This window comes from Nerophis ophidion, linkage group LG24, assembly GCF_033978795.1.
Source record: "Nerophis ophidion isolate RoL-2023_Sa linkage group LG24, RoL_Noph_v1.0, whole genome shotgun sequence".
Lineage (NCBI taxonomy): Eukaryota > Metazoa > Chordata > Actinopteri > Syngnathiformes > Syngnathidae > Nerophis > Nerophis ophidion.
This window is the reverse complement of record NC_084634.1, coordinates 25,956,111-26,028,199: the sequence shown is the minus strand read 5'-3', so window position 1 is coordinate 26,028,199 and position 72,089 is coordinate 25,956,111. Positions and strand designations below refer to the sequence as shown.

The following is a 72,089-nucleotide window of genomic DNA, read 5'->3' as shown; positions in this document are numbered from 1 at the left end:
CTTTCATTTTCTTGCCGATTGAGCCACGGATTGAATCTGCTCTCATGAACGTGTGCCCTTTCTCCAGATATTTTATTACAATCTCGGATGGGCCCCATTCTGCGTTTGCACATTGGGCAAGAGCCGTGTACAGCGTCCAGTTTTTATTTTGACCTCCACAGTTATCTGCCCAAAAGAGTATGCAAGGGGAAGAATCAAGAACAATACATTTAATGAAGGTGCTTGCAACGTCCTGGGCCAGTCTTCCAAATATCCCCTCGTGCCATAATATCACATAATCAGGTTGACTGTCGGCCGCCATTCTTGCAAATGTCTCATTAAAGACAATAAGGCGACTGACAAATAAGCTCCGATTGGTCCCTTGAGATACTAAGTTTTTCTGTTGTATCTACGCGGTTATGTGGTAGTTGCTAGGTCCTGCCATGCGCGTAACAGCTTACTTACGGAACAAATTACAATATCGCATACACTAATGTAAAGCATATCACCTAGGAACTCCAAAATTATTATCAGCTCAGTTTTGACCAAAATTTAGTTACTGGGTTTTGCCTTTAGACGGGAGAAGTGGTGGACGACAAACAGAGGTATGTCTGGCTTCAAAAAAGATTTTGGATCAAGCTGTTTTGTCAACATAAAAAAGCGTTTGACTTTGTTTCTGTCGTAGGTTCAAGAATGTGTCATAATATAGACATAATATACGTGTCCGTATAGACTTGTTCTTGGACGCATCGTCAAACAGAAGCTGTGGGAGCGTTAGTCTCGCCCTACATTTAAAGAGTGTGGATGAGAACAACCAAGGCAATATCACTCCATCGTACGGAGGTGGAGTATTCCCACCTTTGTATGATGTTGACGTTTCCCTTGAGTTTAAATCTCTAAAGTGGAAGCAACATAAGAGTTAGGGGTATATTCAAACGTATGAACTCTTCATATGTGGGCCTTCTAGTGCACTGTTGAAATGTGTGTGTGCGTGTGTGTGTGCCTTAGTCTAGATCAGAGGTCTCAGACATGCGGCCAGCGGGCCAATTGCAGCCCGCGAGACGTCATTTTGCGGCCCCCACCTTAATATGAAAGTTTAATGTTAGTGCGGCCTGCAAGTTTTATATGAATGGCGCTTGACAGCGTTGTGTTATTTGGGTCCAAAATGGCTCTTTCAACATTCTGGGTTGCCTACCCCTGCGTTAGTGGAAAAGCAGCAAATGAGTGAAAGCGACAGAGACGTTGCCAGGGAGATGAGGATTTTCTTACGTGCCTGGCTGCAGTCACACCGCGACACCTGTCCGTCAGTAATAACAGTCCCCGATAACCTGGACCAATTCAAATCGTTATTTGTTTTTTTATTGTTTAATTTGCATTGCCTCACACGATGAACACTACATATATTTCTACAAGACGCCGGATAACACTCTGGGACCCATCACTTTTTTGTGCTTGCTATTCCACTATTATTCGCCGACCGCCGTGTTGCTGTAGGGAGGGAAAGCGGAACGACACACATTGCAGAAATAACATTATTCTCTGTGTGTCGGCTAAATACAAATGTATTCCACAACCCCAAAATTGTCTTTTTCAAAGCCTGCAGTGAAGAGAAAAGTTAGTGATGAGCAAAGACAATTCCAGGAAAAGTGGGAGATGCAGTATTTCTTTGTTGAGCACAGGGGCACCCCGACGAGTCTTATTTGCACAGAGAAAGTTGCGGTGCACAGGGAATACAATTTGATACGTCATTATACAACTAAACATGCTGAGGAGTATGCAACATTTTTGTAAGAAATCTTTTCTTGCGGCCCAGCCTCACCCAGACTATGCGTCAAGTGGCCCCCAGGTAAAATGAGTTTGAGACCCCTGGTCTAGTTGTTGCTTTTAAAGCGCTAATACTGGTGGACACTGCTGCTGTTTGCCTATATTTCTTTCAGCATTTTTTACATACACTGAATGAAAAGCAATGACATGTGTCTGTTCCTGTTCCTAATATTCTGTCCCTCACATAAACAACAATGGACACCCTTGCAAACTGCAACTACAGTAATAAATATATTGTTCGGATAAATAACTCTCTGGAGGGAATAAATTGAAACTGAGCATTATTTTCGTTTTTCTTTGCATATTGTGTAGGTGTACCTAATGCTGTGCCCCACTGTGTGCAAAATGAAAAATAAGTAATCTATTAGAGAAGGACTTTAGGTAAATGTTTCACTTTAAAAAGTTATTCAATGTCTGTTATTCCCTAAAATAAATGTTTTTTCACTTATCCCATGTTATTTATTTTTGCTTTGATTAAAATCAATCCAATCCAATTCACTTTATTTATATAGCACATTTAAACAAAAATGCTTCCGAAGTGCTGCACAAAAATATTAAAAACAAGATTCAAATACAATTTGTAGTATTAATTAAAATAGATTATAATCTTTTTATATGTGGAGGTTTTTCTAATTCCCAGTAATATTGATATTGTATTAGAGAGTTTTATGTTTGTCTTTTAGCAGAACATTGCAAGAGTGAACACTTATTAAAATACTATGGTGAAAAAATCCCTAAAATCATTATGATTATTTCACTGTAAGTATACTTGCATGATTAACACTAGTAATATTTTTTTTTGCCACAGTCAATTTTCATTCAGTTACATATATAATCTATACAAGAAAATTAAATCTTGTGTGTTTACTTAAAGAATATTTATTAAATATTAAAACTGTCACTATTTACCTTATGCTTTTCCTTTTTTCTTTATGGAGTGCGCCGGACCCGGGAACATGAATACACAACACGTTGGCTTGCAGCAGCACTGTTTGAAAATAGCTAATAATATCTCCAATAAAAGTTCATATGATGACGTCAGATGAGATTTTCACTCAAGACAAAAAGTTATCAAGAAGCCTGACTTGGATGAGTGAATTAGACACCTGCAGAATAACCGTGCACAGAATTGGAAAATTGCAGTTATGCAGTCGTGGGCTGCTGTGTTACGACGGTGACGTGTGTTGCCGTAAAGCGTTTTTCCCGCGATGTGGAGGGTTGATGACGCAGCGCAGTTCACGTGGTTCCACCTTGAGCCCTCCTTCCATGTCGTGCGTCCTTGGACATAACAGGAATTTCATGTAAGTTGTGCCATTTTTATCATCTTCATATCATGTGTTTTACAACCTTGTTTGTTTGTGTAAAACATAAGAATAATATACAGGCTAATTGACTGCATTGTTTGCTAGCTAACCACACCTGGTTAGCATCAGTACATTCCTCTTTGTCTAATTTAATGTTTTCTGGAAGATTCAGAATCCTTACCTTATAATATAAAATACACTATTTGCTATGGAAAATGGAATAATACGAAGGTCCTGCAGTCCTGGGTTCAAATCCAGGCTCTGGATCTTTCTGTGTGGAGTTCGCATGTTCTCCCCGTGAATGCGTGGGTTCCCTCCGGGTACTCCGGCTTCCTCCCACTTCCAAAGACATGCACCTGGGGATAGGTTGATTGGCAACACTAAATTGGCCCTAGTGTGTGAATGTGAGTGTGAATGTTGTCTGTCTATCTGTGTTGGCCCTGCGATGAGGTGGCGACTTGTCCAGGGTGTACCCCGCCTTCCGCCCGATTGTAGCTGAGATAGGCGCCAGCGACCCCAAAAGGGAATAAGCGGTAGAAAATGGATGGATGGAAATGGAATAATGGATTAAAGAGTGAACTTTTTTTTCCTAAATCTGCCTGGCGGGAAGATAAGAAGGAAATCTGGACATGTCTGCTAATGTTAAAGGCCTACTGAAATGAGATTTTCTTATTTAAAAGGGGATAGCAGGTCCATTCTGTGTGTCATACAGGGGCGTCACTAGACCTAATACTGTACTGGGGCACACCTGGGGCACACCTGGGGCACAAATAATTCATGTGAACGTGCAAAGCGCGCAAGCAAAAACATTTTTAGCACTTATTTATCATAAAAAATACATAAATAGTGCTTTAAACTATGAAATCATACCAGATTATGTTGAATGGATCTTTGATTAACCACCTGAAATTAACTAATGCATTTGACCTACATGTGCACTTTTTTACTCCAGACTTCTGAACTGCTACTGGTAAAAGCAAAAAGGAAGAGCAATGAATATTTTTGAAATATTTATTGCAGTAATCATCTGCAAATTTAACATCTACAAAAGTAAAACAAAAAATAAAGCACCCCTACATGTCTGGGTTCTTTTATATTATTTAATTTCCATTTATGGCAATGTGGCTAATCCTATTTCAGATACACAAAACTATAAAATATACACAAAACAATAAACCCACAGTATTAGAATAAATGAACAACTGTTGTGTGTCCGTTCAGGGAAATATTTTTTGAGAAGTAAACTGTAACGTCTCGTTTTGTGAATTATGTTTATATAGCGCTTTTCTCAAGTGACTCAAAGCGCTTTACATATTTAAGTTACATTTAAACCAGTGTGGGTGGCACTGGGAGCAGGTGAGTAAAGTGTCTTGCCCAAGGACACAACGGCAGTAACTAAGATGGCACAAGCGGGAATCGAACTTGCAACCCTCAAGTTGCTGGCACGACCACTCTACCAACCAAGCTATGCCGCCCCAATTTAATTTTTGCAAAGTTGTCAATCAATCTGGACAGACATGGAAATATTACAGTAACTGTTAAACAGTTGACCAGTGGTTCCCAACTGGTGGGTCGTGACATAAAAGTGGATTGTGTGTCATTTTCAGTGAGTCGCAGTCGGATGTGTGCATGAAAAAAAAAAAAAGTTTAGGGAGAAAAAAAATCAAATTGTGGCAACAAAACCAGATATTTTTAGCCATTTTTCTAGTGACTATTAGTGAGTATTTTAGCAAAAGGCAAACCGACTAACAAGTTGGCGGAGGATTCAGGACAGACATGGAAATATATATTTTTTAAATCTAAATGGGGCAACAATACCCGATATTTTCAGCCATCTTTCTTAAAACAAATACAGAAATGTTACTATTTTTTCTGGAAACAAAACCAGATGCTTTAGCTGTAGCCATTTTTCTGGTGACAAAACAAGATTATTTTAGTCAAAGTCACACCGATTAACAAGACAAGTGTACTGTGCTATTTTTCTGTGAAATAAACTTGAATGATTTAAAAATTTGGCTCACGACTTGATGATATGGAAAAATGTTTTTCTTCCTGAAGATAAACCATTTGAGAAGCACTCAACTCACACATGCTTACTCCAAATCATCATTGATGCAGAACCAGCAGACAATAACCAACACTATGTTTCATGTTCATTAGAAATTCCCCCGACAGCTCGTACAGCAAATGAATATGTTTGTCTTGATACAAGGAATAACGTTAGCTAACTTAGCATCAACTTAAGACAATGATGTTGCCTAGCTAGCTAGGACTTCACTTACATCTCTCATTCCTCGCTGCTTCTTCCCTGCTGCGGGCGAAACTCTTTCTTAAATCCATCTAGGAGTTAGTTTGAGTCAAATCAAAATCAAAATAATGTAATTAACAAATTGTTGTTGGCTAACGTTACCTACATCACGCAGTGATTTTCATTCTCTCTCGCTCTCTCTCTCTCTCTCTCTCTCTCTCTCTCTCTCCCCCTCTCCCTCTCTCTCAACTGAAGTCTCGATCCACACGTGAATAAATTACCATATTAATTAGCCATGTGCTCATTGTTACGTGGAGTGAATACAGTAGCAATCAATTACCATACTAAGTAGTATGTGTGCTGTTGTCTGTTATGTAGACTTAAAACTCTGAAGCGTTTTTTTTTAATCCAACTTTTTTTTATTGACTTTTTCCACATATACAGAAAAAAGGTGCAAGTAGAAACAGTTCAATTTTAAAGTCAGTGAATTCTTCATACCTTTACCCCTAAAACCACCCACCCACCCTTCCACCCCACTCAGGTCGAACCAACCAGGGACACATGGCACAAACAACAAGTAAGACGACAAAGACACACACATTCACACATACACCTATACAAGACCAAAAACAGAAAGAGACTAAAAGGAGAGAGAAAGGGAGAAAAAAAAAATAATAATAAATAATAATAATACTAAATAAAAGGGAGATTATTCCTCATCTGCGTCTGGACATAAGTCAAGAGAGTTGACATACAGCAAGAAAGGACTCCATGAACTTTCAAACACTTGAGCAGAGCCATTTAGTGAAAACCTAAGTTTTTCCAATTTTAAATTGTAAAGAACCTCTTTAATCCAACGGCCGTGTAATGGGGGGTGAGCCAGCTTCCAATTGAACAAGATCAGTCGCCTGGCCAGCAAGGTCGTAAAAGCCACAGCGCGTTTTAGTGGTACAGGGCATATGTTATCAGGGCATATGCCGAAAATGGCTGACAATGGGTTGGAGGGAAAGTCTTGACCGTATGCTTTTCCGATAGTGTCAAAAATGTCCTCCCAAAAGGAACATAATTTAGAGCAGGACCAGAACATATGGACATGATCAGCCGGAGATTGTTTGCATCTATTACTGGTATTGCTAACAGTGGGGTGGATTTTGGATAGTTTTGCATTAGTGTAGTGAATTTTATGGATTACTTTGCATTGGATGAGACCATGATGGGCACAAATCGAGGAGGAGTGGAACAGTTTCAGGGCAGAGTTCCAGAGTTTATCAGATATGTTGGTGTTAAGATTGCTCTCCCACGAGGCTTTTTATCACTGATAAAGAGTTTGGAGCAACTGAGCTTAAGGAGGTATATATCACAGAGATACATTTTTTATGATTTGGGCTCAGAGATAGCAATGTATCTATAAGAGTTTCCGGGGAACGATTTGGGAAGTGTGGGAATTGCTTCTTTACGAAGTCCCTCACCTGAAAGAAACGAAAAAGGTGGGAGTTTGGCAAATCGTATTTGGAAGAAAGTTCAGCGAAGGATGAGAACACACCGTCTGTATAGAGGTCTTCCACAGTGGTGATACCGTGATCGTGCCAGGTCATAAATGCGGAGTCGGTACGGGAAGGTTTAAATAATTGGTTTTTAAGTAGCGGAGTCAAAATAGATGGGCCCTGAAAACCCAAATGTTTCCTTAGCTGGATCCATATTTTCAAGGAGATCGATTCAATGGTGTTTGCGCCTTCAAGTTTAAGTGGAAAAGGGAGTGGTGAGCATAAGCAAGAACGTAATGAAAAGTGGGATTGCCGTTTCAAGGGATACCCAGGCCGGGAGGGTCTGAGAGCTTCCATCCATCCAGTATAGGAGTTTCTGTACATTAGCCGCCCAATAGTACTGTCTAAAATTAGGGAGTGCAAGCCCTCCCTCAGATTTGGGAGATTGTAGGACCGACTTGCGGATTAGGGCCGATCCGGCCCCCCATAAAAATGATATTGATTTGTCTAATTTATCAAAAAAAGATTTAGTAATAAATATGGGGATATGTTGGAAAAGGTAAAGGAATTTAGGCAGAGTGATCATCTTGATAAGATTGATCCGGCCAGTGAGAGATAATGGTAAAACAGACCAGCGGGCAAAGTCCTTCTCCATTTTTTCAACTAGGGGTAGAAAATTTCTCTGGAACATGTCAGACATAGCCGGAGTAATAAAAATTCCCAAGTAATGGATCCCGTCATGTGCCCATTTGAATGCAGCTAAAGATCGCGGTAACTGTTTAGCTAGGGAATTGATCGGAAATAGTTCACTTTTTTGGTAATTAGGTTTGTAGCCACAGTGTGTGCCAAACCGCTCCAAAATGTTAAAGATTACTGGGAGTGAGCTAGCAGGATCTGAGATGTATAGGAGCAAGTCGTCCGCATAAAGCGACACTTTGTGCAACGTGTCCGACCAAGTGATACCTTTTAAGCCCCTCTCCGCACGCAGCCAAAGTGCAAGGGGTTATATCGCAATAGCAAACAGTAATGGAGACAGCGGGCAACCTTGTCTGGTACCTCTTTTAAGAAAAACTGGGGAGGACAGTGTATTATTTGTGCGTACCGAAGCTACAGGGGACGAGTATAAAAGTTTAACCCAAAGATTAAAATCTTCATTAAAACCAAACCGACCCATCACATCAAATAGATATTCCCATTCGACCCTATCAAAGGCTTTCTCCCCGTCGAGGGACACCACCACTTCCGGGGTGGAGGGGTTTGGCGAATGAATAATGTTTAGGAGGCGCCGAGTGTTGTGTGAAGGTTGCCGGCCTAACATAAAACCTGTTTGATCCAACGAGATGATGGAAGGCATCACCCTTTGGAGCCGGAGAGCAAGAACCTTGGACAGAATTTTTAAATCTACATTTAAGAGCGAAATTGGTCTATAGCTGCTGCAAAGCTGGGGGTCTTTCTCTTTTTTTACTATGAGAGAAATGGTGGCCCTCGATAAGGATTCTGGGAGGCGATGGTACAGGAATGCTTCATTATACATGTCTCTTAGAGCCGGAGCAAGAACACTGGAGAAAGTTTTATAATATTCTGCACTGAAACCATCTGGACCGGGCGATTTATTACTTTGTAAGGATTTGATGGCTTCTGTGATCTCGATGACACTAATGGGCTGACCCAAGCCCCTCGCAGCTCCATGTTCGATCTGGGGGAATGTTATATCATTAATTAGTTCATGTGAAGAAGGGGGGCAGTCTGACGTATATAATGTTGTATAAAATGCGGCAAATGTTTCATTTATCTTAGCTGGATCAGTATGTAGTTCTCCTGTGTTAGAGCGAATAGATGTGATTAGCCTCGACGATGCTTCCTCCCTAACCCGGTGGGCTAAGAGCTTGCCAGCTTTTTCCCCAGATTCAAAAAATCGTCTGGATTTGAGTAGTTGTAATTTTGCTCTATTGACAGACATAAGGTGAAAGTCAGTTTGTAGGCGAAGGCGTTCTTTATATAGTGTCGAGTCCGGGTTTAAAGCGTACTTATCGTCAAGATCCTTAATCTTACGGAGCAGCCCATTGATTTTTAATGGTTTCTGTCTTATTTAAATTTGAAATAAAAGATATAAGTTGACCTCTAATATAAGCTTTAGATGCCTCCCATAGTATACCTCTTCCAATTTCTGGTGAATCGTTCAGTTCGAAAAAACACTCAATTTGATAGTGGAGGAAATTCCTATAATTGTCTTCTGCTAGTGAGGCTGAGTTGAATCGCCATTGTTTAAGGGGTCTAGGTTGAGTGTCCATATTGATGTCGACTGAGGTGGGAGCATGATCAGAGATTACAATACTATGGTAATCACATGTTTTAATTTTGGAAAGTAGTCTATTGTCGAGAAGAAAGAAGTCTATCCGAGTGTAAGTGTGATGTACATGGGAGAAATAGGAGAATTGCTTAATTGTAGGGGAGGCGTGTCTCCATGGGTCTGTAAAACCTAACTGTTTAGCAAAAGTATCCAATGTTTTAGCTGAATTAGATAAGGGAGCCAGTTTGTTAGATGATCGGTCCAGTACAGGGTCCTGCACCAGGTTAAAGTCCCCACCCATGATAATAAAATGATTTCCAATGTTTGGAAATGATGTAAACAATTTAGTCACATAAGAATTGTCATCCCAGTTAGGTCCATAAACGCTAGCGAGTATGACTGGGGTGCCTTGCAGTTTTCCAGACACAATAATATAACGGCCGGCAGGGTCTGCTACAGTTTGGTTAAGTTCAAATGAAATATTTTTACGAATTAGGATGGCTGTGCCCCTGGCCCTTTCGTTGAATTTTGAATGAAAAATATGGCTGATCCAGGCTCTTTTAAGTCGTGAAATCTCTCTGTTGCGAAGGTGGGTCTCCTGAATGAAAAATATATCTCCTTTGAGGTGTTGCAAATGCGTCAAGACCCTCCCAACTTTAGTGGCGCTCCCCACACCCCTCACATTCCATGAAACAAATCTGAGTGTATTACTGGTGCTTGTCATTTCTCACCATGTCCAACTAGGAGAGCAGAACGGGCTGATGTGTACAAGCAGATCAGGAGGGGGGCTGATGCACGATAACTGGGAACTGCAGAGAGTACTAGTAAGAGGAGGGGGTAAAACAGAAGCGTGAGCGGAAGGAATGAGGTGATAAACAAACCAATAAAAACATATATGTACAGAAAACACAGCAAGCTCACACACACACTCACAGACACAACAACATACAATAATGCCAGGTGTGTTACACCTGGCAACCACCTACAGGACCATCGTCCCAGGACCTGAGAACCCCATTGTCGAACCTGAACCTTCAGTGTCCTTTTCACAGCAGTGCGCTGTCCTTGCGCCTGCATGGACGTATCCAAACGGCTTCTGGTTTTTCCACCTCCCGAGAACAACAGATTGGCTCCAACTGAGTCCGAACATTTTAAAGTGCATCAAAACTGCAGTATATTCCTTCGAGACACCTAGTACCTAGTATCAAAACAACTTCAGAAAGCAAGAAAAGTAAATTAAAAAAGTATAAACAACTCAAATGGCATGTAGTCGGATAAAGTATAAATAAGTGGTGTCACATATGTATATACATATAAATATATACATACATACACATAAGCAATGTATACGCCTATGGATGTATGGATATGGAATAATAGTAACCAGTTAAGAAGTAGGTATATCAGCAGTTAGGTCAAATAATAATAGTAATAATAGAAAAGATAAATCACTGTGTAATATATATCTATTAGAACATGATAAATAAATGTAATGGGAAGACAAAAGAATTCGAACGTCGATGTACCAAAATAAAATAAACAATATCGATGGTTGTTTAAACCCTAATGACGGTAATTGTATATTTAATAGGTTAGCCCTGGAAGGTCAGCATAATATATTAGCTAAATGGTTAAACAAAAAGTGAATGAGAGTGGATTCAATGAGTGACCACACAGATGTAATGTTCACAGTCAGGCCTAGAGTTGGCGTTACGTTGGCATAGTTAAACGTGATAGAACAGGCCCGGCACGTGTTTTAAGGTTGGTGCCGGCATTGTAGCCTCCAGACATGGCTGTAGTTAGCCAAGCTAGCGCCGTCCCGCCATGCATTGTGAGGTAGTCACATCATATCAAACAAAGTTTCATTAAAGTCATACCAACTAATGTTAGTCGTTCGCCTGCTGTTGGTTGCGTTGATTATGGGACTTGACGAGGTCTTGGGCGTCTTTCACAGATGCGAGTCGTCGTCTCTTTCCATCCTTGGTTGAAACCATTAGCTTAGCCGGGTAGTGGAGGGCTGGTTTGAGGCCTAGGTTGTAGAGGTCTTTCATGACGTCCCGGTACACGGCCCGCTGTTCCAGTATTTCAGGGCAGTAGTCTTCGAAGATGTGTATCGGTGAGTCCTTATACATTAATTTGCCTCTGCGTTTCCGAGCTTCCCGCACCACCAGCTCCCTCGTTTGGAATCGGTGGAAGCATATCACGACCGGTCTCGGCTTCTCACCGGGGCCTGGCTTCGCTGTTAGCGAGCGGTGGGCACGGTCCAGCTCCGGGGTCGACGACAATGTATGTTCACCCAAGACCTCGACCAGCAATTGAGAGAAGAAGGTTGTTGGGTTTGTACCTTCAATGCTTTCGGGTACGCCGACAATTCTAATGTTGTTCCGACGGCTTCTACTCTCCAAGTCTATTAGCTTAGCTTTTAGCCTCGCGTTCTCCTCAGTTACAAGTGTTAGCTTGCTGTCCATAGCCAACATATCCTGGCTGGTCGTGTCGGCAAACAGTTCCAGTGAGGAGAGGCGCTTCTGGTGTTCCAGAAGTGTGGACAGAATACAATCTAGCATGGTGTTGAGTTTGGAAAAGGCGGAGTTAAACTCCGACGAGAGAGAAGTCTTGTGGTCCGTTAGCATTGTAGTTAGCATAGCCATGATGGTGCTTGCCGCCAAGTCTTCCTTCTTTTGCTCCTCCTTTTTGGCTCTATTAGACATTTTCTCGTTCAGCGCGGTAGGGTATTAGTACTATAATAACGTTGATAGCAGTTACTGCAATCAGTCGAGCTATACTGAATAGTAGGAGTTAAATATGCGGGAGCGAGAAAAAGTGCGACTACTCCATCTTGTCGCCCTGAAGCGTTTTGTTTTTTTTATTGGTGAAATTTTTACTGGGGTACTGCAGATCAACAGTGGGGCACGTGCCCCAGTGAAATCTGTCTGGCGACGCCCCTGGTGTCCTACTTGATCATTTCGTAATATTGCCATATTTTTGCTGAAAGGATTTTTAGTAGAGAACATCGACGATAAATTTTGCAACTTTTGGTCGCTAATAAAAAAGCCTTGACTGTACCGCAAGTAGCAGACGATGTGCGCGTGACATGACTGGTTGTAGAGCTCCTCACATCTGCACATTGTTAACAATCATGGCCACCAGCAGCTAGAGCGATTCGGACCGAGAAAGCGACAATTTCCCCATTAATTTGAGCGAGGATGAAATATTCGTGGATGAAAATAGTGTTGGTGAAGGACTAGAAGGGAAAAAAAAAGACGAGGGCAGTGGGAGCGATTCAGATGTTATTAGACACATTAACTAAGATAATTCTGGAAAATCCCTTATCTGCTTATTGTGTTACTAGTGTTTTAATGTGATTATATAGTCATACCTGAAAGTTGGAGGGGTGTGGTGACCGCCAGTGTCTCTGAGGGAAGCCACGGAGGAGCCAAGAGAGTCCACAGCTGCCTCTTTGACAGCTGCAGGAGGAACGACATGAGCTCCGCTCATGTCTACGGTAAGAGCCGACTTATTACCACAATTTTCTCACCGAAACCTGCCGGTTGACATGTGGTAGAGAACCATGTTCGCTTGACCGCTCTGTTCCATATTAAAGCTTCACCGTCATCTTTAGGGAATGTAAAAAAAAACAACCTCTGGCTGTGTTTGTTTTGCTACAGCTGACCGCAATGAACCGCTTTCCACCAACATCTTTCTTCTTTGTAGTCTCCATTATTAATTGAACAAATTGCAAAAGATTCAGCAACACGGATGTCCAGAGAGCTGTGTAATTATGCGATTAAAGCAGACTACTAGCTTGGATCGGGCTGGAAGAACATGTCCGCTACAACCGGTGACGTTACGCTCATCCGTCATCATACGCGTCATCATTCCGCGACGTTTTACTAAAATTGCAATTTAGTAAACTAAACCGGCCGTATTGGCATGTGTTGCAATGTTAAGATTTCATCATTGATGTATAAACTATCAGACTGCGTGGTCTGTAGTAGTGGGTTTCAGTAGGCTTTTAACTCAGCCATGTCTATCATGGTGGACATGTCCACACAGACATCTTTTTTTAATTTCCATTTTTGGTTAAAGTACTACAAATTATGTGGGGTTAGTTTCAGGAATCACCCTGTCCAAACTAAAATGACTCCAAACTTGAGAGGTCCGATTATATCGGACTGCCGATATTATCGGCCAAAAAATGCTTTAAAATGTGATACCGGAAATTATAGGTATCAGTTTTAAAAAGTAACATTTCTGAATTTTTAAAATGGCGCTGTACGGATTGGTACACTGACGTAGGGAGAAGTACACAGCGCCAATAAACCTTAAAGTTACTGCCTTTGCGTGCTGGCCCAATCACATATTATCTATGGCTTTTCACACACACAAGTGAATGCAAGCATACTTGGTCAACAGCCATACAGGTCACACTGAGGGTGGCCGTGTAAACAACTTTAACACTGTTACAAATATGCCACACTGTGAACCCACACCAAACAAGAATGACAAACACATTCCGGGATAACATCTGCACCGTAACACAAGAAACAGAACAAATACCCAGAACCCCTTGCAGCACTAACTCTTACGGGACGCTACAATATACCACCTCGCTACCCCTACTCCCCACCTCAACCCCGCCCACTTGAATCTCCTCATGCTCTCTCAGGGAACGCATGTCCCAAATTCCAAGCTGCTGTTTTGAGGCATGTTAAAAAAAATAATGCACTTTGTGACTTCAATGATAAATATGGCAGTGCCATGTTGGCATTTTTTTTCCATAACTTGAGTTGATTTATTTTTGGAAAACCTTGTTACATTGTTTCACGCATCTAGCGGGGCATCACAACAAAATTAGGCATATTAATGTGTTAATTCCACGACTGTATATATCGGTATCGGTTGATTTCGGAATCAGTAATTAAGAGTTGGACAATATCGGAAAATCGGATATCGGCAAAAAAGCCATTATTGGACATCTCTACTCCAAACAATGTAGTGCACAGAGACCGTTGTTTAATGCTGTTAATTGGTTCTGGGCCTAATCCAGGTAAATTAATTCCTGCTAAGTAGGAATTATTAATTGGAAGTCTAACATTTACATAGCTAGAGCAACAAAATGCCTGTTTAGACCTTTTAATACAAGTCTTAACATAAGAGTGCCATTGTCATTAAACACCCGCATGGTCAGTTTTGTTCAGTGGCGGGCCGTGCGTTTCCCACCATGCCTTCAGTGATCTCCACCATACTGCTGCCTTCTCACGATTTTCCCAGGAGACTCCCGAATTTCAGTGCTCCTCCCGAAAATCTTCCGGGGCAACCATCCATCATTCCATCCATCATCTTCCGCTTATCCGAGGTCGGGTCGCGGGGGCAACAGCCTAAGCAGGGAAACCCAGACTTCCCTCTCCCCAGCCACTTCGTCTAGCTCTTCCCGGGGGATCCCGAGGCGTTCCCAGGCCAGCCGGGAGACATAGTCTTCCCAACGTGTCCTGGGTCTTCCCCGTGGCCTCCTACCGGTTGGACGTGCCCTAAACACCTCCCTAGGGAGGCGTTCGGGTGGCATCCTGACCAGATGCCCGAACCACCTCATCTGGCTCCTCTCGATGTGAAGGAGCAGCGGCTTTACTTTGAGTTCCTCCCGGATGGCAGAGCTTCTCACCCTATCTCTAAGGGAGAGCCCCGCCACACGGCGGAGGAAACTCATTTCGGCCGCTTGTACCCGTGATCTTATCCTTTCGGTCATGACCCAAAGCTCATGACCATAGGTGAGGATGGGAACGTAGATCGACCGGTAAATTGAGAGCTTTGCCTTCTGGCTCAGCTCCTTCTTCACCACAACGGATCGGTACAACGTCCGCATTACTGAAGACGCCGCACCGATCCGCCTGTCGATCTCACGATCCACTCTTCCCTCACTCGTGAACAAGACTCCTAGGTACTTGAACTCCTCCACTTGGGGCAGGGTCTCCTCCCCAACCCGGAGATGGCACTCCACCCTTTTCCGGGCGAGAACCATGGACTCGGACTTGGAGGTGCTGATTCTCATTCCGGTCGCTTCACACTCGGCTGCGAACCGATCCAGCGAGAGCTGAAGATCCCGGTCAGATGAAGCCATCAGGACCACATCATCTACAAAAAGCAGAGACCTAATCCTGCGGTTACCAAACCGGAACCCCTCAACGCCTTGACTGCGCCTAGAAATTCTGTCCATAAAAGTTATGAACAGAATGGGTGACAAAGGACAGCCTTGGCGGAGTCCAACCCTCACTGGAAATGTGTTCGACTTACTGCCGGCAATGCGGACCAAGCTCTGGCACTGATCGTACAGGGAACGGACCGCCACAATAAGACAGTCCGATACCCCATACTCTCTGAGCACTCCCCACAGGACTTCCCGAGGGACACGGTCGAATGCCTTCTCCAAGTCCACAAAGCACATGTAGACTGGTTGGGCAAACTCCCATGCACCCTCAAGAACCCTGCCGAGAGTATAGAGCTGGTCCACAGTTCCACGACCAGGACGAAAACCACACTGTTCCTCCTGAATCCGAGGTTCGACTATCCGACGTAGCCTCCTCTCCAGTACACCTGAATAAACCTTACCGGGAAGGCTGAGGAGTGTGATCCCACGATAGTTGGAACACACCCTCCGGTCCCCCTTCTTAAAGAGAGGAACCACCACCCCGGTCTGCCAATCCAGAGGTACCGCCCCCGATGTCCACGCGATGCTGCAAAGTCTTGTCAACCAAGACAGCCCCACAGCATCCAGAGCCTTAAGGAACTCCGGGCGGATCTCGTCCACCCCTGGGGCCTTGCCACCGAGGAGCTTTTTAACTACCTCAGCGACCTCAGCCCCAGAAATAGGAGAGTCCACCACAGATTCCCCAGGCACTGCTTCCTCATAGGAAGACGTGTTGGTGGGATTGAGGAGGTCTTCGAAGTATTCCTTCCACCTATCCACAACATCCGCAGTTGAGGTCAGCAGAACACCATCCGCACCATACACGGTGTTGATAGTGCACTGCTTCCCCTTCCTGAGGCGGCGGACGGTGGTCCAGAATCGCTTCGAAGCCGTCCGGAAGTCGTTTTCCATGGCTTCCCCGAACTCTTCCCATGTCCGAGTTTTTGCCTCCGCGACCGCTGAAGCTGCACACCGCTTGGCCTGTCGGTACCCGTCCACTGCCTCCGGAGTCCTATGAGCCAAAAGGACCCGATAGGACTCCTTCTTCAGCTTGACGGCATCCCTCACCGCTGGTGTCCACCAAGGGGTTTTAGGATTGCCGCCCCGACAGGCACCAACTACCTTGCGGCCACAGCTCCGATCTGCCGCCTCGTCAATAGAGGTGCGGAACATGGTCCACTCGGACTCAATGTCCAGCACCTCCCTCGTGACATGTTCAAAGTTCTTCCGGAGGTGGGAATTGAAACTTTGTCTGACAGGAGACTCTGCCAGACGTTCCCAGCAGACCCTCACAATGCGTTTGGGCCTCCCAGGTCTGTCCGGCATCCTCCCCCACCATCGCAGCCAACTCACCACCAGGTGGTGATCGGTGGAAAGCTCCGCCCCTCTCTTCACCCGAGTGTCCATAACATGAGGCCGCAAATCCGATGACACAACTACAAAGTCGATCATGGAACTGCGGCCTAGGGTGTCCTGGTGCCAAGTGCACATATGGACACCCTTATGTTTGAACATGGTGTTTGTTATGGACAAACTGTGACGAGCACAAAAGTCCAATAACAAAACACCACTCGGGTTCAGATCCGGGCGGCCATTCTTCCCAATCACGCCTCTCCAGGTTTCACTGTCGTTGCCAACGTGAGCGTTGAAGTCTCCCAGTAGGACAAGGGAATCACCCGGGGGAGCACTTTCCAGTACTCCCTCGAGCGTTCCCAAAAAGGGTGGGTACTCTGAACTGCTGTTTGGTGCATAAGCACAAACAACAGTCAGGACCCGTCCCCCCACCCGAAGGCGGAGGGAGGCTACCCTTTCGTCCACCGGGTTGAACTCCAACGTACAGGCTTTGAGCCGGGGGGAAACCAGAATTGCCACCCCAGCCCGTCGCCTCTCACTGCCGGCAACGCCAGAGTGGAAGAGGGTCCAATCCCTCTCGAGAGAAGTGGTTCCAGAGCCCTTGCTGTGCGTCGAAGTGAGTCCGACTATATCCAGCCGGAATTTCTCGACTTCGCGCACTAGCTCAGGCTCTTTCCCCCCCAGTGACGTGACGTTCCACGTCCCAAGAGCTAGCTTCTGTAGCCGAGGATCAGACCGCCAAGTGCCCTGCCTTCGGCTGTCGCCCAGCTCACAATGCACCCGACCTCTATGGCCCCTGCTATGGGTGGTGAGCCCATTGGAGGGGTGACCCACGTTGCCTCTTCGGGCTCTGCCCGGCCGGGCCCCATGGGAACAGGCCCGGCCACCAGGCGCTCGCCATCGTGCCCCACCTCCGGGCCTGGCTCCAGAGGGGGGCCCCGGTGACCCGCGTCCGGGCGAGGGAAATCTGGGTCCATGATGTTTCTTCTTCATAAAGGTCTTCGAGCTGCTCTTTGTCTGATCCCTCACCTAGAACCTGTTTGCCTTGGGAGACCCTACCAGGGGGCTTTATGCCCCCGGACAACATAGCTCCTAGGATCATTGGGACACGCAACTCCCGAATAACTCCCGAATTTCTCCCGATTTCCACCCAGACAACAATATTGGGGGCGTGCCTTAAAGGCACTACTTTTAGCGTCCTCTACAATCTGTCGTCTCCTCCGTTTTTCCTCCATACAAACAGCGTGCCGGCGTAGTCACATAATGTATGCGGTGTTTACACACACATAAGTGATTGCAAGGGATATTTGATTAACAGCCATACAGGTGTATAAACAACTTTATCACCATAGAAGAATGACTAACACATTTCAGGTGAACATCGGCACCGTTACACAACATAACAAATACCTCCCCCCAATGATTACTTCTCAAAATACCATTATTGAGGGCACCACACGATCATTGCTGGAGAAATGCTATACAAAAACACATTGACACCCTATTGTGCATTGAATCACATCAATAGTATACTAAATGGGTTATTTTTAAAAGAAATTAAAACATATACCATACATTTCTCTGCCCGGCTTAGGCAACTTCCGGTCAAAGTTTTATTCAAAGTACACACTTCTCAAAGATATATTAACTGCCCATACCACATAATGGCAACAAATACACATGTAACAATGTTGATTAAATGAAAAGCATGACACACTTTAACAAGAGTTTTCAACTTTTACTTGTAACAGAACAGCAACTGTCAACAACTTGTGATCTGATTCACTATCGCAACTGTCTCTCAACTCTGTGTTCTTTAATACATCCGCTAACGGTCCCGATGAGTATCCAATCACAGGACGTGTAAATATCACGTTCAACGTGAGACCATGGAGAACGCCTTACTGACAACTTGTGATCTGATTGGCTATTGCAACTGTCTATCACTGAATGTCCCCCTTCACTTACAGTGCACGCATGCCTGCATTGATGATTCTGAAGGTGTCTGGCAGTTTTGGTACAGCTTGGCAGCATAAACTAGCTGAATTCTGATTGGATACAAACTAAAACTAAAAACAACCACATTGGAACGAGCGTAATATTACATGAAGAGAATATGAATAATTTTAGATATTTAGGGAAAAAAAAGTTTTATCTTTAATTATTATCATGATTTCTGCTTATGTTAGGCCAGCAGATAAGGCCTTGCTGGCCCTGACGGCACACCACTGCTTTTACAATATTTAACCCATCTATTCATTTTTTTACCGCTTCTCCCTCTCTGGGTCGGGAAGGTGCTGAAGCCTATCCCAGCTGCACTTGGGCGGAAGGCGGAGTCCACCCTGGACAAGTCTCCACCTCATCGCAGGGCCAACACCGATACACAGCCCCCAATATACTAATTGCTTGTATTCCGTCACGTGACTTCTTCCTGTAAGTGAAAAAAATGGTGGTCAACCAAGCCAAGATGGCATGTTGTGCAGCCAGCAGCGCGCAAACTGACCGAGTACGTAAAGGGGCCTGTCATGGAACCACATGACTGCAAGCTAAAAAATCTAACTATACAGTGGAATAGATCCCTATACTTTATCAAAAAACTATTTGTTGAGTGATCTCAAGGATTGTCTGTCGCATTCCCAGACACGTCAAACGTCATTCTACACAACAAAACAGATGGAAACTTGTTGTTGCATGCGCCGTTTACGAGTACGCATGTTTTTCCTTGTCTTCATCAAAATATACCTATTAGGGCTTGGCGATATGGCTGAAAACTGCATAAGGATAAAAAATTTTTATAATAATATTAATAATCATTGATATTTTTCTGACTTGTTCATGCCTGCCAATAAATACAATTTCCAACTTACCAAGGGTGGTATTTAGAGGTGGGGTAAATAATCGATATTTAAATGCATTTCAATTCGGACATGGACGATTATAAAATGTATTGGTTAACGTCTATCCATCCATTTTTCTACCGCTTATTCCCTTTTTGGGGTTGCGGGGGGCGCTGGCGCCTATCTCAGCTACAATCGGGCGGAAGGCGGGGTACACCCCTGACAAGTCGCCACCTCATCGCAGGGCCAACACAGATAGACAGACAAGATTCACACTCACATTCACACACTAGGGCCAATTTGGTGTTGCCAATCAACCTATCCCCAGGTGCATGTCTTTGGAAGTGGGAGGAAGCCGGAGTACCCGGAGGGAACCCACGCATTCACGGGGAGAACATGCGAACTCCACACAGAAAGATCCCGAGCCTGGATTTGAACCCAGGACTGCAGGACCTTCGTATTGTGAGGCAGACGCACTAACCCCTCTGCCACCGTGAAGCCCTGGTTAACGTCTATAATCGATTTATTTATTGTAAATAAAGTAATGCAGACAGTACTAAAATATGTCTGACTGCAATGAGCCACCTCATCGAGAGATCCGACCAGCTCATTTACTATCGGGCACTCATGGTCCAATTTTGCACACATTTTCATTCATTTAATAAATAGGGAAATTAATTGAGCTGTTTCTCATTCCAAATAAATTCTTTTTTTTTTAAAGTTGCAAGTGATAAACGTGTATTTATTGAAATGAAAAAAAATGTAAAACTGCATCAATATACATGAATTAAAGATCCATCAATAATCGATTTTTTTTTATTAAATCGTAGCTCCTGAATCGTAATCGAATCGTGAGGTGTAATTAATGCATTACTAAAAAATAAATTAGGTATCTGGATTATGTAATTGAAAGACATTATATTCTATTGTACTTGGGTATGCGTGAGTGTGTCTTTAAAAGGCGGTGCCTGTTGCCTTGCAATGTATGATGTCAGTGCCAGGAGAGCCAGCAGCACACTTGTGTGTGTTAGCTATAGCAGTCGCAGTTTGTTGGCAGTTTCAGCAGCTCTGATGAATGTTTTTACTGGATTGTATTTCCTGCATTCTGCAGTTTTTTGTGCTGCTGCCTTTTTTAAACACTTTGCAGTGTGCAGTCATTTGTTCCACACCTATTCCCGCAAAACCAAAGTACTGACAACACTTTTATTGTATTTGAAACAAACGTCTTGCTCTTATTAACATTAGCCATTTTTTGAATCTCTGCTAAGAAAGTTAGGGGGCGGGAGGGGGGCAAAAGTATGCCAAAGCAAGAGGATATGTTTTTTTAATTTATAAAATTATTTGCAACATAAAACTTGAATATATATTGATAAAATCGATGTTTGGTCCAGGCCGAGTCTTCTTAATCTTTTACTTGATTATTTATTTCCATACAATGTATGCAAATTTTATTTACAGAAGTATTTTATTCAAGACAGAAGTTTTAAAATTTCCCTTTATTGATAATTATTTATTTGCATGCAATGTGCAATGCAAAATTTTTGTTTACAGAAGTATTTTCTTCAATACACAAGTTTTGTTTGCCAGAAAGCTCTTAATTTATCATTTGTATCCAATGGATTCTTTAAAAAAGTAGGGGGAAAAATCGTAAATCTTTTTTTTTTTTTTTGGTAAAACAATCTTAGATTTTGTTTTCAGGCCATATCTCCCTAACCTGACTCTCGCCAGACCCTTGTAGTTCGCCGAGTTCAACACAAGGCTCTGGGCTCGAAGGCATTGCAAACTCCTTCCAGGTGGCAAAAAATAATGAACCAATCAGGATCGCTGGGTGAGATTTCATAGATGTGACGTAGCGCCTAAGCGACTGTTTGATTCAAACAATGGCGGCATGCAACCCTCGCTGCGTCGTGTGCAGACATTGATTCTGCTATTGTAACTGTTTTGTCGATTCTATCGAATATTAATTCTTTAAAAGATGAACAGAGAACAGTTTTGAAGGCATTTATTAGTGGCAAGGATGTTTTGGCTCTTCTTTCAACCGGGTTTGGATTTCTCAGCGTCACGGGTTATTTCGATATGAGTGGTTGAAGTAGTACGTCATTCAAGATAACGGATAAGTGGTTTATCCAATCACATACAATGATTTTTTTATACATGGCCCTGCCTTCTGGTAATGAACCAATCAGGATCGCCGGGCTGGATTTCATAGAAGTGACGTAGCACCAAAGCGACTGTTTGATTCAAACATCAATGGCGGCACGCAGCCCTCGCTGCTATTGCAACTGTTTTGTCGAATCTATCGAATATTAATCTTTTAAAATATGAACAGAGAACTTTTCGCTCTGTCAATTTCCAATATGTCGGCTGTTCTGTTTTGGATTTCGCATCGTCGCTCTCATCAGCGTCACGGGTTGATTTCGATGTAAGTGGTTGAAATAGTACATAATTCAAGATAATGGATGTCTGACAAGTAGTTTATCCGATCACATACAATGATTTTTTTACAAGACCCAGTCTTCTGAAATACATCTCTTATTGAGAACTCCTAGATCAGGGGTCTCAAACATGTGGGCCAATTGCGGCCCGCGAGACGTTATTATGCGGCCCGCGCTTTGATATGACAATTAAATGTTGGTGTGGCCCGCGAGTTTAATATGAACGGCGCCATGCTTACCAACGTCCCCAATTTTCCCGGGAGACACCTGAATTTTAGGGCACCGATTCTCTCCGAGCCCCTGTCAATTTTAACCAGATCAACAATATTCAGGGAGTGCCATAATGGCACTGCCTTTAGCACCCCCTACATCCTGAACTGACAGTGTGCAAGCCCAATTGTATGTTGCATCTGGCCTTGTTAGACGCACGTGTGTTGTGGAAAGATATATTTGATCAACAGCTACACACGTCACACTTAGGGTGGCCGTAAAAAAACTTTTAATACTGTTACAAATATGTGCCAGACTGTGAACCCACACCAAACAAGAATAACAAACACATTTTGGGAGAACATCCTCACCGTAATACAACATAAACACAACAGAACAATTACCCAGAATCCTATGCCGACCTAACTCTTCCGGGCTACAATTTACACCCCCCCACTACCACCAATCCCCCACACCCCCACCCTCCCTACTTGCGTCGGTTGAGGTGTTGTATATTATAGCCCTGCAAGGTGTTCTGGGTATTTGTTCTCTTGTGTTTAAGTTGTGTTAGGGTGCGGAAATTCTCCCAAAAATGGGTTTGTCATTCTTCTTTGGTGTGGGTTCACAGTGTGGCGCATATTTGTAACAGTGTTAAAGTTGTTTATACGGCCACTCTCAGTGTGATCTGTATGGCTGTTGACTAAGTACGTCTTGCAGCCACGTACGTTGTTCTCTCAAGTCTCATACAACATGTTATGAAGCCGGTACATTGGTTGTGTGATATAAAAGCGTGCGCGATGACATATAGTGGAGCAGTAGCCTTCTTTTGGGGGTGCGCGGACCCCTGGAGGTACTTGAAGGTATGCCAAGGGACAAGTGAGATTTATTAAAAACATTCTAAAAACAGCAGCAATTATTAAATCCTTTATACATATGTTTATTGAATAATACTTCAATGAAGTATGAATGTAAGTTCATAAACTGTGGAAAAATAATACAACAATCCAACATTCAGTGTTGACACCTAGACTTTTTGTGGACATGTTCCATAAATATTGATGCTAAAGATTTCTTTTTTTGTGAAGAAATGTTTAGAATTAAGTTCATGAATGCAGATGGATCTCTATTACAATCCCCAAAGAGGGCACTTTAAGTTGATGATTACTTCTATGTGTAGAAATCTTTATTTGTTTATAATTGAATCACGTTTATTTTTGAACACGTTTTTTTGTTATTTTTATATATTTTTGTTCCAAATAGTTCAAGAAAGACCACTACAAGGGAGCAATATTTTGCACTCTTATACAATTTAATAAATCAGAAACTGATAGTGCTGTATTTTACTTCATCTCGTTTTTTCAACCAAAAATGCTTTGCTCTGATTAGGGGGTACTTGAATTAAAAAAATCTTCACCGGGGGTACATCACTGAAAAAACGGTTGAGAACCACTGTTGTAGAGGACGTTAAAGGCATGCAGTCACGACAGCCCTTAATAATGTCGGCTGGGTGAAAATTGGGAAAAATTCGGGAGAATGGTTGCACCGGTAGATTGTCGGGAGGTGCACTGAAATTCAGGAGTCTCCCGGAAAAATCGTGAGGATTGGCAAGTATGTTGCTAGGGCGGGAAAGCCATTCACAGAAGGTGAATTCATTAAAAAGTGCATGTTAGATTTTTTAAGAAATCTTTTCTTGCGGCCCAGCCTCACCCAGTTTCTGCATCCAGTGGCCCCCAGGTAAATTGAGTTTGAGACCCCTGTCCTAGATCCTTGTGTGGAGCTCAGCAAACTACAAGGATCTGGCGAGAGTCAGGTTAATATAGCCCAGGCCTACTCATTTACCAACAATAATTACTGATATGGATCGCTCTCAACAGTTCACAAATGCTATTACTGTGCGGAAGTAAATGTGTTGGAACATAAATGAATGTTGAAGACGGACAAACACTTATCACGCGTAAAATGAACAGGGCAAATATCTGTAACTTGTGGACGACAGACCAGACAGCAGATGATAAAGAATAATTATTACTAAAAGTACTTATAATTAATCAAACAGTACGACAATATGACTAATATCTGAATATGTGATTTTACTGGCTTGTGGATTTTTGCTGCTTGTGACTACTTTTGGTCTGCTTGGCACAGGTGGGAATCTAAAACACCTTACGATTCGGGAGCTACGATTTCATTAACAATTTATTATTGATGCGTCTTTAATTTATGTACTGTATATTGATGCAATTTTACATTTTTTTTCGATTCAATAAGCGTTTATCACTTGCAACTTTAAAAAAAACAATTCATTTGGAATAAAAAAAACAGCTAAATTATTTCCCACGTGTTAAAATAATGAAAATCTGTGCAAAACTAAACCGTAATTGTCCGATAGTAAAAAAGCTGGTTGGATTTTTGGGTGAGGTGGCTTGCTGGAGTCAGCCAAATTTGAGAATGTTCTGCAATACTTTATTTACAATAAATAAATAGATTGATTATTGATGTTTACTAATCATTCTATAATCGTCCATGTCTAAATTGCGATGCATCTAAAAATCCATTGTTTCCCCCGCCTCTACTGCTTTGTATGAAATGAGTACATTACAGTAATTTTCCAATTGTTGCAATCGTGTGCCTTTTAAGGTTAAGGTTTAAAGGAACACTTAAAACATTGATAATAAATTCATAAAATCACAAGTCGATTTAATGTTATTAGGAAACAATAGCATCCCAATTTTGCCGTAACTTTTTGAAAAAGTTGTCGCAAATTAAAGGAATTTTAAACCACCAAAAAAGCCTGCTAAATCCTGAAGGGACTGAAAGTTAGTGAACATTTTACACTTACTGCAGTGCGTTTTTTCAGGGCTGCTGGATAGTACTGATGTATTGAGATTATTGATGTTACCATCTTTTTCAGAGAGGAGCTTGACAACATAACAGCAGGAGTAAACCAAGTTACTTAACTTTTACAGACTAAAGTTGGAGAAGATGTTCAGGACAAAAGGCGGCATTGCGGGACCCAAAAAGGGACCTTGTCGGATTCACGAAATCAGGTACAGTCCAAGAGTTACACACTTGCGGCCAAATACAGACACAAATGTACAACATATAATTTAAACATTTACTAACATTTGTTGATTACATTGGAATTGATTGATAGCATTATTTCAATTATAGTTTTGAAAAAACATTATTTTGTTGCATCTTTTTTCTACTCTTTATCCTGTTTAGGCTTGCAGGGAGATGGAGCCTATCCCAGCTGACTTCAGGTAAAGGCAGAGTCCACTCTGGACTGTTACCAGTCCTTCACAGGACACACAGACAAGTGAGCATCCACACTGAGGACTTTGTAGTCAGCTTGGACACGGTTCAGGTCACCATGACCATGCAAGGAATAAACCATTGAGAATACATTAATGTATTTTATTGCTTTTTATAGGAACATGTTGAAAGTAGACCAGACATCATCTGCTGCTTGATAAAGTACTTTGGAGAACCAACTACTGATTGAAAGAACGCTAACCAGGTAGATTTATACTATTTTATTATAATGGCCCTTTTTTCATTTTATTGTACAAAACAGTACGGCAACAATTAATAATAAACATCAGTCGTCATAGCTACCAGAAATTCAGCCTGTGTGTTAGGTCTAGCTTGTGCAAGTACAAATCAATGCATGATGAGCAGATTATTGTGGGGTTACATCATCTATGGGTCCATTCCTCCTCCCCAATGGTTATCATAGTGGACCTTTTTAAAGTACATTTTATTCAACAATCTAACCAAATAGAGATGCACAGCCCTAAAGATAATTAACTTTGCATCTACTCTGGTCTATTCAGGAAATTAAAATAAATGTGTTAATTAATTATATTCATGTATTTACAGGATGTCATCACTGAATCGCTCCAAGAAGAATATTCTGCATTCAGTGGCAGGACATCAGCCATTAGCCTTCACTCTGCTACTTGGATACATCACAATAGCGTTGGTATTTTCTTATCCTTGTGTCAAGATGGCATTGGTGCCTTCCTGACATCACTTGTGAGACTGTGTGCTGGCTGTGGTCTGTGGTTAGAGACCATCAAGTGTCCATCTCCTTGTTTGAGTGGACACAGTAGGTAGACGTTCTCCACGCTGAGCTTCATTAAGCTGGACATGCACTTAACACTTACATTTACTCCATTCATGAATGTGTTAGTTTTTTTTCTGTACTACTTTGGAGGTTCGGATAAATTGAAATAACATCATACGGCGGAAGAAAGACTCCATATTTATATGATTGAGTGATATTTACTTCCACGGCTGCTGCTTAATACGACGTCCATGCTCAAGGTTGGATGTACTTTTGAACTTAGAACAAAAGCAAGGGTGATGTCAAATTAGGGCTGCGAGATTTACCGGTATTTTAGAAAGCCATATGTATTTGGGACAGTATCGCTATACCTTTTTTTAATAATATTTTCATGTTACGTTACAGCATTAAATTAGTAACTAATACGCTGAAACACAACTAACATTAACACGCTAACAACAAGTGTCACATAATCAATTACCGTATTTTTCGGATTATAAGTCGTTGCGGAGTATACGTTGCACCAGCCGAAAAAGCATAATAAAGAAGGAAAAAACATATTTACGTCACACTGGAGTATAAGTCGCATTTTTGGGGGAAATTTATTTGATAAAATCCAACACTGTGGACCCCGACTTAAACAAGTTGAAAAACTTATTCGGGTGTTACCATTTAGTGGTTAATTGTACGGAATATGTACTAAACTGTGCAATCTACTAATAAAAGTATCACTCAATCAAAGAACAGACATTTGAAAGGCAATTTAAATTAAAAGCTGCAAGCAGCGATGGGCGAGACCGACTTTGGCTGCTGCCCCCGCGACCCAAGCCTGGATAAGCGTTGGCTAGCCAGCAGACATCTTAACAAATATTTCACACGAGGGCGAAGCACAACTAATGAACAATTGATAATACAATAGAGATATATGCTTCTTAGCAGCAAGAGCGCAGCGGTTCTTTGAAGGCTCTGTTTTGTCTGTGTTTTATTCCTAGGGGGCGCTAGAGCGCAATTTTGAGTTTTGCGTTTTGCTTTTTTTATTGGATCGCAATTTTCGCCAGTCCTGATGTTTGTCCAATTTGGTGAGTTTTGAAGCATTTTAAGGGGGTCAAATTACAGCTCAAAGGGGCAAAAATGACATTTTTTAGGAAACTTTGCGAAGGGGTTCTTTAAGGGCGCGTAACATGAAAACCGGAGCAGTTATGAAAACTATTTTTATAACTTTTAATCAGAAGGGTTCAATCTCTCTCCTGTGCGAGTTTGAAGCCGACACGACAAACGCGCTCAGAGGAGATAATGTTTGAAAAAAGGTGACGGGTTTTTACAAAACTTGTCTTCTGACGGGGTAATTGCCAAATTCCTGTTGATTTTTGCTAAAGGATGTCAATTATTAAAATGTAGGTCTAAATGAGACCTACATAGAGTTTTTTGTTTTATGTCTCTCCGACATTCCTATCGGAAGTTACAAGCAGTTTTGTCTGTCTTTTCTTCATAGGAGCAGTTTTGTCTGTGTTTTATTCCTAGAGGGCGCTAGAACGCAATTTACAGTTTAACGGTTTGGTTTTTTTATTAGAACGTAATTTTCGCCAGTCCTGATGTGTGTCCAGTTTGGTGAGTTTTGATGCATTTTAAGGGGGTCAAATTACAGCTCAAAGAGGCAAAAATGACATTTTTTAGGAAAATTTTGTTTTGAAGGGGTTTTTGCCAACTTCTTGTTGATTTTTGCTGAAGGAAGTCACTTATGAAATGTAGGTCCAAGTCTGACCTACAAAGAGGTTTTTGCCTCATGTCTCTACGACATTTCTAACAAAAGTTAGAAGCAGTTTTGTCTGTGTTTTTTCCTAAGGGGCGCTGGAGCGCAATTTAGATTTTTGGGGTTTGGTTTTTTATTAGATGGCAATTTTCGCCAGTCCTGATGTGTGTGTAAAATTTGGTGAGTTTTGAAGCATGTTAAGGGGGTCAAATTATAGCTCGAAGAGGCGGCGGAATAATAATAAAGAATACAACGTTAGAAATTCAATAGGGTCCTCGGTCCCAAAGGGACATTCGGTCCCTAATAAATAAAGAATAGTGAACAACAGGCTGAATAAATATACATTACATGACTCATAATTAACTAACTGAGAACGTGCCTTGTACGTTAACGTAACATATTATGGTAAGAGTCATTCAAATAACTATAACATATAGAACATGCTGTACGTTTACCAAACAATCTGTCACTCCTAATTGATAAATCCCATGAAATCTTATTCCTCGATGTCACTTCTAAACAACTCTGTCAACTCCAAAGGTATGCGCCGCTTCCTTTTGTCATTTTCTGCTGCATATTTCACTAGGTCCAGCTTGTAATCTGCAGTACATGATCTCCTTTTCGGTGCCATTTTTGTTCAGCCCTTCTCAGTTTTTTTAAGTTACCACCAGCAATGAAATGATCCATTTTAATAGCTACGGCAGTAGCATATAGCGTAGAGCAGTTAGCATTCCATGACCCACAATGTACTTCTGCCATGACCCTACCCCGCCGTATTCTTATTGGTCGACGTGTGTGTGACGATTTGTGACATTTTCTGTGTCGCTTCCGCGAATGAGATAAATATTATTTGATATTTTACGGTAATGTGTTAATAATTTCACACATAAGTCGCTCCGGAGTGTATGTCGCACCCCCGGCAAAACTATGAAAAAAATTGTGACTTATATTGTACGAAAAATACAGTACCTGGTAAGCATGAAGCATGAGAAGAGCAGAGGTATTGCTTGAAACAGCATGAATAGAGCATGATAAAAATTGACGACACCAGAACGACCAATCGAAAAACCAGGCTTAAATAATGACGTGATTGAGACAGGTGCGTGAATCCAAAACGTGAGACAGGTGAAACTGAGTTGACATGGAAACAAAACAAGAGGGTGAAAAAAAAAGGAACCAGTGGCATTTTAAACAAACAGAAAATAACTAAAAAACATGATCACAAGACATGACAGGGCCCCCCCATCCCCTTAAGGACAGATCCTGGATGTCCAAAAACAAAGCAGGATAAAGAGTCATGGGAGGGCGGAAGTGGGACAAGGCGTTGGGTCGCCAGACCAAGTGTTTCCGAATCTACCGAGGCAGAGTCAGGCGGTGGCGACGCGTAGAACGCCGCTGTACCCTGGAACGGCCACATATGTGGCTGACGAGGAGATAGGCGCACTTGGCGTGGCGGATGACCAGGTAGCGGCCACATCCGTGGCCGACAAGGAGGTGGACGCGTCGTCATCGTGGCAGGCGAGGAAGTTGCGCACGTCCCCGACGTGACAGGTGTGTAAGCTTGGCATGTTGCGGCACGCGTGAAAGCTGCGCGCATCGTCATCGTGGCAGGCGGCAAAGCTGCGCGCTTCGTGGGCGTGGCAGGCGGCGAAGCTGCGCGCGTCGTGGGCGTGGCAGGCGGCGAAGCTGCGCGCGTCCTCGGCGTGGCAGGCGGCAAAGCTGCGCGCGTCTTCGGCGTGGCAAGCGGCGAAGCTGCTCGCGTCCTCGTCGTGGCAGACGGCGAAGCTTGGCTTGGGTCTTGGCGGCATGGAGCTGCTACTGGCAGCGCTTGACTGCGTGGAGCTGCTACTAGCAGCGCTAGGCGGCGTGGAGCTGCTACTGGCGGCGCTTGGCGGCGTGGAGCTGCTACTGGCGGCGTGGAGCAGGTACTGGCGGCGTGGAGATTGGTGTGGTGGAGCTGGTGCTAGCCTTGAACTTGGTGGAGGTGGCCTAGCTGGGGGTTGCGGCTTGGCAGGCCGAAAGACTGGTGGTGTTGGCCGGGCCGGACTGGGGGTTGCTGCCTGACAGGGCGCAGCAGACCCAGTCCCAGCGGTCTGAAACAGTCTTTAGGGGTGGGCGGAGGGAGGTCAGGAGGGGGGCAGGGTCCTCCCCTCTAAATTGTCCGAAATGTCTTTTTTTTTTCTCCCCCACCTGAAGTTGTGTGGGCGGAAAAAGAAAAGTCTTGTGACGTGGGCGGGGCTTGAGTCTTGGGACGTGGCTGGGACTGAATAGACCGGATTTTCAAAAACATGTCCTGATAATGTTTTATCTTGGAGATAGACTTTTGGGGCCGGGTGATCTATGGAAAAATAATTTAGAAATAAATAATCCTGGTCTGTGATGTCATCAGGTTGCCATGTGTTTCCACCGGGAGGGGGAGTAGCTTGCGGGGACGCTCAAGGAAGCCCTGCCCGACGTCTTTCGTCTCGGCAGCGCTTCCGGCACTGGAAGGACGTGCCAAAGTCCACGGAGGTGATCGGTACCAGTTTGCCGTCAGGCCCCCCCATGAAATTCCTGTGCTCCATGCGGGAATAGCATAGGGTTTCTGCCTCCATGGCGCGCAGCACCTCCCAGCTTCCTTCGTCCAACTCTTTGCAGAAAAACTTTTTTCTGCTGGTGTCGTCTGTCGTAGCGAGGACTGTGGTGAGGTTTGTTTTTCCGGGATGCAAAGGAAGGTGACGGGATGTGGCGTGAAGGTAAATACATCATTTAATTTATCTATAAAAAAGGGTGGAAACAAAAGGCACGCACAAGGCGGAGATAAAAAAAACTAACACTTAGACTCAATTATGGACATGAAACTAAAGTCGCTAACTGTGGCTATCAATAAACAAAAAAAACTTACTTGGTAAGGCATGGAGCATGAGAAGAACAGAGGTATTGCATTAAACAGCATGAACAGAGCATGAAAAAAATCAACCCACGACACCAGAACCACCAACTGAAAAACCAGGCTTAGATAATGACATGATTGAGACAGGTGCGTGAGTCCGAAACGTGAGACAGGTAAAACTAATGAGTTGACATGGAAACAAAACAAGAGGGTGAAAAAACAGGAACCAGTGGCGTTTTAAACAAACAGAACATAGCCAAACAAAACATGATCACAAGACATGACAACAAGACATACAAACACCATATGATGTTATATTTTGATGTTTGTAGATCATTTTGATGATGTTTAGCAACTGTTTTACCCTACTTTGCCTTAGACTCACCATCAAAATGTCCCTCTCCATCAGCAAAATGATCTGCAAACAACACATCCAAATCAAACATATCCCCTTCATATTGAGCACAAAAACCACACAGGATGGCTTCGTGGTCACTGAAATAAGTGGACACCACTTCAGAGTACACAGCATACTGCGTTGTTTTCACATAAACATGGTCAATTAATGTCCCATTCTCTGTATTCTCTTGTGTTACATGCTGATAAAATCCATTTTGGCCCATTAATTTACCAATTGATGTGTGGTTTGAGAAGGTCTTCATTAAAATCTCCCATTATAAGAATTTTTACTGATTGGATTTACCCATTCAAGTAACTTAACCAGATTTGATTTAAAAAGTGAATTTGGATAACTTGGCGGACGATAAATTACTGCTATCAAAATGTTCTCTTTGGTAAACAGGCACACCAAACTCTCCAGATTTAAATTGGGCACCTGCAGAATCTCACAGTCCGAATTATCTACAACATTTAAACCCACTCCGCCATGTTCTAGATCTCTAGTCTCAGATAATTTGACATCATTGCTGCTGTAACACAAGGCTCGAAGACGACTGCGGAAAGTGTATCCCTCTATTTGGACGCCAGTGTTTCCCACAGGTCAGGCATCTATTACTGGTGGTGTGGTCGGGCGGGATGGGGCGGTGGGGGGTGGCGGCGGTGGCGATGACCAAGAAGAACGCGGAGTTGGAATATAATTACAACACTTTATGTACATATTTATATACAGATTTGAACAATTAGTTATTCACTGAAATATATTTATTAATTGTGGTTCTTACAAAAAATATATAATCTTATAAAATATGAAAACTAAAATGTCTCTTAAAGCCCACTCCAAAAATCTTGAACTTTAGACTGCCATCAGTTTTACTCCCTACACTTAACCATGTGTTTCCTACTGCCTGCAGACTTTGCACCCTTTGTTAGGGCAATGAATTTTTCGGGGCTTTCGAAAAAAATAGTGTAAGGCCTTATCGTAAGGAAAGTCCTTGGGGTCAGGTCCGTTGATGGAGATTCTCAGGCAGGCAGCCAGGTGTTCTCCTTGCAGCTGATTCCTCAGGTCTGTTTTCACCTAAGGATTCATCCAAAAAAAAAGTGAATGTCATAAACTGCACCAGTAAAGAAAATATTTGTTTTGCTCCTCAGAGTGATGTTTTTACCCTATTCAGAGTAGAAAAATCCCGTTCACAATCAACACTTGAAACGGGGACCACCAAGGCAATGCCTGCGAGGAGGCTGAGGCAAGGGTAGACCTTATCCCATTCGTCGAACTCACTTGCCAGCAGAGTAAGGATGTCAACTTGGTTCTTGTCGTTCAAAAAACTAATTAGGAAATAGTTAGTGTGTTATTAATCATATCCTATTATCCTATAGTTATAAATCAGTTTAATTCGCCCACCTTGAATGCCCCAGTAAGGACATGGTTCTTAAATGAAGTCCACTCCTGCAGGACCTCATTCTGTGCTCAGGGCAGAATTTTCTGGCAAGAATCCTCAGATTGTCGATGTTAGCAGAGTCATCTTGCAGAGCAGCCGATTTAGGTCCAAAGACACTAAAAGCCCCAAGTATGTCCAAGTCATGGAACCGCAAGTGAATGTTATTTTCCAGGCCACTTAGGCAAAGGTGAATGACCTACAATGAACATAGGAAGATGAGCTTACAGCTACCTTTTAATATAGTCATTAAGGGTCAGACCATAGAGTCAGGAGTACAAATAAAAAACATGTAAGAGGTAAATCATTACTTTAATTATTATTTACCTCTTGCTGGAATCTGGCCCACTGCCCCTCCCTTGTGGCTTCCTGGCCATCTCCTTACCCCCGTCCTCTCCTGTCCCTCGCCTCCTCATGCTGTATGTTAAAGGCCCCAAGACCTTGGGAATTATCCAGGTCCTTGTGGAGGCGAGACAGGCGTCTGTCCAGCTTCTCCGATGTTCCTCAGAGTATTAATGGTGACAGGGACCTAAATTAAAAAACAAAAAAACATAGCTGCTGTTACTGGTCAGATATGGAAAGGACCCCTATTTCAATGTATCAAAACACAGACTGTTATCACACTAATTAAATGTGCACATTCAGCATACCATCTCATTTATATGAAGGAAGTTGACGTCTGCTTTCTGAAATACTCTGGAGAGACTTGCAAGGTGGGGCAAATCATAATTTTTCTAACTCATCTGTGTGAAGGAGTGAACATCCAACATTAGAATTGATTACTAACCAGCAGAACCGCTCTATGTACAGTGCCGTCTAACCTTAAGCGGCAGCAGCTCAACACATGCAGGGTTCAACGTTACGGTTTTTTTCGACTTGCCCGACTTCTCAAATCTACTTGCCCCAATATTTTTACTTGTCCTGCCTAGGTTTTTTTCTGGCTGTGTAGTGCTCATTGCTAAAATCTTACTAAAATCCTTCCCTTTGACTATTTACAACACTACACAGTATTTTTTTTAATTATTATTATTATTTTCTATAATTACATTTAAATTGCATTGCATACATGTAAAATTAAATGTTATTTCACATTATTTGACCAGTAGCAGTTACACCCATCTGAACAGGTCAACCACCTGTTTAAAGCCCGATCACAGTTGAAATCTTGAAATGAAGGGCCTTTAATGGCTAAAACCTTAACCTGGACAACATTTTAGCAGCTGGTTGGCTCAGATTTTATTCTTTTCATTGCATTCACATGCTGCAGTGGACAGTGCACAATTTAGCTTTGAGTATTAATGCAGTATCTGAAGCACCGTCTCCACACGTGTTTATTGACAACAGGGTTATAACCAAGACACGTTAGCTCGTCGGTATAGTAACAGGTGACTGTTACTGCGTGCGTCTGCCCCAGTCCCAAAAATAAAAATTAAGAAAATCCGAGTCGGTGCTGCACACTGCACAGGTTCGGAACCACTTTTGAACTTGTTTGCCAAGACGGCTTACCCTCGTATTTTGATCCGGTCGGTCCGTTATTCCTTTACTTCGTCATCATCGTCTTCTTCTTCTTCTGTCCCAGGTGAATTGAGTGCAATTGGCGGAGTTACAATGCATAGTAGGCTACCACCACCTACTGCACCGGAGTTGTAACTACAAGCTCTATTCACAGACAGAGTCCCATTGCTTTTATGAGCGGTCGAGCGAGTCAAAAGCCGAAAAATCTATTTGTGGCGGCCGTAATTCTTTCGTGGCGGGCCGCCACAAATAAATGAATGTGTGGGAAACCCTGGTCGCAGTCTGTTGAGTATTGTGCACTGAGCCAAGTCTCTGTGACAGCAATACAGTTAAGCTGTAAATGCTGCGTGCAAGACGCCAAATGAGCAGCGTGGTAACTTAAATTTCGAACGTTCATTAAACACAAAGAGAAATTGTGAGTTTCTAATGAAGGCTGTGGCTGTTCAATTAGAAATTGGGGCATGCTATCCAATGCCTCCTTGACGGTGTCCTTGCAGTAAATGGCCTTTTCCTCAAAATCTCTAATCACAAGGCCGGACATATCCCTAACACGGCTGAGGGCGACATACGCCTGCCCAGCTGCAGAAACCTTGCCTAAGCACACGACAGCCTCCTCTACAGTTAGACCTTGCACTTTGTGAACACTGAAGGCCCACGCGGGTTTAAGGGGAAACTGACGACGCAAACCGCCGCGTTTTTTCGCCGAATCCTCCATGGGATCAATGGCAGTAGAATGCGTGCATTCTACAGCAGCATGGGAACGCTGCTTCCTCCTTTGTGAGCCTATTTTTGGATCGTCAAATTTCACAGACTGCGAGGGGAAAGTCTTTATTTGCTCCAAATTGAATATAAGTCACTGTTCCACATGCGCCATTGACCAGACCGTCAGCCACGTGAACATTTTTGCAAAGCATTACACGTGCTTTCGGAGCCAAACACAAACTCTTGGCCAAACACGTGTACGATGTTTTGCCGTGACTATGCGCTTTAATTCACCCGACTTCCTACTGTTAATAAAATCTTGGGCCTCGATTGTAACAATCTGGACAGGTTGCACATTTCTGCTCCATATTATGCGTGCTGGTTTGCATATTCGTGGGATGAATATGCAAAGCTGCGCACTCTTCCCCCGTCTCCCGGGACTTGAGGATAAGGGGGTTTGCTTTTGTAAAATGACACTAGAGGTCCACACCCACCTGACTAGTGTAAAGTGGCCTCATTTTGACGAGTGGCAACTGATAAAAGTCACCGACAGCTACAACACTAACGTTGCCAAATAGAAAAAAGTCCCCAGTCTGTTTAATTTGCCTTCGGTGACTAAGCTAAAAGATGATGATCTACCATACTGATTTCGTCAATGATTATGATTTGTAGGTGACCAAATTGAGCCCTCAAGGAGTTTATCTTATCTTCACCCAGAGGGATATACGGTAAACTAACCTGCATGCCAATATTGAAGGTGTGGTGAATTGTGGCTGCATATAAATTGTATGCAGCTAAGCCTGTGGGAGCCGTTAACCATACGCAGGTTTCACCCGGTTTGTACAGACACGACAAAATTCTCCCTGCCTTGTACTGGATAGCTCTAATCCAGTGGTTCTTAACCTTGTTGATGGTACCGAACCCCGCCAGTTTCATAAGCACATTCACCGAACACTTATTTCGTGAAAAATAAAAAAATTTTATTTTTTTTTTCAAATTCAAGACAAAGTTGTTTTTTTGTTTTTTTTTAAATAGTGCACAACATGAACAGTGCATGAACATCACCTTGTTCAAAGAACAAAACCAACACAGTGCATGAACTAACAACAAATTACACACTTGCAAATTAGATGTAAAATTAGAGGGACCATTGTCCACAATACTTAGACTTCCTTTTTATTGTCATTCAAATGTTAACTTTACGGTACGGATACGCCAAAAGGAAGATATTTTTATTTACACGAATGATTGATTGAATGAAACTTTTATTAGTAGATTGCACAGTACAGTACATATTCCGTACAATTGACCACTAAATGGTAACACCCGAATAAGTTTTTCAACTTGTTTAATTAAGTCTGGGTCCACGTTAATCAATTCATGAGTCTGGTGTGTTTTAACCGCTGCGGAGGAGGCTCTGCCGAACCCCTGAGGCAGACTCACCGAAACCCTAGGGTTTGATCGAACCCAGGTTAAGAACCACTGCTCTAATTAAATGTTTTTTTCCAGTACTTACCCCACCAGATACGAGCGCATGGAAAGGTTCTGGGTTCTTTCCCATCACCTTTTCCAGGCACCATTTCCTAATCCTATCATAAATGCTCCTCCGCGTCTCATTCTGAGAATGGACCAGAGCTAAACCCTCCCTTTTAGACAAAATGTTGGTGTTTCTCTCAAATTGAGCTACTTGTTTACCACCAAAAAACTAATCGGGGACATTTTCCTCCAATTCAACTAGCTGCTCTTCCCTAATTTCCCCCTGCTGCTGTCGCCGCTCTCCTCTAAACATTGCATGTGTTCGATTTGCTGTTCACGACAAAGGTCCCCCCACGCATCGTCATCGACATTATCGAACTGGTCCACCATCTCCTGCGCTTGCTCTAATCGAGGACAGTCCACTTCAAACTTTGCCCTGTTTTTATCGATGACGTCTCTCACTGGCCACGCGGTCTTGCCAGCCGACCTCACTTTACCTTCCTCATAAAACTGTTTGTAGAACTCAAAGCCTTCCGGCTTGAGGTTTAAATCAGTTCTATGAGGAAGGAACAACTGCAGCAAACTCTGAAAGTGGGCCTCCTCCTGTTTGTCTAATTTAAACCGCATGTAGCAAACGACAGCAAACTGAGTTCGTGTTCTCCGCAAGATGAACCCTAAACCCACTTGCAGTGCAATTCTATTGTCTGATTTTTCATTCTAGCTGAGAACATGATACCCTGAACAAAATGTGGCTATGCACGTATTCTCAAACACGACACTATCGGGCCTGTTCTTATACCTATCTACAATACTAGTCATCCACATATCTTCTGACCTAAGACCCTCTTAGGAAGCCTTTCGCAATAACACACTGAGGGGTAAACTCATTCGCACAATGTTATTCCTTGTTGGAATAAACACAACCTTCTTGGAACATTCTTTCAAATGCATGCTCAGTAGCCTATACACTGCCTCCTGAGCGCAGACATCTCTGTTGTGTGAATATACACTGCCCAGTTTCTTTAAGGCATCTTTAGCAGAGAGATTTCCTTATTTATTTGAGGGTATTGCTCAATAACAGACCTATTTCTGTCTCTGCTTTTGTGATGTACTTTATGTATACGATGACTGTGCAGGCGTCAGTGACAAAGCTAATGTCCATGTTAGCGTTCCAACACTTCAATAAATTCGTATTATAGACGTTACCAGTGTCAGCAGACACGTGCTGTACTGCCTGAAAATTCCCTCTAATCCATTACGCAGAGTCACAAAGGGACTGTTTTTCTGCTCAACACCGACATCACCTGATGCTGGATGTTGACTAAAATAGAAACAAAACAACTGCTCGTCAATAACTACATGACTAGGTAGGTCCGGCACGGACAAATAATGTGGCGGATAGCTAAAAATACCCAGGTTGCGCTTACTACTGTAAAATTTGTCGCCGGAATACAGGATGCGATCGAGATCCTGTGTCTCCCACGAAAACACGCAACCCCCGCTTCCCTCGCCAAAACACTGCTCATGGAGAAACTGTTAAAGTTACAGTACGGGAGACATGTTAACGACTCCCACCTCCTCTTCTGGTCTTCTACCCTTTCCTTCATATTTTACTCAAACTACTTTTTTAAAACCACTGAGGGGGTTTGGGCTCCAGGCTAACGGCGACATCATACAGAAGTGCGAGGACTCCACCTCCGTATTATGGAGTGACATCCACTCTTCCCTTCTCAGCCACAGTTTCAGTAAAGGTGGAGCGCAACTGTTTCCACAGCTTTTGTTTCACGACACGTCCCAGATCTAGGCTGTAAGGACGTGGCTGGCCATTCTTGATCCTACAACAGAAACAGAAGCTGTGTCCCATTTCAGGGTCTGCATCCTTCGGAAGACCCGGCCTACGCAGCCTCAGAAGTCAGGACCTTCGGAGGCACCTCCGAAGGATGCGTCACCCGTTGTTAAATGGCACAGTCTAGCCTGCGGAGGATACTTACATTTGAAAGTGTCTTCGCTGCCGGTGCCGCTGCCTGTATTTTCCGCCAAGGTAAAAAAGATCCGGGTTGAACAAAGGTGCGTAAAGCATCTTGGGATATGGGAGGCCACAAAGGATAGTCGCGGTGCATCCTCCAAATACAGGGAAAAGGAGGGCGCATTTGTCGGTTACTTTTGGAGGAGCCTTCGAATTGAATGAATTGGGACAGCCTTCCCGCAGCGTTGTTACGTAAGCGGCTTTCGAATTTGCCCTTCGAAGGATGCAGACTTTCAATTGGGACACAGCTATTGTCACCGTCAGATCAATCAATGCTGGTGATATTGACTTAAAGTTGAAACCCTGTCGTGCATCTTCCATTATTCTAGCTTAGTGTTAGAGGTGATGCGGGCTGCAAAGCTGTGGTTGGAATGTGTCTTTTTTCAGCATATTGTGAAAGTAATTTTTTTTTTACTTTTATTTCCAATCTTGTGTTAAAATAGGTTATATAAAGCACGGGTTATCTCCCAACGTGAGCTCTAAACATTAACACCAGCAGGTCGTTAGAACAGTTATCAGTTGGGTTTATTTTTAAATACATCCCTCTCTCTTGTTTAACTAATCGGACAGTCGATTTGTGTTACAAATTCATCCATCCTCTGCCGCGACTTAATCAGGAATTCACAGTCGTAAACGTCTTTTCTTCCGGTTTCGAAGCAATGTGAACATTAAAAGTGCATGTTGCTTCAGACGCCATAGTTTGTGTCAAATAATAGTTTAATACAAGATTAAAATAAAATAAAAAATCGTTCTTAGCCTGGGCCCTGGAGAGGGGGTGCAGACTGAGGCCAAGGGAAAAAAAAACAAGTCATAGCCAAAGAACACACACGTAAGAGGGAAACATCAAACATCAAAGAACACAGAGGACATTAAAGCAGCAGATACAACTAGACACTTCTACATACAGCTATGAATAAAAAGTAAATGAAACATATCCACTGTGGTGGCCTCTGTGGTGTTCCACGCCATTGTCCGCTGGGGTGGAGGGAGCATGGCCAGAGACAGGAGCAGACCCAACAAAGCAACCAAGACAGCCAACTCCACTCTCGGCCAGTGTCCAGTCCGCATGGATGAGCGAGAATACGTCCAAGGTGACTGAGGTGTCCGACACCTGCTCACCCAGCGAAGCCTCTCCGTCCCAGCGCTCAGTGCTAGCTCCGCAACCCTGTCCCCTCATCCGCATCTCCTCCAGTCCCTCCAAACCGACTCTGGTGTGGCAGTCACCCAGCAGCTGGTCTCCATGGCCAAAAGGCTCCCAGGAGGCAGATACAGAAGTCCACAAAAAAATCACCACAGAGGTCACGAAAGTGCCACCCTTTGTCACACAGTCCCAAAGGGTCCCGGACCAAAAGGCAAAAAAGTATAATAACACATGAAAACAAGAGGGAAACACAAAAGGATGACACAAGAGCACAGAGCCCCTGCCAACAGCAGCCACTACAGCAGCGCCATCTTGGGGAAAAAGAAAAAAAAGGTGACATGTTTGGAGATGTTGCACGTGAAGGTGTCGTCCAATCACTCATCGAGATGCTGTTTAGACATTCTGATTGGTTGAAGAAAGTTGGTCTTTTTTAAATTTTGTAAATTCAGTTTATTTTAAAGTATTATTTTTGTTCATTTTAAGGTTCCATACATCCCATAATGTTACTAAATGAAAAATACAAATGAATACATCCTCATAATGTTGCTATACAGTTAAGTGACACGTGACTGACCTGACGTCACAAGTTCTTGTTGAAACATTGTCGGTAAAAAAGGGTCAAAATTACATTTAAAATCATGGGAAAATGTCTTTGTCAGAATGTCTGATCTGGATATTTCTAATAAAACTAACAACTTTTCTCAAAACTAAAGTTTTGTGCTTCTATTCGATTGTGATGGATTCTGTTGGAATTCTAAAAATGTTGGATGTCCGTAAACCCGTTTTGATAATGTACATGACGTGCCATCGTCGACAGGAGATGACGTACACACAATTTTTTTTGTGCTGGTCACGTTGTGACTGTTGACGAGCCACGGTGTGTGGCGGAAAAGAGCGCTCTTCCAAGTCAAGGGCGAGTCTCTAAGCGAGCTGGCCTTGACCTGTAGCTCACATAGATTGGGGTTATATCGATAGGCCGACACCAGGTTGTGGTCCTGCAGAATTCCCACTACTCTCCACAAAAGCCTGAAAGTTGTTCTTGACCTTTCTGGCGACCTGTACGGCCGCAGGAGAGTAGGTGTTGATGAGAGGAATCATGGATGTTCCAGGGGGAGGCCTCTTCTAGCCCAGGAAGACCTTAGTCTGTCTCCTTAGAAAGGACCTGGAGTAGCCCCTCTTCTTCAGGGCTGAAAAGAGCGCCCTCGTGGCTACTGTGAAGTCTTCCCGCCTGGTACAGATCCTATGAAACTTCAGCAGTTGAGATTTCACCAACCCCGCAAAAGTGTGCTTGGGTTGGAAGCTTCTTTTATACAGGAGGATGTCGGTCTACTTGGAAAAGACCTTGAAGTCCCGGTAATGTGATGGAGACTTGATGGTGATGTTTTTATTATGGGTGTTCAGTGTGTTCAGGAATACACTGAACTCCTCCCTGGAGTGGGTCCACACACCAGAAATGTCGTCCAGGTACCAGGTAATCATCCAATCAGAAATGCTGTCCAGACTCTCCATTTGATGAGGTGATAGACACTTAGCCATCCTCATCCACAGTCTCTTTCAAAGTGGGGCGAGACAGACGCTCCCTCTGCTTCTCCCAAGTTCAAGGCTATTTGAATGCCTGCGACCATTCTTGAACTTAACACAGAAACAAATTCAAATTAATAAATGCTCGTAATATCGAGCAAATACCTTGTTTCAAAATATTTTTAAAGACAAACATACCTCAATTTGTCTTCACCATCTGGTGATGAATACGCTGGTGTTGCTCCACTGGGTAGTTATTGGTTCAGATGGAGAATTGACATGTGGCTTTGGGAGACCAGGAAGGACTGACGCCACCTGCAGGTCTTTGTGTGGGATTGAGGAGGAAGGAATGGGTGCCTCTACTCCTGCAGGTGTGACATTTCAGGACACAGCTTAGTCTGATAGTCATATTTACCAGTACTTGGTCATCCTCATCAACACTTTCCTTGACCACGGGGCGAGAAACACACACCTGCGCCGTGTAGCACCTAGATGTTCTAATTTAGCCTGTTGGAGAGCAAAGACGTCAGGGTGTCAATCTCACAATGCAGCTCTGCCCCCCACTTTGCTTTTTGAGCAGACTTTTCTCTATCACTCATTATCCTCTGAATTTATAGCTGATCAACTTCCTCTCACTGTATCTGCATGTTACGTACCAACACTTTAGTCTCTGTGTAACTCTGCACAGCTGTTGAGTTAGTGGGGGTATAGTCCATTTCTACAAAGTTGAAGGCAGGGGTCAGGAGAGGCAGATTAGGGGTCACTATACAGAAAAATCGCAAAGGAAAAAAATAATTGAGTTTCAAGGAATGTTTGGAGCAATGAAGAATACTTATGGACAAGTGTAAGGTGACCTACACTTTGTCCTCTGATTGTCTACTCCCTTCTCCATCTTTACTCAAAGTTGCTTTCACAGCAATTTAGGAGACTTAGGCTCAACTGAAAGGTCAACAACATACAGAGATTGAAAGACTCCACCTCTGTATGATGGAGTGATATTCACTTAGCCATTTTCACCCACAGTGTCGTTAAACGTGGAATGAGACTGACGCTCCCACAGCTTTTGTTTAACAACGCGTACAAGATTAAGACTACTGTATTTTTCGGATTATAAACCGCAGTTTTTTTCATAGTTTTGCCGGGGGTGCGATTTATACTCTGCAGCGACTTATGTGTGAAATTAACATATTACCATCAAATATCAAATAATATTTATCTCATTCACGTAAGAGACTAGTCGTACCAATAGAAGAAGAAGCGGCGCATTGTCTACCTTTGGAGTTGGCAGAGTTGTTTAGAAGCGGTGACAGATTGTTTGGTAAACATATAGCATGTTCACTATTCTTTATTTTAAATTGCCTTTCAAATGTCTATTGCCTTTCAAATGTCTATTCTTGGTATTAAATTTTATCAAATTTCCCCCAAAAATGCAACTTATACTCAAGTGCGACTTATGTTTCTTTCCTTCTTTATTATGCATTTTCGGCCGGTGCAAAGCGATTTATAATCCGAAAAATACGGTATACGGACTCGCCCGACCATTCTTGAACCTACGACAAACGTCAAATTAATAAATGCTCATAATACATAGTACTTTATTGATTCCTTCAGGAAAATTTAAAATATAATATTGACAAAACATATTTTTGAAGCCAAACATACATTTGATTGTCATCCACCACCTGGTGATAAATGCTATGCTACTCCTCCACTAAGAGGATGTGGATACTTATGTGTAGGGATGATGTTTGTTTAGAAATTATCGAGTTCGATGCCATTATCGAACCGATTCCTTATCGAATCTCTTATAGAATGGACGCTGAAGGCACGCCCCCAGAGAGCATATAGAGCTGTTATGTGCGGTGTAAATAAAAAAAATTGCCGACAAACACATCATCAACATGGACAAGGTGGCGCTCACTTTCACTTTTTGGAGAAGGGGACCAGCACGCTAGTGAATCTATACGCACAACGCGGTAAGAGAAGTCTTCTTTTACTGTTGTGTTAGCTTATTACGCTAATGGACAACGAGACTGACTTTGAAAATGAGGAGAGGGATTCTGGCGTGTTTGATGGAGAACTTGCCCAGCTGTTCATTTCGGACACAGAAGTTGAGGACTGATGGATTTGTGGATGACGATTAATCAAAAAATAATGTGAGTACAATGATAAATACTTCAATAAAGTACAACCGAACTCAGTTTTGCTCCTGCTGCCTTTTTAAAACAGTGTCCATGCATGTTAGCGTATGTTTTAGGCAAACGTGTGTTTAACCATGCCTGTACACAAAAATATGCTGCGCCTCATTTATGTGTTAAATACAGAAATAGCACCCGTAACTGACACGGCACATTTTAATACAGTGCGCCCTGTGGTCGTGAAAATGTGGTATAGTGGCTTCGAATACGGGAACCGGTTCTCAAAAAGGGATTGGAATCCATGGAATAGGTTCTTTTCTTATTGAACAATCGGGAGAACCGGTTTCGAACATCATCCCTACTTTTGTGTTCAGATGGAGAATAAATGTGAGGCAGTGCTACTGCAGGTCTTTTCTATCCACAGCCATGACAATTTACAACACATATATGTTAATCTTTTTTTTGTGTGTGCAAAATGTTTGCTCCAAGAGCAATATGGATGTCAAATATTTTTATTACATGTATATAGTATAAAATTTGCTCTGCAATATGGGTATTGTTATTTTCTGCAATTTGTACAATATTTTGGTTTACAACACTGATTCTAAAACTGTGGTATGCTAAAGAAGTCTGTAAATATGTACTTTACAATCTTTAGCATATCAGTATGTGGAATTAAATTATGGAATGGAGTGAGTAAAGAAGTTAAACATTGTGCTGATATGATCCAGTTTAAGAGGCTGTTCAAATTAATAGTGCTTACAAAGTACAAAGAAGAAGAATTATGAGAAACACTTTCAACTTTATTGAAAATAAGATATTCTTCATCTCAGTATGTTAATAATGACTGAATTAATTAAAAACATATTACAAAACTGTTGTGTTACTTACGGATGTCATTTTGATATTTTGCTGTAAAGAAGGTCAGTGAATGAATTTATATATTTGTGGGCGCTCTAACGTGTGAAAGGGGTAGGATTAAATAAGCTTTGCTTCTGCCTACTCCTTTTTGAACATGATGTATTGTGTATTGTGAAATGATGAAATTGCCTGATGTGTAATGTAGGTATGTCATGTTCACAATAAACTAAGAAAAGAAAGTATTATTTTTTGTGCAGTGTGTGTAATGTTACAGTGATCCAAAATATTAAATATACTTTTTAAATACAACCTGCCTTGTTTTACTGAATACTTAGGTCTACTGCCCAACTGTATTTTAATGTTGGTGCATGGTGAAAAAGGTTTGAGAGCCACTGGTTTACTATACTAGTGTTTTGTTATTGTATTAATTACATTTTAGGCTTTTCTATGAGTAAAATCTACACTGCAACTGTGGAATTTGCCCATTGTGTAATGACTAAAGTATATATTATTGTAGACTGACACCACTGGTAGGTCTTTATATGGGATGACTGAGGGAGAAATGGGTGCCTTTGCCACAGTTTGGATGTTGGAGAATTGCTTCATCTTCAGGGGAGCTTCCGACCAGTGGACTGACTTCAAGTTCAACACAGGATGTCTTGTTTACTACTACATTATGATGTTTGTAATACTCCATGTGAAGATCTATCTTTTTGACATTTTTTTTCCAATGTTCATATTCATTTGTAAGGATTGGACCTATTAATAGGTTGAAATGTCTTACCTTGTCCTCCCTGCAGCAGAGACACTTGATGAAGGCAGCACGCTTCCTTACGACAGTGCAGATCCACTCCTTCTGCCACAGCGACCTCCAAGTACATGTCAGAGAATATCAGTAACGACAACTGAAAACACTGTTCATCATTTGAAAGTGTACCAAATAAGTGTATAAACTGATCATAAGTTCAAAACACAAAGTCGGTATGGTATTTCTAACACAGGGTGCCAAAAGCCATCCGTCTTCTTCTGCTTAACCGAGGTTGGGTCGTGGGGGCAGCAGCCTAAGCAGGGAAGCCCAGACTTCCCTTGGGAGGCGTTCGGATGACATCTTGACCAAGAGGAACAGCGGCTTTACTTTAAGCTTCTCACCCTATCTTTAAAGGAGAGAAGAAACTCATTTCGGCCGCTTGTACCCGTGATCTTGTCCTTTCGGTCATAACCCAAAGCTCATGATCATAGGTTTGGATGGGGACGTAGATCGACCAGTAAATTGAGAGCTTTGCCTTCCGGCTCAGCTCCTTCTTCACCACAATGGATCGATACAGTGTCCGCATGACTGAGGACACCTGTTGATTTCACGATCCGCTCTTCCCTCACTCGTGAACAAGACTCTGAGGTACTTGAACTCTTCCACACGGGGCAGGGTCTCCTCCCCAACTCGGAAATGGCCCTCCACCATTTTCCGGGCGAGAACCACAGACTCAGACTTGGAGGTGCTGATTCTTATCCCAGTCGCTTCACACTCGGCTGCAAACCAATCCAGTGAGAGCTGAAGATCCTGGCCAGATGAAGCCATCAGGACCACATCATCTGCAAAAAGCAGCGACCTAATCCTGCAGCCACCAAACCAGATTGAATTTACTGAGTAGCTATATGAAAAAAAAAAGTAGCTTTTGCGTCCCAGGTGACTATAAAAATACTATGGCAAATAATTGTTAGCGTTATCATTGATAATAAATCAATTCCATTTTTATACCGTGTAGGGGGCCAAAAAACCCTAACCATGGGCTGGAAATGGCTTTGGGACCGCACTTTGGATACGTCAGTTTTAGCACATTCACCTCACAGTTGATTAGTGTCCTCCCTAACACCTTTAATTACATTTAACTACATTTCATAACTGATCAGTGATGAGCAAGCTACTTGGAAAATGTAGTGAGCTAAACTACAAGTTATTCTGGATTAAAAGTAGGGTAGCCGAGTGTCCTGGGTTCGCATAATTTGGGTACTGATAAAATAAAAATAATAAAAGGGAGTCATGAGAGCAGGTTCGGTCTCCACCAATTTATTGTTCCCTTCTTTACACCTATCTCCATATACCTCACCTTCTTCAACAACCCACCTTTATATAGACCTCTTACGTCACAGCCCTACGGCAATACTGGAGGGACACCCTGAACTGTTTGTTACAGTAGGTAAGGGATGGATGTAGTTTGTAGCGTTGATGTAAAATACCGAGCTAAATGGCCGTAAAAGTAGCCAAGCTACAGGAAAATGTAGTTAAGCTACGTAGCTTGTTACTGATTATATAATAGCAAATGATGCATTTTCTTTTTGTTTTAAACACAATCCTGTTAGCATGCACTAATAAATGAACAATAGCGTGAATAAAACTTACATTTGGCATTGTAGGAATATACTCGTCAGTTGTGAGAAAGTTTTCTCAGATGTCTAAAAAGTGTTCGATGGTTTCGGGGGTACACGTGACCAATTTAAAAAAGTTCACCTTTAAACTCCTGTCGTCAGAGGTCAGTCACGTGTCACTTAACCGTACAGCAACATCATGAGGATTTATTACTTTGTATTTTTCATTTAGAAACATTATGGGATGTATGGAAATATGAGAAAAACAAAAAAAAGTATAATTTTAAATAAAATTTATTTACAACATTTTTACAAAAACTTTCTTCCACCAATCAGAATGTCTGAACAGCATCTCGATCAGTGATTGGACGATACCTTCACGTGCAAACGAAATTTTAAATCCCATCAGAACATGGGCTGGAGTGGACGTTATTTCTCACATCTCCAAACATGTCATCTTTAGACATTTTAACGATGAGTTCAAATGTAAGTTCGACACTCTTTAACTCTTTATTTTATTCGTCGTGTTTGCTGTCCATTTAACCGACAATGCTTCTACATTCCTCAACGGTTATTGTCTTCCTTTCGACGAAGACAAACGGTAGAAAATCACAATGTACTATTATTTGACACAGGTGTACATGATGTTAGCAGGTAAGTGTGTGTTAAATCCCGACGTTTCAAAGAAGCAAACTGGTTAGAAAATGGGCTTGTGTTATCTTAACGTGTGTACATACTGGATTCAACAAGGTCATTAAAAACTAACGAAAACCCTAAAGTCATTAGTTATAAAGTGTAGATATGATACAAGAACCCATCCATCCATCTATTTCCTACCGCTTATTCCCTTCGGGGTCGTGGGGGACGCTGAAGCCTATCTCAGCTACATTCGGGCGGAAGGCGGCGTACACCCTGGACAAGTCGCCACTAATCGCAGATAACACAAGAATGTTTTAGGGAAATCAAATGTGCTAAATATAAATATGTTTTAAATGTTTTTTACATTGTGTGATGGACTTGTGATCAGTTCACACTCTTCACTATATGTTGTTCATTTTAGAATGTTGGACATCAAATATTTCTAGTTGCTGTTAGTGACCTTCGTTGACATGGATGTTGATGCAGTGTGGTGTCCTGCAGGATGGAGGCCGCTGTGGCAGGAGGAGTGGACCTGCACCGACAGCATGCCGTGTAAGGAAGCGTGCTGCCTTCAAGTGTCCCTGCTGCAGGGAGGACACGGTGAGACATTTGGGTTATTCAATAGACCCAGTCAGACATTCTGGGGGGGGGCGGTCGGTGCTAAAGCCATTTTCTGGTGCTGGAGCCTATCTCAGCTGCATTCGGGCGGAAGATGGCGTACACCCTGGACAAATCGTTACCCCTTCAAAGGGCCAACACAGATAGACAGACAACATTCACACTCACATTCACACACTAGAGCCAATTTAGTGTTGCCAATCAACCCATCCCCAGGTGCATGTCTTTGAAGGTGGGAGGAAGCCGGACTACCCGGAGGGATCCCACACAGTCACGGGGAGAACATACAAACTCCACACAGAAAGATCCCGAGCCCAGGATTGAACTCAGGCCTACTCAGGACCTTTGTATTGTGAGGCACATGAACTATTCCCTGGCCCACCGTGCAGCCCAAAAAAATTATATATATATCTAAATATATATGTATCTATCCATATATATGTATGTATGTAGATTGTCCAGGGTGTACGCCGCCTTCCGCCCGATTGTAGCTGAGATAGGCGCCAGCGCCCCCCGCGACCCCGAAAGGGAATAAGCGGTAGAAAATGGATGGATGGATATATATATATATATATATATATATATATATATATATATATATATATATATATATATATATATATATATATATATACACATACACACACACAGTGGGGCAAAAAAGTATTTAGTCAGCCACCGATTGTGCAAGTTCTCCCACTTAAAATGATGACATCATAGGTAAACTTCAACTGTGAGAGACAGAATGTGAAAAAAAAATCCAGTATTCAGTATTCTTCTTCCTCTAAACACGACAAGTTGAGTTTATACCAAAAAGTTATATTTTGGTTTCATCTGACATCCTTCCAATCCTCTGCTGTATCATCCATGTATCCATTTTGGTATAAAACTCAACTCGTCATGTTTGGAGGAAGAAGAATACTGAGTTGCATCCCAAGAACACCATACCTACTGTGAAGCATGGGGGTGGAAACATCATTCTTTGGGGCTGTTTTTCTGCTAAGGGGACAGGACGATTGAGCCGTGTTAAGGAAAGAATGAATCGGGCCATGTATAGTGAGATTTTGAGCCAAAACCTCCTTCCATCAGTGAGAGCTTTGAATGGTTGACCAAATACTTATTTTCCACCATTATTTACAAATAAAATCTTAAAAATTCCTACAATGTGAATTCCTGGAATTTTTTTCACATTCCGTCTCTCACAGTTAAACTGTACCTCTGATGAAAATTACAGACCTCTGTCATCATTTTAAGTGGCAGAAATGGCACAATCGGTGGCTGACTAAATACTCTTTTGCCCCACTGTATCTACATATATAAATGTGCATATATATATATATATATATATATATATATATAAATATATATATATATATATATATATATACACACACACACACACAAACATATATGTATATATACACATACAGTATATGGAAATATACATATATGTATGTATGTATATATATGTATGTGTGTATATGTATTTACATATATACACACATGTGTGTATATATGTATTTACATATATACACACGTGTGTGTGTATGTATGTATATATATATATATATATATACACACATACACATATGTATATATGTGTGTCTATTGTACACAGACACATATTTATTTGTGTGTATATACAGTTTATACACATGTGTATACATATATGTATATATGTGTGTACATTTATACACACATATATGTATATATATATGTATATATACATATATTTATGTATATATTTACATATGTATGTATATATACATATATTTATGTATATATTTACATATGCATGTATATATATATATATATATACATATATATTTATGTATATATATATATATATATTTATGTTTACGTGTGTGTGTATATATATATATATATATATATATATATATATATATATACACTAGGGGTGTAACAGTATGTGTATTTGTATTGAACCGTTTCGGTATGTGGATTTAGGTCCGGTTCGGAGGTGTATCGAACGAGTTTAAGCTAAAGTCTTGACAAGCTGCTCTGCTTTCTGCCTCTGTCTGAGCACCCAGCATTGTCCCGCCCACACTACCATCTTATTGGTTACATACATAGCAGATCAGCAGTGCGCATTCAGAGCGATGTAACAGCCAATCAGCAGTGCGTTTTCAGAACGCATGTTGTCAATGCTTCAGCATCAAGCAGATATGTGTTTAGCAGCGGACATCGTACTCTCCCCAAATTATAAAAAACACTTCCCAGTCACAACTACTACTAGCATCACTATGAGCCCGTTGACCTTCTAGAAACTTAAACTGCAGCTCAGCTCGCTCGCAGTTCTGGCTTGAGGTGAAGGCTGATTAGCTTTTAACGTAAGGTTAGCTCATTTGTGTGTGCGTGTGTGCGTGCGTGCGTGCATTAGAGGCAGCAAAGCCCTGTCTGTCTGTTATTTCACATGAACTAACATGAAGTCCATGGTCTTCAGGGATGAATAGTCTCTCCTATTGCTGTTGTACTATTTTTTCAGATATATTTACATTAATCATTAGTAATGTAGAAGCCTAGTTTTGAATAGCAGGGTCCCTGCTATCACATGTAGACAAAAATATAACATTTACATAATAAAAGTCAACTACAGGCTTCCCAAATGCTGTAATAAATTAAGCATGATGAGTTGACTTGAAACTGTTCAATGTTGCACTTTTTATATGTAGAAGAAAGGTTTTGTCATTTTATTTAATCAAAGCAACAACTTGAGGCAGTTTAATGTGGATTAGCGTGGGCAGAATTATTATAGTGTTCCCAATGTTAAAAGGATAAAGCCATTGTTTACAAATTTGTTAAATAAATAACCAAAAAAATGTATATTTTGTTGTTTTCTTACTGTACCGAAAATGAACCGAACCGTGACCTCTAAGCCGAGGTACGTACCGAACCGAAATTTTTGTGTACCGTTACACCCCTAATATATACAGATGTGCACATATACCTGTTCTCCTCCAGGACCAGGAGGCGTGTGGGTCGGATCACAGCTGACTCTTCTCACCCTGGACACAAAATATTCTCCCCTCTCCCCTAAGGCAGGAGACTACGGTCCATCCAGACCCACACTTCCCGCCACCTGAACAGTTTTTTCCCCTCGGCCATCAGACACGTGAACAATAACAGGATCTGATAGCTCAGTTACAGCTCATGTTATTCTAGTCTGTGTTATATGTCTTTTATGTTGCACGATTGCGCCAGGTAAAATTCCTAGTTTGTGAACCCGTTCTCAAACAATGAAAATAAAAAACTTTTCTGATTCTGATATACATATATAGGACGAGGTTAAATATGCTCCAAACAGAGTAAGCCAGAAGCAGACATGCCAATAGCAAAGCTAACCGCTAAACTAGCTTTAAACAACACAAGTGTAGATGGAACCGTGTTACAGCAGAAAGTAAGCAGATATTATGAAATACATGAATAAAAGTTAGAGCGAGGATAATATAACAACAAGTGTTGGTGTGTCAGCATTGTCACAGTCAGTACACAACTCGTACGAGGAAGGCTAAACTATCCTTAAATTGGTGGTCGTGATTTCAGCGGGTGATAGATTGCTAGTTTTTGATTTGGTTTTCCTCAAACAATTGTATTTAGTGAAAGTGAATAAGGAACTAGTTTAAATACGATGTTGATATTGTTGGATTGTCAATAGCACTCATTGAAAAATGTACAGTTATTACAGTAGGAAGGGGATTCATATGGCCCCGTTCATCGCGGTTTACCTGACACATGAAACGTGACGAGTTAAGGCACTGAAGGCATCAGAATTATGAATAAACACAAGCTCGATGAGCTTCAAGAGGTAGTCAGTCACCTGAAATGGTTTCCACTTCACTATCCACTTTAACTGACAGAGGGCAGTAGAGAGTCCACTATTTTATAGTGCGTTTTATGTCAAATCCAACTTTGACCACAGCATCAGTTGCTAAGTAGAGGGGCGCTTTCTGTCATTTTTAGCAGACCGCATTGCGAAATGATGAACCACCAAGGAATGGGGCGATATGAACTTTACATGTCACTCACGGATTATCGGAATGGGATGTATAAAAGCCTGATCGGAACATCCCAAGTACACATGTTGTCATAGCAAACGTGTCAGAGGCTGACTTCCTGTGTTGAACTTTGTAGTCAGTCCACTGGTCCAAAGCTGCCCCGAAGAGGAGGAGGTCCTCCAAATTTCAACCGGCAGTAGAAAAGGCAGCCGTTCCTCCCTCAGCCATCCCACATCACACCCTCCCAGTGGCATCACTCGTCCCGCGCGTCCCACCACCCCGCGCTTGTACTCCGCTGGAGGCAGTAAGCATCCACGGCCTCACAGTGCAGCAACACCAGCGGTTATATCACCAGGTGGTGGATGACAAACTGAGGTAAGTTTCAACTTTAGGTCAATATCACTTGTGTCCATTGATCTGATGGTGATATTGTTTCTGTCGTAGGTTCAAGAATGGCCAACCACGTCCGTACAGCCTTGATCTGGGACGGGTGATCAAGCAAAAGCTGTGGGAACATCAGTCAAGCCCCACCTTTTCTGAAACTGAGGATGACAGCGGAAGAGTGGAGGTCACTCCATCATACGGAGGTGGAGTCTTCCCTCCTCTGTATGATGTGGACGTTAGCCTGGAGCCCAAACCCCCCAAGTTGAAAAGAAACTACTTTGAGTAAATATGAAGGAAGGGGTAGAAGACCAGAAGAGGAGGTGGGGGTCACTTTTATTACCCTCCCCATCCCTTTAACCCCCACTCTGCCTCTTTTGACTCCGACCTTCATGTTTGTCCAAAGTATGCTACAACACACAACTTTGTGAACTGTATCTAATGTATTATTATTTTATTAATTATATTTATATTGTATATATTTTTTCTATGTATATATTTAATATTTTCTTTAATAAATTATATTTTGTTTTACAGTATTATTATTTTGTTAATTATATTTATATTGTATTTTTTTTCTATGTATATATTTAATAGTTTTTTAAATAAAATATATTTTGTTTTACCACCAACTAATCCCTTTTAGATGATTATTATTATTAATTATACTTATATCATATACATTATTTGTATGTAATATTTAATATAAACCCTGTTTCCATATTAGTTGGGAAATTGTGTCAGATGTAAATATAAACGGAATACAATGATTTGCAAATCATTTTCAACCCATATTCAGTTGAATATGCTACAAAGACAACATATTTGATGTTCAAACTGATAAACATTTTTCTGTTGTTGCAAATAATCATTAACTTTAGAATTTGATGCCAGCAACACATGACAAAGACGTTGGGAAAGGTGGTAATAAATACTGATAAAGTTGAGGAATGCTCATCAAACACTTATTTGGAACATCCCACAGGTGTGAAGGCTAATTGGGAACAGGTTGGTGCCATGATTGGGTAAAAAAACACCTTCCCAAAAAATGCTTAGTCTTTCACAAGAAAGGATGGGGCAAGGTACACCCCTTTGTCCACAACTGCGTGAGCAAATAGTCAAACAGTTTAAGAACAACGTTTCTCTAAGTGCATTTGCAAGAAATTTAGGGATTTCAACATCTACGGTCCATAATATCATCAAAAGGTTCAGAGAATCTGGAGAAATCACTCCACGTCAGCAGCATGGCCGGAAACCAACATCGAATGACCGTGACCTTCGATCCCTCAGACGGCACTGTATCCAAAACTGACATCAATCTCTCAAGGATATCACCACATGGGCTCATGAACACTTCAGAAAACCACTGTCACTACATACAGTTCGTCGCTACATCTGTAAGTACAGGTTAAAGCTCTACTATGCAAAGCAAAAGCCATTTATCAACAACATCCAGAAACGCAGCCGGCTTCTCTGGGCCCGAGATCATCTACGATGGACTGATGCAAAGTGGAAAAGTGTTCTGTGGTCTGACGAGTACACTTTTTAATTTGTTTTTGGAAATTAATTCGAAATCATGTCATCCGGACCAAAGGGGAAGGGAACCATCCAGACTGTTATAGAGGCAAATTTGAAAAGCCAGCATCTGTGATGGTATGGGGGTGCATTAATGCCCAAGGCATGGGTAAGTTACAAATCTGTGAAGGCACCATTAATGCTGAGAGGTACTTACAGGTTTTGGAACAACGTATGCTGCCATCTAAGTGCCGTGTTTTTCATGGAAGCTCCTGCTTATTTCAGCAAGACAATGCCAAGCCAGATTCAGTACATGTTACAACAGCGTGGTTTCGTAAAAAAAGAATGCGGGTACTTTCCTGGCCCGCCTGCAGTCCAGACCTGTCTCCCATCCAAAATGTATTATGAAGCGTAAAATATGACAGCGGAGACCCCGGACTGTTGAACGACTGAAACTCTACATAAAACAAGGATGGGAAAGAATTCCACTTTCAAAGCTTCAACAATTAGTTTCCTCAGTTCCCAAATGTTTATTGAGTGTTGTTAAAAGTAAACGTGATGTAACACAGTGGTGAACATGCCCTTTCCCAATTACTTTGGCATGTGTTGCAGCCATGAAATTCTAAGTTTATTGTTATTTGCTAAAAAAAATAAAATGTATGAGTTTGAACATCAAATATATTTTCTTTGTAGTGCATTCAATTGAATATGGGTTGAAAAGGATTTGCAAATCATTGTATTTGTATTCCGTTTATATTTACATCCAACAAAATTTTCCAACTCATATGGAAACGGGGTTTGTACACTGAACAGCAATGTCATGCGTCTGTTCCTATGCCTAATATTTTGTCCCTCACATAAACAACAATGCACGCCGTTGCAAACTGCAACTACAGTAATGAATATATTGTTCAGATAAATAACTCTGAGGTAGTAGTAAATTAAAATCGAGCATTATTTTTGTTTTGCTTTGCATCTTAACAGATTGTTTAGGTGTACCTAATGCTGTGCCCCAATGTGTGCAAAATGAAAAATAAGTAATCTGTTAGAGAAGGAAGTTAGGTCAATTTTTCACTTGAAAAAGTTAGGCTATGTCTGTTATTCCCTAAAATAAATGTTTTGTTTTTTCACGTATCCCATGTTATTTATTTTTGCCTTGACTAAAATTAATTCAATACAATCCACTTTATTTATATAGCACATTTAAACAAAAATGCTTCCAAAGTGCTGCACAAAAATATCAAAAACAAGATTCAAATGCAATGAGTAGTATCAATTAAAATAGATTATAATCGTTTTATATATGGCGTTTTTTTTCCCGAATTCCCAGTAATAGTGTATTAGAGGTTTTTATGCTTGTCTTTAAGCAGAACATTGCAAGTGTGAACACTTATTAAAATACTATGGTGAAAAAATCCCTAAAATCATTATGCGAGTACTGTTGGCCCTGCGATGAGGTGGCGACTTGTCCAGGGTGTACCCCGCCTTCCGCCCGATTGTAGCTGAGATAGGCGCCAGCGCCCCCCGCGACCCCAAAAAAGGGAATAAGCGGTAGAAAATGGATGGATGGAGTACTTGCATGATTAACACTAGTATTTTTTATTTTTTTTGCCACAGTAATTTTCTTTCGGTTACATATATAATCCATACAAGAAAATGAAAGGTAGTGTGTTTACTTAAATAATCTTTATTAAATATTAAAACTGTCACTATTTACTTTATGCTTTTCCTTTATTCTTTATGGAGCTCGCCGGACCCGGAAACATGAATACAAAACAACACGTTGTGCTTGTGGTACCTGCAGCAGCACCGTTTGAGAATAGCTAATAATATCTCCAATAAAAGTTCATATGATGACGTCAGGTGAGATTTTCACTCAAGACAAAAAGTTATCAAGAAGCCTGACTTGGATGAGTTAATTAGACACCTGCAGAATAAGCGTGCCCGTGAACAGAATTGGAAAATTGCAGTAATACAGTCGTGGGCTGTTGTGTTACGACAGTGATGTGTGTTGCCGTAAAGCGTTTTTCCCGCGATGTGGAGAGTTGGAGACTCAGCACAGTTCACGTGGTTCCACCTTGAGCCCTCCTTCCATGTCCGTGCGTCCTTGGACATAACAGGAATGTCATGTAAGTTGTACCATTTTTATCATCTTCATGTCATGTGTTTTACAACCGTGTTTGTTTGTGTAAAACATAAGAATAATATACAGGCTAATTGACTGCATTGTTTGCTAGCTAACCACACCTGGTTGGCACAAGTACATTCCTCTTAGTCTAATTTAATATTTTCTGGAAGTTTCAGAATCCCTAACTTTTAATATAAAATACACAATTTGCTATGAATATTGGATTAAACAGTGAACTTTTTTTTTCTAAATCTGCCTGGCGGGAAGATAAGAGGGAAATCAAGATGTCTGGACATGTGTGCTAATGTTAGCTCGATCAGCCATGTCTATTATGGTGGACATGTCCACACTGACATCTTTTTTTTCTTTCCCTTTTTGGTTAAAGTACTACAAGTTATGTTGGTTTAGTTTCAGGAATCATCCTGTCCAAACTAAAATTACTCCAAACTTGAGATGTCCGAGAATATCAGACTGCCGATATCATCGGCCAAAAAATGCTTTAAATGTGATACCAGAAATCATCGGTATCGGTTTTAAAAAGTAAAATGTATGACTTTTTAAAACGCCGCTGTATGGAGTGGTGCATGGACGTAGGGAGAAGTACAGAGCGCCAATAAACCTTAAAGCAGGGGTGTCCAAACTTTTTCCACAGAGGGCCGCACACAGAAAAATTTAAGCATGCGGGGGGCCATTTTGATATTTTTCATTTTCAAACCACAATAAAATATATGGATTTTTTTTAATCTTTAGGGCTCCTGGGGCGCATAGAGGTTCTCAGTCACTAAAATGTTAAAAATAAGTCAATTTATTATTTTTTATTTAATGATTATAGTAAATCTCAACTTGAGATTGATATAAAGTCAAACAAATAAGGTTTTATGCCTTTTTTGTCAAATACAACTTTGTTTTTATAGTAAAACTGAAATATGTAGTATTTAAATAGATAGAGAGATAGTACTTTATTGATTCTTTCAGGAGAGTCCCTTTATTCATCAATTAAACTCCTCAAAGATCAATAATGCAGGACACCATTGATTTTAATTATTTAATATTATTGAGTAATCACAGTGAAAAGTTAAATGAAATCCTACTAAATATATTAGACATCCGAAAGGTTCCCCACTCATAAAGTAATGCATTTATTTATTTACTTTTAACACTTAAATTTCAAGATCAACTTCCGATATATCTGTCGATTTTAAGTTTGAACTATTATTTTGTTTGTTTTATGCTCTTTTGTCAAAACTTTGATGTTTTTATATGGCAACCACACACACAACACATGCAATATTTTTTCCACATAAAACATTTTAAAGTGATAATTTTTACGTAATAATTCATTGTAATTGATTTTTTGTCCTTTTTTCGAGCAACGGAAAAATAAAGACAAAAGTAAAAGAAAACTGCCTGCATGGTAGCTTTGTGTCAACATTGCCACTTTTTCTCATTAGATTTCACCTCATTCCACTTTTTTTAAATGTTTCATTTTTTAATATTGCAATACTATCAATTTTGCAATTTTTCAGAATGTGTTGCGGGCCGGTAAACGATTTGCTGCGGGCTGCAAAAGGCCCCCGGGCCACACTTTGGACACCCCTGCCTTAAAGGCACTGCCTTTGCGTGCCGGCCCAATCACATATTATCTACTCCTTTACATTTACACAAGTGAATGCAAGCATACATGGCCAACAGCCATACAGGTCACACTGAGGGTGGCCGTATAAACGAGTTTAACACTGTTACAAATATGCGCCACACTGTGAACCCACACCAAACAAGGATGACAAACACATTCCGGGAAAACATCTGCACCGTAACACAAGATAAACAACAGAACAAATACCCAGAACCCCTTGCAGCACTAAATTTTCCAGGACGCGACAATATATACCCCCCTGCCCCCCACCTCAACCCCGCCCACTTGAACCTCATCATACTTTCTCAGGGAAAGCATGTCCCAAATTCCAAACTGCTCTTTTGAGTTATGTTAAAAAAAGTAATGCACTTTTTTCGACTTCAGTAATAAAAATGGCAGTGCCATGTTGGCATTTTTTTCCATAAATTGAGTTGATTGATTTTGGAAAACCTTGTTACATTGTTTAACACAGGGGTGGGCATTACGTCGATCGCGATCGACTGGTCGATCTTGGAGGGTGTGTCAGTCGATCTCAAGCGAGGCGTTAAAAAATATACATAAAAATGAGCAATCATCAATCATACCAAGACTTCACTTTCGTCAGTTGTTTGACATTCTCGGCACCCGAGGATCTTGTGAGATGACACTGGCAGCTGCGAGCTCATATTTAAGAAAAAAATCACTAACAGGGCGGACGCAGAGAAACACATTTTATTTCTAGAGACTCCGTACCTACTGTCAAAACTGTAAAGACCGACTGCACAGTTCCTGTCTTCACCATAAAAGACCTGTTTCATCCTGCCTGTGCTAACAAAATAAGAGTCTCAGAAAGCTAGCGTGCACAAGCTAGCAAGCTACGGAGTTTGATGCCAATGTATTTCTCTCCCGCCCTCAGCGACCGCTTTCTCACTTGCTTGCCCACCCGCACACTCACTGTCACTCACCTGCTGCCAGACATTAAAGGGCCACACACATATGCTACTCTCATAACAAAGTGTTTAAAAACGAGTATGCAAGTTGGACAAATGAGATGCCAAATCCAACCACTTTCATGTGGTATTGGACAGAAAGGAGGACTTTTTTTTTTTCCTCCATTTGAAAATGCGGACGTTATCAGCACCACTGTCTAATTCCAATCAATGCAAATCATCAGAATCAAATACACCAACTTATATTCTTGTCTTCATGAAAGAAAGGAATCTATGTGTGTTAAACATGCTTGTATTATCATTAAACACCATTAACTTGTTAACAAAAATGTCTCTTTCATAAATTAATAAATATAAATTATAAATAGGAATGAGGTAGATCTCCTCGACTTGGTCAATTGAAAAGTAGCTCACCTGCAGAAAAAGTGTGAGCGCCCCTGGTTTAACACATCCAGCGGGGCATCACAACAAAATTAGGCATAATAATGTGCTAATTCCATTAATGTATACATCGGTATCGGTTGATATCGGAATTGGTAATTAAGAGTTGGACAATATCGGGATATCGGCAAAAAAGCCATTATCGGACATCTCTACTCCAAACAATGTAGTGTACAGAGACCATAGTTTATAGCTGTTAATTGGTTCTGGGCCTAACTCAGGTGAATTAATTCCTGCTAAATAGGAATTATTAATTGGAAGTCTAACATTTGCATAGTTGAGCAATAAAAAGCCTGTTTAGAACTGTTAATACAAGTTTTGACATAAGAGCGCCATTGTCATTAAACATCCGCATGGTCAGTTTTACTCAGCTGCGGGCCGTGCGTTTCTCACCTAGGCCTTCAGTAAACTCCGACCATACTTGTTAACTCTCCCGATTTTCCCGGTAGACTTCCGAATTTCAGTGCTCTTCCCGAAAATCATCCGGGGCAACCGTTCTCCCGAATTTCTCCCGATTTCCACCCAGACGACAATATTGGGGGCAGTACCTTAAAGGCACTGCCTTTAGCTTCCTATACAACCTGTCGTCTCATCCGCTTTTCTTCCATACAAACAGCGTGCCGGCCTAGTCACATAATGTGTGCGGCGTTTACACACACATAAGTGAATGCAAGGTATACTTGATTAACAGCCATTCAGGTCACACTGGGGGTGGCTGTATAAACAACTTTAAAACTGTTAAAAATATGCGCCACACTGTGAACCCACACCAAACAAGAATTACTAACACATTTCGGGAGGACAACCGCACCGTAACACAACATAAACACAACCGAACAAATACCCAGAACCCCTTGCCGCAATAGCTCTTCCAGGACGCTACAATATCTACAATATACACCCTCTGCTACCACCAAACCAAAGAGAATATGAATAATTTTAGATATTTAGGGAAAGTAAATTTAAAAAAAAAAAGTTTTATCTTTAATTACGATCATGACTTCTGCTTATGTTAGGCCAGCAGAGAAGGCCTTGCTGGCCTTGACGGCACACCACTGCTTTTACAATATTTAACCCATCCATTCATTTTTCTACCGCTTATCCCTCTCCAGGTTGGGAGGGTGCTGGAGCCTATCGCAGCTTCATGTGGGAAGAAGGCGGGGTACACCCTGGACAAGTCTCCACCTCATCGCAGGGCCAACACCGACATACAGCCCCCAATATACTAATTGCTTGTATTTCGTCACGTGACTTCTTCTTGTAAGTGAAAAAACTGGTGGTCAACCAAGCCAAGATGGCATGTTGTGCAGCCAGCATCGCGCAAACTGTTGAAGTACGCAAAGGGGCCTAGATCTTCCTGCAAAAAGAAGATGCAAGCTAAAATATCTAACTATACAGTGGAATAGATCCCTATACTTTATCAAAAAACTATTTGTCGAGTGATCTCAAAGATTATCTGTCTGTCGTGTTCCAAGACACGTCAAACGTCATTCTACACAACAAAACAGACGGAAACTTGTTGTTGAATGCGCCGTTTACGAGTACGCATGTTTTTCCCTGTCTTCATCAAAATTTACCGATTAGGGCTCGGCGATATGGCTGAAAACAGTGTAACGATAAGTTTTTTATATTAATCAATATCAATAATTATTGATATTTTTGACTTATTCAGTCCTGCCAATAAATACAATTTCCAATTTACCAAAGGTCCTATTTAAAGGTGGCAAAAGTATGCCGAAGCAAGAGGATTTTTTTTTTTTAAATCATCTGCAACAAAAAAATTGAATATATTGATAAAATGGAGATATTGCCCAGACCGAGTCTTCTTAATGTTTTACTTGATTATTTATTTCCATACAATGTATGTAAATTTTATTTACAGAGGTATTTTATTCAAGACAGAAGTTTTTGAAATTTCCCATTATTGATAATTATTTATTTGCATGCAATGTGCAATGCAAAATTTTTGTTTACAGAAGTATTTTATTCAATACACAGGTATTGCTTGCCAGAAAGCTCTTAATTTATCATTTGTATTAAATGAAGTCTTTTAAAAAAGTAGGGGGAAAAAATCGTATATCCTTTTTTTTTTTGGTAAAACAATCTGAGTTTTTATTTTCAGGCCATATCGCCCTAACCTGACTCTTGCCAGACCTTTGTAGTTCGCCGAGTTCAACACAAGGCTCTGGGCTCGAAGGCATTGCAAACTCCTTCCAGATAGCAAAAAATAATGAACCAATCAGGATTGCTGGGTGAGATTTCATAGATGTGACGTAACGCAGAAGCGACTGTTTGATTCGAACAATGGCGGCACGCAGCCCTCGCTGCGTCGTGTGCTGACATTGATTCTGCTATTGCAACTGTTTTGTCGAATCTATCGAATATTGATTCTTTAAAAGATGAACAGGTAACAGTTTTGAAGGCATTTATTGGTGGCAAGGATGTTTTGGCTCTTCTTTCAACCGGGTTTGGATTTCCCAGCGTCACTCTCATCAGCATCACAGGTTATTTCGATGTGAGTGGTTGAAGTAGTACGTCATTCAAGATAACGGACAAGTGGTTTATCCAACCACATACAATGATTTTTTATACATGGCCCTGCCTTCTGGTAATGAACCAATCAGGATCGCCGGGCTGGATTTCATGGATGTGATGTAGCGCTGAAGCGACTGTTTGATTCAAACAACAATGGCGGCACACAGCACTCGCTGCTATTGCAACTGTTTTGTCGAATCTATCGAATATTAATCCTTTAAAATATGAACAGAGAACTTTTCGCCCTGTCGTTTTCCAATATGTCAGCTGTTCTGTTTTGGATTTTGCAGCGTCGCTCTCAGCAGCGTCACGGGTTGATTTCGATGTGAGTGGTTGAAGTAGTACATCATTCAAGATAACGGATGTCGGACAAGTAGTTTATCCAATCACATACTATGATTTTTCTTTTACAAGGCCCCACCTTCTGAAATACATCTCCTATTTAGAATTCCCACATCCTTGTGTGGAGCTCGGCGAACTACAAAGATCTGACAAGAGTCAGGTTAATATCGCCCAAGCCTACTCATTTACCAACAATAATTACTGATATAGATCGCTCTCAACAGTTCACAAATGCTGTTACTGTGAGGAAGTAAATATGTTGGAACATAAATGAATGTTGAAGATGGACAAACACTTATCGTGCGTAAAATGAACAGGGCAAATATCTGTAACTTGTGGTCGACAGACCAGACAGCAGATGATGAAGAATATTTATTACTAAAAGTACTTATAATTAATCAAAACAGTATGACAATTTCACTATCTAAATATGTGATTTTACTTGCTTGTGGATTTTTGCAGCTTGTGACTACTTTTGGTCTGCTTGGCAGAGGTGGGAATCTGGGCACCTTACGATCCAGGAGCTAAGATTCCATTAAAAATCGATTGATGCGTCTTTAATTTATGTACTGTATATTGATGCACTTTTACATTTTTTTTGATTCACTAAATAAGCATTTATCACTTGCAACTTAAAAAAAAAAACATTCATTTGGAATTAAAAAAACTTAAATTAATTCCCACATGTTAAATTAATGAAAATCTGTGCAAAACTAAACCATAATTGCCCGATAGTAAAAAAGCCGGCTGGGTTTTTTGGTGAGGTGGCTCGCTGGAGTCAGCCAAATTTGAGAACATTCTGCAATACTTTTTTTACAATAAATAAATAGATTGATTATTGATGTTTACTAATCATTCTATAATTGTCCATGTCTGAATTGCGATGCATCTAAAAATCCATTGTTTCCCCCACATCTACTGCTTGGTATAAAATGAGTACAATAAAGTAATTTTCCAATTGTTGCAATCGCGTGCCTTTTGAGGTTCAGGTTTCAAGGAACACTTAAAACATTGATAATAAATTCATAAAATCACAAGTTCGCTTCACTGTTATTAGAAAACGATAGCGTTGCAATTTTTCCGTAACTTTTTGAAAAAGTTGTCACAAATTACAGGAATTTTAAACCACCAAAAAAGCCTGCTAAATCCTAAAGGGACTAAAAATTAGTGAACATTTTACACTTACTGCAGTGCGTTTTTTCAGGGCTGCTGGATAGTACTGATGTATTGAGATTATGGATGTCACCATCTTTTTCAGAGAGGAACTTGACAACATAACAGCAGGAGTAAACCACGTTACTTAACTTTTACAGACTAAAGTTGGAGAAGATGTTCAGGAAAAAAGGCGGCATTGCGGGACCCAAAAAGGGACCTTGTCGGATTCACTAAATCAGGTACAGTCCAAGATTTACACACTAACGACCAAATACATACACAAATGTACAACATATAACTTAAAAATGTACTAACATTTGTTGATTACATTGGATGTGATTGATAGCATTATTTCAATTATAGTTTTGAAAAAACATTATTTTGTTGCATTCTTTTTTACTCTTTATCCTGTTTAGGCATCCAGGGAGATGGAGCGTATTCTAGCTGACTTCAGGTCAAAGGCAGGGTCCACTCTGGACTGTTACCAGTCCTTCACAGGACACACAGACAGGTGTGGGTAGTAGCACGCTACATTTACTCTGTTACATCTATTTGAGTAACTTTTGGGATAATTTGTACTTCTAAGAGTAGTTTTAATGCAACATACTTTTACTTGAGTATATTTATAGAGAAGAAACGCTCCATTTTTCTACATTCAATTCGCTACTGATTTTTATCGATCTGTTAATGCACGCTTTATTTTGGTTTGTCAGACAGACCTTCAAAGTAGGATCCATTCCATGCCTGCGTTTAACCAATAAAATGCAGTCACTGGTGACGTTTGACTCCGTTTCACCAATCAAACAGAGCCAGGCGGTCACATGATTAACTGCACACTTTTTTTCATTTTTTTATAAACCTTTATTTATAAATTTAAACATTTACAAACAGTAGAAAATAATAATCAAAGTACAAAAACAGTATAACAACTGTACAAAGCAGCACCAGGGGGTTGTAAATTCAAAGTAAATAAAATAGAATGCAAAATATATATATATATATATATATATATATATATATATATATATATATATATATATATATATATATATATACAATAAACAAAGTGCAAAGCCATAGGCTCACTCAATCTCAGTAAATAACAAATATGGAACACAGCATCATCGTTTTCATGGCTTTTTGGTTGTTAGAGGTAGAGTGTTTTAATGTAAAGTTCTAAATCTTTTTTTAAAGGCACAAAGGTGGGAATCTGGGCACCTTACGGCGTGGCGCAGTGGCAGAGTGGCCGTGCGCAACCTGAGGGGCCCTGGTTCAAATCCCACCTAGTACCAACCTCGTCACGTCCGTTGTGTCCTGAGCAAGACACTTCACCCTTGCTCCTGATGGGTGCTGGTTGGCGCCTTGCATGGCAGCTCCCTCCATCAGTGTGTGAATGTCTGTGTGAATGGGTAAATGTGGAAGTAGTGTCAAAGCGCTTTGAGTACCTTGAAAGTAGAAAAGCGCAATACAAGTACAACCCATTTATTTATTTAAAAAACAAGTCGGGTATTGAGAAACTTACATTTATGAATATAAAACTTAGCCAATAGTATCATGAGGTTTCAAAGGTAAAATTTATTTTGAAATTTTTTTTCAATACATATGTAAAACCAAATATACATTATTTAATATATATTATAGTTTTAGTTGCTTTCGAGATATTCCTGGCTCTGAATTTGTTCATTGCTATTTTTATGTTTTTGTGCATAACTTGTTGCCGTCATCCATAAACGAACAGGTTACTCATCAGTTACTCAGTACTTGAGTAATTTTTTCACAACATACTTTTTACTTTTACTCAAGTAAATATTTGGGTGACAACTCCTTACTTTTACTTGAGTAATACATCTCTAAAGTAACAGGTCTCTTACTTGAGTACAATTTCTGGCTACTCTACCCACCTCTGCACACAGACAAGTAAGCATTCACACTGAGGACCTTGTAGTCAGCTTGGACACAGTTCAGGTCACCATGACCATGCAAAGAATAAACCATTGAGAATACATCAATGTATTTTATTGCTTTTTATAGGAACATATTGAAACTAGACCAGACGTCATCTGCTGCTTGATAAAGTACCTTGGGGAGCCAACTACTGAATGAAAGAACACTTACCAGGTAGATTTATACTCTTTTATTATAATGGCCCGTCTCTCATTTTATTGTACAAAACAGTACAGCAACAATTAATAAGAAAAATGAGTCGTCATAGCTACCACAAATTCAGCCTGTATGTGAAGTGAAATGAATTATATTTATATAGCGCTTTTTCTCTAGTGACTCAAAGCGCTTTTCATAGTGAAACCCAATATCTAAGTTATATTTAAACCAGTGTGGGTGGCACTGGGAGCAGGTGGGTAAAGTGTCTTGCCCGAGGACACAACGGCAGTGACTAGGATGGCGGAAGCGGGGATCGGACCTGCAACCCTCAAGTTGCTGGCACGACCGCTCTACCAACCGAGCTATACCGCCCCAGCTAGGCCACCTGCACCAATGTTAGGTCTAGCTAGTGCAAGTACAGATCAATGCATGATGAGCAGATTATTTTGGGGTTACATCACCTATGGGTCCATTCCTCCTCCCCAATGTTTTTTACAGTGGACCTTTTTAACGTACATTTTTTTAAACAATCTAACCAAATGGAGATGCACAGCCTTAAAGTTAACTAACTATGCACCTACTCTGATGTATTCAGGAAATTAAAATAGATGTGTTAATTAATTATATTCATGTATTTACAGGATATCATCACTGAATCGCTCCAAGAAGAATATTCTGCATTCAGTGGCAGGACATCAGCCATTAGCCTTCACTCTGCTACTTGGAGACATCACAATAGAGTTGGTATTTTCTTATCCTTGTGTCAAAATGGCATTGGTGCCTTTCTGACATCACATGTGAGACTGTTCGCTGGCTGTGGTTAGAGACCATCAAGTGTCCATCTCCTTGTTTGAGTGGACACAGTAGGTAGACGTTCTCCACGCTGAGCTTCATTAAGCTGGACATGCACTTAACACTTACATTTACTCCATTCATGAATGTGTTAGTTTTTTTTCTGTACTACTTTGGAGGTTCGGATAAATTGAAATAACATCATACGGCGGAAGAAAGACTCCATATTTATATGATTGAGTGATATTTACTTCCACGGCTGCTGCTTAATACGACGTCCATGCTCAAGGTTGGATGTACTTTTGAACTTAGAACAAAAGCAAGGGTGATGTCAAATTAGGGCTGCGAGATTTACCGGTATTTTAGAAAGCCATATGTATTTGGGACAGTATCGCTATACCTTTTTTTAATAATATTTTCATGTTACGTTACAGCATTAAATTAGTAACTAATACGCTGAAACACAACTAACATTAACACGCTAACAATTAACAAGTGTCACATAATCAATTACCTTATTTTTCGGATCATAAATCGCTCCGGAGTATATGTCGCACCGGCCAAGAATGCATAATAAAGACGGGAAAAAACATATACATCGCACTGGAGTATAAGTCGCATTTTTGGGGGAAATTTATTTGATAAAATCTTAACACCAAGAATCGACATTTGGAAGGCAATTTAAAATAAATAAAGAATAATGAACAACAGGCTGAATAATTTTATGTTTTATGACGCATAAATAACCAACTGAGAACGTGCCTGGTATGTTAACGTAACATATTATGGTTAGTGTCATTCAAATAACTTTCACATAGAGAACAGGCTTTTAAGATTACCAAACAATCTGTCACTCCTAATCGATAAATCCGATGAAATTTTCTTCCTCGATGTCGCTTCTAAACAACTCTGCCAACTCCAAAGGTATGCGGCGCTTCCTCTAGTCGTTTTCTGCTGCATATTTCACTACGTCCCGCTTGTAATCTGCAATACATGATTTCCTTTTCGGTGCCATTTTTGTTCAGCCCTTCTCAGTTTTTATAGGTTACCGCCAATGATTAAATGATCCATTTTAATAGCTACGGCAGTAGCATATAGCAGTTACCAATCAATGAACCATAAGGCACTTCTGCCATGACCCTACCCCGCCAAGTTCTTATTCGGTCGATGTGTGACGATTGCTGACATTTTCTTCGTCTCTTCCGCGAATGAGATAAATAATATTATTTGATATTTTACGGTAATGTGTTAATTTCACATAAATCACTCCGGATTATATGTCGCACCCGCGGCCAAACTATGAAAAAAAAACGTGATTTATAGTCCAAAAAAATACGGTACTTAGTAAGGCATGGAGCATGAGAAGAGCAGAGGTATTGCATGAAATAACATGAACAGAGCATTAAAAAAATCAACGACGACACCAGAACGACCAACTGAAAAACCAGGCTTAAATAATGACATGATTGAGACAGGTGCGTGAGTCCAAAACGTGAGACAGGTAAAACTAATGAGTTGACATGGAAACAAAACAAGAGGGTGAAATAACAGGAACCAGTGGCGTCTTCAACGAACAAAACATAACGAAACAAAACATGATCACAAGACATGACAACGAGACATACAAACACCAAACAAAACATATAACACAGAAAAATTCGGACTTTATCAATGAATTCTCAGAGTTCGTTGCTGATCTAGTGACACACGCCGATAATATAATCATAATGGGGGACTTTAATATCCATATGAATACCCCATCGGACCCACCGTGCGTAGCGCTCCAGACTGTAATTGATAGCTGTGGTTTCACACAAATAATAAATGAACCCACGCATCGCAACGGTAATACGATAGACCTAGTGCTTGTCAGAGGTATCACCGTTTCCAAAGTTACGATACTCCCGTATACTAAAGTATTGTCCGATCATTACCTTATAAAATTCGAGGTTCAGACGCATGTTCGTCAAACTAATAATAATAATAACTGCTATAGCAGCCGCAACATTAATACGGCCACGACGACAACTCTTGCTGACCTACTGCCCTCGGTAATGGCACCATTCCCAAAATATGTGGGCTCTATTGATAACCTCACTAACAACTTTAACGACGCCCTGCGCGAAACCATTGATAACATAGCACCGCTAAAGTTAAAAAAGGCTCCAAAAAAGCGCACCCCGTGGTTTACAGAAGAAACTAGAGCTCAGAAATTATTATGCAGAAAGCTGGAACGCAAATGGCGCACGACTAAACTTGAGGTGCACCATCAAGCATGGAGTGATGGTTTAATAACTTATAAACGCATGCTTACCTTAGCTAAAGCTAATTATTACTCAAATCTCATCCACCGTAATAAAAACGATCCTAAATTTTTGTTTAGTACGGTAGCATCGCTAACCCAACAAGGGACTCCTTCCAGTAGCTCCACCCACTCAGCTGATGACTTTATGCAATTCTTTAGTAAGAAAATTGAAGTCATTAAAAAGGAGATTAAAGACAATGCGTCCCAACTACAACGGGGTTCTATTAACACTGATACGATGGTATATACGGCGGATACTGCCCTCCAAAATAGTTTCTCTCGTTTTGAGGAAATAACATTAGAGGAATTGTTACAACGTGTAAATGGAATAAAACAAACAACATGTTTACTTGACCCTCTTCCTGGGAAACTGATCAAGGAGCTCTTTGTATTATTAGGTCCATCAGTTCTAAATATTATAAACTTATCACTTTCCTCGGGCACTGTTCCCCTAGCATTCAAAAAAGCGGTTATTCATCCTCTTCTTAAAAGACCTAACCTCGATCCTGACCTCATGGTAAACTACCGACCGGTGTCTCACCTTCCCTTTATTTCAAAAATCCTCGAAAAAATTGTTGCAGAGCAGTTAAATGAACACTTAGCGTCTAACAATCTATGTGAAACCTTTCAATCCGGTTTCAGGGCAAATCACTCGACGGAGACAGCCCTCGCAAAAATGACTAATCTATTGCTAACGATGGATTCTGATGCGTCATCTATGTTGCTGCTCCTCGATCTTAGCGCTGCTTTCGATACTGTCGATCATAATATTTTATTAGAACGTATCAAAACACGAATTGGTATGTCAGACTTAGCCCTGTCTTGGTTTACCTCTTATCTTACTGATAGGATGCAGTGTGTCTCCCATAACAATGTGACCTCGGACTACGTTAAGGTAACGTGTGGAGTTCCCCAGGGTTCGGTCCTAGGCCCTGCACTCTTCAGCATCTACATGCTGCCGCTAGGTGACATCATACGCAAATACGGTGTTAGCTTTCACTGTTATGCTGATGACACCCAACTCTACATGCCCCTAAAGCTGACCAACATGCCGGATTGTAGTCAGCTGGAGGCGTGTCTTAATGAAATTAAACAATGGATGTCCGCTAACTTTTTGCAACTCAACGCCAAAAAAACGGAAATGCTGATTATCGGTCCTGCTAGACACCGAACTCTATTTAATAATACAACTCTAACATTTGACAACCAAACAATTAAACAAGGCGACACGGTAAAGAATCTGGGTATTATCTTCGACCCAACTCTCTCCTTTGAGGCACACATTAAAAGCGTTACTAAAACGGCCTTCTTTCATCTCCGCAATATCGCTAAAATTTGCTCCATTCTGTCCACTAAAGACGCTGAGATCATTATCCATGCGTTTGTTACGTCTCGCCTCGATTACTGTAACGTATTATTTTCGGGTCTCCCCATGTCTAGCATTAAAAGATTACAGTTGGTACAAAATGCGGCTGCTAGACTTTTGACAAGAACAAGAAAGTTTGATCACATTACGCCTGTACTGGCTCACCTGCACTGGCTTCCTGTGCACATAAGATGTGACTTTAAGGTTTTACTACTTACGTATAAAATACTACACGGTCTAGCTCCATCCTATCTTGCCGATTGTATTGTACCATATGTCCCGGCAAGAAATCTGCGTTCAAAGGACTCCGGCTTATTAGTGATCCCCAAAGCCCAAAAAAAGTCTGCGGGCTGTAGAGCTTTTTCATTTCGGCCTCCAGTACTCTGGAATGCCCTCCCGGTAAGAGTTCGAGATGCTACCTCAGTGGAAGCATTTAAGTCTCACCTTAAAACTCATTTGTATACTCTAGCCTTTAAATAGACTCCCTTTTTAGACCAGTTGATCTGCCGTTTCTTTTCTTTTTCTCCTATGTCCCACTCTCCCTTGTGGAGGGGGTCCGGTCCGATCCGGTGGCCATGTACTGCTCGCCTGTGTATCGGCTGGGGACATCTCTGCGCTGCTGATCAGCCTCCGCTTGGGATGGTTTCCTGCTGGCTCCGCTGTGAACGGGACTCTCTCTGCTGTGTTGGATCCGCTTTGGACTGGACTCTCGCGACTGTGTTGGATCCATTATGGATTGATCTTTCACAGTATCATGTTCTCATAGTCATCATTGTCACCGACGTCCCACTGGGTCATTATTGTCACCGATGTCCCACTGGGTGTGAGTTTTCCTTGCCCTTATGTGGGCCTACCGAGGATGTCGTAGTGGTTTGTGCAGCCCTTTGAGACACTAGTGATTTAGGGCTATATAAGTAAACGATTGATTGATTGAAAAATGCATGCAAGAACAAAAAATATTTCTATGTCAACTCTTCTAACACATTACCATTTACAAGCAAATGTTTTCCATTTCAGTCAGTCATACAAATTATTGATTTACTGGTGGTTTTCCTGGTCGAGATGAAGATGTTATATTTTGATGTGTTCGTAGATCATTTTGATGATGTTTAGGGACTGTTTGACCCTACTACGCCTTAGACTTGCCATCAAAAAGTCCTTTTTCATCAGCAAAATGATCTGCAAACAACACATCCAAATCAAACATATCCCCTTCATATTGAGCACAAAAACCACACAGGATGGCTTCGTGGTCACTGAAATAAGTGGACATCACTTCAAAGTACACAGCATACTCAATCAATCAATCAATCAATGTTTATTTATATAGCCCCAAATCACAAATGTCTCAAAGGACTGCACAAATCATTACGACTACAACATCCTCGGAAGAACCCACAAAAGGGCAAGGAAAACTCACACCCAGTGGGCAGGGAGAATTCACATCCAGTGGGACGCCAGTGACAATGCTGACTATGAGAAACCTTGGAGAGGACCTCAGATGTGGGCAACCCCCCCCCCCCTCTAGGGGACCGAAAGCAATGGATGTCGAGCGGGTCTAACATGATACTGTGAAAGTTCAATCCATAGTGGCTCCAAGACAGCAGCGAGAGTCCCGTCCACAGGAAACCATCTCAAGCGGATCAGCAGCGTAGAGATGTCCCCAACCGATACAGGCGAGCGGTCCATCCTGGGTCCCGACGAGCGGTCCATCCTGGGTCTCGACTCTGGACAGCCAGTACTTCATCCATGGTCATCGGACCGGACCCCCTCCACAAGGGAGGGGGGGACATAGGAGAAAGAAAAGAAGCGGCAGATCAACTGGTCTAAAAAGGAGGTCTATTTAAAGGCTAGAGTATACAGATGAGTTTTAAGGTGAGACTTAAATGCTTCGACTGAGGTAGCATCTCGAACTGTTACCGGGAGGGCATTCCAGAGTACTGGAGCCCGAACGGAAAACGCTCTATAGCCCGCAGACTTTTTTTGAGCTCTAGGAATCACTAATAAGCCGGAGTCTTTTGAACGCAGATTTCTTGCCGGGACATACGGTACAATACAATCGGCAAGATAGGCTGGAGCTAGACCGTGTAGTATTTTATACGTAAGTAGTAAAACCTTAAAGTCACATCTTAAGTGCACAGGAAGCCAGTGCAGGTGAGCCAGTACAGGCGTAATGTGATCAAACTTTCTTGTTCTTGTCAAAAGTCTAGCAGCCGCATTTTGTACCAACTGTAATCTTTTAATGCTAGACATGGGGAGACCCGAAAATAATACGTTACAGTAATCAAGACGAGACGTAACAAACGCATGGATAATGATCTCGGCGTCTTTAGTGGACAAAATGGAGTGAATTTTAGCGATATTACGGAGACGAAAGAAGGCCGTTTTAGTAACGCTTTTAATGTGTGACTCAAAGGAGAGAGTTGGGTCGAAGATAATACCCAGATTTTTTACAGAGTCACCTTGTTTTATTATTTGGTTGTCAAATGTTAAAGTTGTATTATTAAATAGAGGTCGGTGTCTAGCAGGACCGATAATCAGCATTTCCGTGTTTTTGGCATTAAGTTGCAAAAAGTTAGCGGACATCCATTGTTTAATTTCATTAAGACACGCTTCCAACTGACTACAGTCCGGCGTGTTGGTCAGCTTTAGGGGCATGTAGAGTTGGGTGTCATCAGCATAACAGTGAAAGCTAAAACCGTATTTGCGTATGACATCACCCAGCGGCAGCATGTAGATGCTGAAGAGTACAGGGCCAAGGACCGAACCCTGGGGA

At 41.4% G+C, this 72,089-nt stretch overlaps 2 long non-coding RNA genes across 2 annotated transcripts; both read left to right on the top strand.

Moving 5' to 3' along the window:
• Window positions 1-47,555: 47,555 nt before the first annotated feature.
• On the top strand, window positions 47,556-52,498 carry LOC133542132 (uncharacterized). The gene is made up of 3 exons (XR_009804065.1): window positions 47,556-47,654; window positions 51,825-52,063; window positions 52,133-52,498. It is a non-coding gene; the product is annotated as an uncharacterized LOC133542132 (long non-coding RNA).
• Window positions 52,499-55,393: 2,895 nt separating this feature from the next.
• LOC133542131 (uncharacterized) lies at window positions 55,394-66,163 on the top strand. The gene is made up of 6 exons (XR_009804064.1): window positions 55,394-55,713; window positions 59,831-59,978; window positions 62,909-62,989; window positions 63,167-63,261; window positions 64,782-64,868; window positions 65,492-66,163. It is a non-coding gene; the product is annotated as an uncharacterized LOC133542131 (long non-coding RNA).
• The last annotated feature ends 5,926 nt before the right edge of the window (window positions 66,164-72,089 follow it).